This window comes from Tasmannia lanceolata, unplaced genomic scaffold, assembly GCF_043159265.1.
Source record: "Tasmannia lanceolata isolate RefF3 unplaced genomic scaffold, GAP_Taslan_0.1 ptg000012l, whole genome shotgun sequence".
Lineage (NCBI taxonomy): Eukaryota > Viridiplantae > Streptophyta > Magnoliopsida > Canellales > Winteraceae > Tasmannia > Tasmannia lanceolata.
Genome location: NW_027518689.1, coordinates 4,932,674 through 4,994,040, shown reverse-complemented (window position 1 = coordinate 4,994,040; position 61,367 = coordinate 4,932,674). Strand labels below are relative to the sequence as shown.

The 61,367-nt window shown below is 38.1% G+C and overlaps 1 protein-coding gene across 1 annotated transcript; it reads left to right on the top strand.

The window, feature by feature from the left end:
- Positions 1-15,204: 15,204 nt before the first annotated feature.
- XIF (myosin-like protein XIF) lies at positions 15,205-29,370 on the top strand. The gene is made up of 40 exons (XM_077391666.1): positions 15,205-15,246; positions 15,328-15,456; positions 17,713-17,856; positions 17,956-18,101; positions 18,194-18,350; positions 18,426-18,484; positions 18,581-18,740; positions 18,934-19,083; positions 19,174-19,310; positions 19,541-19,687; positions 20,025-20,126; positions 20,469-20,526; positions 20,643-20,744; positions 20,871-20,908; positions 21,012-21,138; positions 21,225-21,395; positions 21,504-21,635; positions 21,753-21,859; positions 21,958-22,018; positions 22,129-22,306; positions 22,399-22,604; positions 22,891-23,010; positions 23,147-23,245; positions 23,334-23,549; positions 23,710-23,849; positions 23,983-24,084; positions 24,304-24,421; positions 24,504-24,548; positions 24,652-24,711; positions 24,839-25,009; positions 25,898-26,053; positions 26,162-26,368; positions 26,463-26,609; positions 26,858-26,928; positions 27,064-27,163; positions 27,251-27,307; positions 27,405-27,461; positions 27,697-27,777; positions 28,862-28,944; positions 29,070-29,370. The coding sequence occupies exons 1-40, from the start codon at positions 15,244-15,246 to the stop codon at positions 29,191-29,193; spliced, it is 4,668 nt and encodes a 1,555-aa protein (XP_077247781.1). The 5' UTR covers positions 15,205-15,243; the 3' UTR covers positions 29,194-29,370.
- The last annotated feature ends 31,997 nt before the right edge of the window (positions 29,371-61,367 follow it).

Below are 61,367 nucleotides of genomic sequence, written 5' to 3'. Positions count from 1 at the left end.
AGAAATGAGATGAGGAAAATTCTATATGCATGTGCAGTCGGCAGTCTAATGTATACGCAGGTCTGCACTAGACCAGACATCGGATTTGCAGTTGGGATGTTAGGCAGATATCAGAGTGATCCAGGGATGGAGCACTGGAAGGCAGCAAAGAAGGTTCTACGATACCTTCAAGGGACAAAGGATTACATGTTTACTTACAGGCGGTCTGATCATTTGGATATGATTGGATATTCGGATTCAGACTTTGCCAGGTGCCTCGATACTAGGAAGTCTACTTCAGGATATGTCTTCCTACTTGCGGGAGGTGCCATTTCATGAAGGAGCGCGAAGCAGAGTCTGACCGCTTCTTCTACTATGGAGGCAGAGTTTGTGGGGTGCTATGAGACCACTTCACAGGTATTATGGTTGCGGAATTTTATCACATGGCTTAGGGTTGTTGACTCTATTACTAGGCCATTGGTGGTTTACTGTGATAATTCCGCCGCTGTTTTCTTCTCAAAGAACAATAAGAGTAGCAGTGGTAACAAGCACATTGGCGTTAAGTATCTTACTGTTCGAGAGAGGATTAAGAATCGTCTAGTGGTGACAGAGCACATTCGCACTGATATGATGATTGCAGATCCCATGACTAAGGGGGCTTCCTCCCAGATTGTATGAGGGTCATGTGGAGCGCATGGGTCTAGTTAGATCATTTAGTGCTTGATTGTGATACAGTGACACCATTATTTTCATTTAAGTTGCAACTATGGTTTGATGATTCTTGCTACTGTTTTTTTTATCTTTCAACTACACTGTATACATAAAGTTCCCATGAAAGATAAGGTTTGTCCATGAGGACAAAATAAAGTTCGACCAAAATGGGCATTGATTAGCCTATTCATAAAGGATTACACTAAATAAAGTGTTCAATAAAACGAATCAGTAGCATTGTAATACATGGAAGGGAGTGCTCGTTTTAGAGTAATACCGCCATGATTCATGCACTTGAGACTCTTTATATGAACTAAGGTAAACTCTTTAAAGAATATGGATTGAGAGTTAGCTTTTGAAATGTATGGCCATATGTTAGGTTTTTAAAATGCCTAAAACCCAAGTGTCTTTAAAAAAAAAAAAACTTAGGCTTATCAATATGGACCAAGTGGGAGACTGTTGGACATTTGTTTCCATTTAGGTAGCCCAGAATTGATACACCTAAGATTTAGGAAATCATAGACTTTTGTAAAGTGGGTTTTTGGCTACTATAGATAACTCTCATTAAGAATCCTAGATTAGAAAGAGTATTTGTGTAATTGAGAAACCAAATAATTCCCTCAAGCATATATACGTGTGTTGCTTAATGGGAGCAACCATTCTATTCCATTAGAAACTTGGGTTTAGGGTTTTCTCTGTCTAGTCCCGGATCTACCAAGGAACGGCCTGTGATTCCATTGATATGAGCATAAGGCTTGGATAGATCTGAAGACTAAGTCAGAACCGAGTCTGTTGCTTTCGTCGTGGAGCATCTTCAACCGTTGGATCTAACGCATCGTCAATCGCTCCTATATGATCATCATGGTCGGAGGTAATGATCCTTTTCCGCGTAAGGTTAATTAAGTATCTAACAAGCCAACAATATTTGTGAACATAATCACCATACATAATGGGTCTATGCCGTACATGGACATTTTTCTAATGGAAACAATGCTCGACTTAAAATGACATTTTCTAATATATAATCACGTCTTGATATTTAGTTTTATGTTCAAAGAAAAAATAGTAGAGGCCAAACCATGAATATGCTATTTTATAAGAGAAACAACAATTTATATACATATTTGTCATCATCCTATAAAAAAATCAATTATATATTATATAAATCATGCTATTGATCACTAAAATAGTAATTTAGTTATGCATAAAAATGCACTAGTTACATACTTTATGCTTATGGAACATTTAATTATTCTATTGAAAAGATTTGAAAACTATGTCATTCGTCTTATTCGATTTGATTTTGTGTTTTTACACGTTGGATAACTAATATGATGTCATGCCCAATTCAAATCTTCGTCCCTCCTATCTATATCTACATTGCAGAATGAAAATTCAGGATTTTATTTTATTTTTTCAATTTTTCCGACGTGGGCACTGTTGGTGGGAATGGTGAGAGAATAGAATTCCATAGAATTGCTTGAAGGTGCGTAATCGCTTTCCTTAAAACAAATTTCGCCCCCTCCAGTTGTGTGCAAAGGGGTTCACAAATTGCCTCCAAGATACAATGAAGCCTTGTAGGATGTTGGACAATTTCAAATATTTTAAATAGAAAAGTCAAAGATGCTTTTGCTTTGTGTTTAAAATTTGGAGGGAAGATTCAAATTAAAGTTCTCCCCCTCTTTTTTTGAAAACTAGAATCAATTGCATGAATGGGGACTTGAACCCAAGACCTTGATGTGTGTGTGAATGTTGTGCTCTCTAAACCAAGGCAAAATAAATAGTCCAACATAGGAGCTTGAGAGAAATTTTCTCATCCATATAAGATGGAGAGTTGGAGAAAGGCTTGAGCCTTCAAGGGGCTTTAGAATTTGTTGGGTCTTGGGCTTTTAGAAGTGCACAAGCTCATGTGTAAAAAACACACACACGCGTGCCTCGCCTCACCGGGCCGTGGCCGTGGCCCGTGGTTCGGGTCTGGGTTTAAATGAAAGGTTAATTTTATTGCAAAAAACCGTTTTGATTTTTACCCTTTGGTTTTGATATAGACACACCACCTTAATTGCAAAGAACCGTTTAAAATCTCAACGGTCACAAAAATGACTGTTGGGAGAAAAAAACCTTACTGGCCTTTAAGGGTGTGTTTTAATGGTGGCTCTCCCCAACAGACACTTTCAGGTCTATAAAAGGGGACGAGACAGATTGTTTTGGACACAAAAATTACACAGACGTTTTTGCACATTCTGAAATTTATAACTCATGGCTTTCTGTTATGTTCTTCTTCCTCTTTCGTTCCGTTCATTCTGAGTACAGTTCCGTTGGTGATTCTGGGTGGACCAGTTAGCGAGTGCACGTGGACTGGGGCCAATTTCGGCTGTTTTATCTTGGAGCGTCGGTTCGCAAATCCCGGTTGCACCGGTAGGGGGCGGATACGATTCTTAAGGAGAGTGACCAGTGGCACGACTCAACCTTATTCTTTTCAATCTGATTTCCAAAGGGTTTTCAACCAAACAGATAAGTTCTATTTTATTTCTGGTTTCCAAACAGAAAGAGTTTTTTCATTTCAAGTTGCATATTTTTTGGGTTTGAATAAACCATAGATCAGATCCATTATCTAATTAATAATCCAACAGTCTTAAGAATCGTATCAAAATAGATCTGATCTTATGGCTTATGATAATCCAAACCCAATTTCTGTTCTTCCCATCTCTGATGAGAATTCCAATCCAAATTCTGTCGTTCGAACACCTGCTGGGAACAGAATTCTCAATACTGTTCGTGATTTTTTCCAAAATCGAACGACTAACTGGTTTGAATTACAAAAGGTGGAAACAACAGATCTTGTTTGCTTTTAAACAAATTGGTGTTGCTTTTGTCCTTACCCAACCAAAACCAAATGAAGAAACTGCTAGGGGTGGTTATTCGGTTATAACCGAAATAATTTCGGTTATCAAATTTCAATAACCGAAACTGAACCAAAAATTTTCAAAACCGAACCGATTAAAAATTCGGTTATTCGGTTATAACCGAATAAACCGAATGACCGAATAGTGGGAAAAAAAGAGGGGAAAAAGCAAAATCTTGGTCTCGATCGGAGGGCTAGGATCATCCAATTGAAATGATTTTTGAAGCACAACTTAATTAAGCTGTGATCAATCAAATGGACGGTTTTGATCATCCTTTAGAGTGCCCATATCACACTTTTTTTTGAAAAAATAATGATTTTTATCATTATTTCGGTTATTTCGGTTAACCGGATTTTTTTTTGAGATAACCGAAACCGAAACCGAATTGCCAAATAAAAAAATCGAAACCGAACCGAACCGACCGAACCAATTCGGTTCGGTTCGGTTATTCGGTTTTAACCGAATAATGAACACCCCTAGAAACTGCTGATTGGGATGATGCAGATTATATCTGCAAAAATCATTTGTTGAATGGTTTGTCAAATGAACTTTATAATGTCTATTATTCCTATGAGCATGCTGCTGATCTTTGGAATGCCATAGTAACTAAATATGAATTAGAGGATGCTGGAAATAGAAAATATGTGATAGGAAATTTTTTAGACTTTACTATGAAAGATGGAAAACCTATTTCTGCCCAAATAGATGAGTATCAGTTTATTATTGGTGAATTGGCTAAGGAAGGTATGAAATTACTTGATACATTCGTGGCTGGTTCTCTCATTGAGAAATTGCCTTTGTCTTGGAAATATTTTAAAATCGGAATGAAACACAAAACAAGGAATGGACCTTAGACCAAGTGGTTGTTCGGGTTAAAATTGAAGAGAAAAATAGACTTAAGGATAAGCAACTAAAGGCCAAAGAGTACACCTCTAAGGCAAACATTGTTGAAACCAAGAATGATGGGTCTAAGAATCTGAAACCGAAGAAGGATAAGAACTTCAAGAAATCTGGACCTAAGAAGAAAGGAGTCTGTTTTGAATGTGGGAAACCCGGACACTACAAGAAGAATTGTCGACACCGAAAGACTGGTTCATCCAGTGCTAAGGTTAACCTAACCGAGGCAGATATGATTGCAACAGTTGTGACTGAGGTGAACTTGGTGGAAAATCCAAAAGAGTGGGTGCTAGATACAGGTGCTACCAAGCACATATGTGGAGACCGAAGTTCCTTCTACAACTTCACTACAGTTGATGGAGGAGATCAGGTCTATATGGGCAACTCACAGACCTCGAAAGTCATGGGCAAAGGCAAGGTCCTTCTGAAGTTAACTTTAGGAAAGATACTTGCATTGCAAGAAGTGTTGTATGTGCCGGATATACGGCGGAATTTGGTGTCTGGCGCCTCCTCAACAAAAATGGACTGAAGTTCACTTTTGAAGCAGACAAGGTGATCCTTAGTAAAAATAATGTATTTGTAGGAAAGGGCTATAATGCCAATGGTTTGTTTGTACTGAATGTACTTGAAATTATGAAGGAAAAACCATCTTCTTCTACTTACATAGTTGAATCTTTTGATATATGGCATGATAGACTAGGTCATAGAAGTGCACCTTATATTAAAAGACTTTGCAACTTAGGTTTAATAAATGAAAAGATTGAACCTAGTAAAGAAAAATGTGAAATTTGTGTTGAAGCAAAATTCACTAAGAAACCTCACTTTAGTGTTGAAAGAAAAACTGAATTATTAGAGCTAATTCATAGTAATCTAGCTGACTTTAGAAATCTTGAATCTAGAGGTGGTAAAAGGTACTGTGTAACCTTTATATATAACTACTCTAGGTACACTAAAGGATACCTTCTTAGATCTAAAGATGAGGCTGAAGAAGCCTTTATCAAATATAAAAATGAAGTGGAAAATCAGTTAGATAAAAGAATTAAAAGACTTAGAACAGATAGAGGAACAGAATACTCTATAACTAAGTTCTGTGATGATAATGGTATTATCCATGAAACCACAGCCCCATACCAACCTGAATCAAATGGTATAGCAGAACGGATGAATAGAACCTTAAAAGATATGTTCAATGCTATGTTAATAAGTTCTGGTTTACCCTTAAACTGGTGGGGGGAAGCACTTCTGTCGGCGTGTTATATATATAACAAGATACCTCCAAAGAAGAAGGGTCAAATACCATATGATTTATGGCATAACAAGATGCCTAGTTTATCTCACTTAAGAGTTTGGGGTTGCTTGGCTAAGGTTGGAATACCTAAACCTAAGAAAAAAAAATTAGGACCTAAAACTTGTGACTGTGTATTCATAGGATATGCTCAAAATAGTACTGCCTATAGATTTCTGGTTTTGAAATCAGTTGAAAATATCCTAGAATATAACACTATAATTGAATCTAGGGATGTTGAGTTCTTTGAACATCACTTCCCTATGAAGAAAGAAATTCCTAAATAACCTAGTAATGTTTCAAGAAATCAAACTGAAACTGAAAAGGAATTGGACCCTGAGTTTCAAGAACTCAGAAGAAGTAAAAGACAAAGGAAAGAAACAAATCTAGGAGATGGGATGTTCACCTATCTAATAGATAAAGATCCTGTAACTTATATTGAAGTTGTAACTTCTCCAGATGCTGTATTCTGGAAAGAAGCTATAAAAAGTGAACTAGACTCCATAATAGAAAATCACACTTGGGAACTAGTGGACCTTCCTCCTGGAACTAAAGCACTAGATAGCAAGTGGATATTTAAAAAGAAGCTAAGACCTGATGGGACAATTGATAAGTTTAAAGCAAGGCTAGTAGCTAAAGGCTTTAGACAGAAAAAGGAGATAGACGACTGTAATACTTATTCTCCTGTTGCTAGGTTATCCACCATTAGGAAATTATTAGCTATAGCTTCTATTCTAAATTGGTAATACATCAAATGGATGTAAAAACAGCTTTCTTAAATGGAGATTTAGATGAAGAAATCTACATTAAACAACCTGAATGATTCATTGTAACTGGACATGAAAACAAAGTTTGTAAATTAATTAAGTCACTGTATGGCTTGAAACAAGCACCTAAATAGTGGAATGACGAATTTGATAGTGTCTTAATTACAAATGGCTATAAGATAAATGAATCTGATAAATGTGTTTATAGTAAGTTTAATGGTGATGAAGGTGTAATTTTGTGTGTATATGTAGATGATATACTAATTATGGGTACTAGTTTGGACATAGTTAAATCTACTAAGAGATTTTTAATGTCAAACTTCAAAACCAAAGATATAGGTGAAGCTGATGTAATTCTAGGAATGAAAATCATTAGAAAAGAAAATTAAATAATATCGTCTCACTCTCACTATGTAGAGAACATTCTTAGGAAGTTTGGACAATATGATAGTTCACCTGCAAAGAAACCTTTAGATTGTCAGGTTCACCTAAAGAAAAGGAAAGGTGAGATGGTATCCCAAAAGGAATACTCAAGTATTATAGGTTCAGTGTCATGTTTAATGAACTGTACTAGACCTGATATTGCACTAGCAGTTGGAAAACTCAGTCAACACGCACATAGACCAGGATATGAGCACTAGCAGGCTTTGACTATGTTGTTGAGGTACTTAAAAGGTACAATGAACTTTGGACTGCATTTTAGGGGGTTTCCTGCTGTCTTAGAAGGCTATAGTGATGCGAATTGGATCTCTGATTCAAGAAATTCAATGTCTACCAGTGGATATGTATTCACCCTTGGTGGTGGTGCGATTTCTTGGAAATCGGTTAAACAAGCATGTAGTACAAGTTCCACTATGGAAGCGGAATTTATAGCCTTAGCCCTAGTAGGAGCTGAAGCCGAATGGCTCAGGAATTTTATGGCAGATGTGCCTTTATGGCCAAGGCCAGTTCCCTCAGTGTTTCTACACTATGACTGCCAAGCTGCTTTAGCCAAGGCCAAAAGTAAGACCTATAATGGCAAAAGAAGGCATATTCGCCCGAGGCATAATTTGGTAAAGAAATACTTGAGTGAGGGAACAATAGCACTCGACTTTTTAAGGTCGGAGAGGAATCTGGCAGATCCTCTGACAAAGCCACAGATAAACAAGGTGGTTTATGAGGCATCGCAAGGAATGGGGTTAAAGCTCGTGGCATGAACCATTAGTGATAGACACCCAACCAATGTGAAAGGAGACCCCTGGAATTTGGTTCAATGGGTACTAACAAGTCACCGGATGGTTTATTAACACTATCAACCCCTACTCCTAGATGCAAAATGTTGGAAGATAGTGTTCACTGCAAATGAGAAAGGATAAGTTATAGGCTCTTAATCAGTTCATAACCTATATTGGGCGGTATGTTACTTGCAGTGCATACTTGATGACTAACCTAAGTAAATGTGGAAGTAAGGTCGTCTCCTATGAGAATTTAACGAGTAATTCTCTAGAACATTCATGAGAACCAAGAGCGGAACAAGGCCAAAATGTTCCAAAACTGTGATTGAATCACCAAGGAATCGATGGTAGGGTGTGGGTGACAAGTTAGTCGGTTACACCTACAAGGAAAGGTTGAAGGAGTCTAACTCTACCCGTACTCGGTAACGTAATCTGTTTATCCTAAATATCGGTTGAAGTCCAAAAGACACCGGTATGAATCCGCTCTATTATTCTAATGTGCTCGGATACTTCCGTTTTCAAAACTGTAACTGTATTTTGAATCTTGTGGGGGATTGTTGGACAATTTCAAATATTTTAAATAGAAAAGTCAAAGATGCTTTTGCTTTGTGTTTAAAATTTGGAGGGAAGATTCAAATTAAAGTTCTCCCCCTCTTTCTTTGAAAACTAGAATCAATTGCATGAATGGGGACTTGAACCCAAGACCTTGATGTGTGTGTGAATGTTGTGCTCTCTAAACCAAGGCAAAATAAATAGTCCCACATAGGAGCTTGAGAGAAATTTTCTCATCCATATAAGATGGAGAGTTGGAGAAAGGCTTGAACCTTCAAGGGGCTTTAGAATTTGTTGGGTCTTGGGCTTTTAGAAGAGCACAAGCCCATGTGTAAAAAACACGCCGGGCCGTGGCCCGTGGTCCGGGTCCGGGTTTAAATGAAAAGGTTAATTTTATTGCAAAAAACCGTTTTGATTTTTACCCTTTGGTTTTGATATGGACACACCACCTTAATTGCAAAGAACCGTTTAAAATCTCAACGGTCACAAAAATGACTGTTGGGAGAAAAAAACGTTACTGGCCTTTAAGGGTGTGTTTTAATGGTGGCTCTCCCCAACAGACACTTTCAGGTCTATAAAAGGGGACGAGACAGATTGTTTTGGACACAGAAATTACACAGACGTTTTTGCACATTCTGAAATTTATAACTCATGGCTTTCTGTTATGTTCTTCTTCCTCTTTCGTTCCGTTCATTCTGAGTACAGTTCCGTTGGTGATTCTGGGTGGACCAGTCAGCGAGTGCACGTGGACTGGGGCTAATTTCGGCTGTTTTATCTTGGAGCATCGGTTCGCAAATCCCAGTTGCACCGGTAGGGGCGGATACGATTCTTAAGGAGAGTGACCAGTGGCCCGACTCAACCTTATTCTTTTCAATCTGATTTCCAAAGGGTTTTCAACCAAACAGATAAGTTCTATTTTATTTCTGGTTTCCAAACAGAAAGAGTTTTTTCATTTCAAGTTGCAGATTTTTTGGGTTTTAATAAACCATAGGTCAGATCCATTATCTAATTAATAATCCAACATAGGAAGATCCTACAAATGTTTGATGACGCTTTGCACAAGCGGAATCAAATCCAAAACGAATTTCAAGAACTTCAAGCCTTAGAGAAAAAACTAAAACTGTTTCTGCAGAAAACAGTCTTTAGTGCACTGTTATATGAACAAAATATCTTTAAAAAACAAGAGAGTAGGAGATTGCTAGAGAGAAAAAGAATAAGTACAGCAATAACTGATTTTTCGTCTGTTCAAAATACATATTTCTACTCTTTTTATAGAGCATTAGATGTCTATTCATAAGGGAAACATCCCTTCAAGACACCTCTTAGATTGGTTTGAATAAATGACCATTCGAACGCAACTCTTTGCGATATAAGTGTTTTGGATCATCCATAAAGTGTCCCTTGTGTTTGAAAATCATCCATGATTGTTGGGAAGGAAAAGATATGAAAAAAAGTTGAAAACGGAAGTGAAAAGCCATGTCTATTTTCTCCCAACAGATAGATTTTCGAACAGCCGCGGTAGACCGGGCTACCGCAGTCGCCCGCCGACATGCTTCTGGATTTTTTATTTTTCCGATTCAAAGAACCACGGTCGACCGGCCATACCTTTCTGCTTCTATAAAATAATTTACGAAAATTCATTTAATTTTCGAATATTATTTTGAAAATCTCTAACGGGCACTCTCCCCTTTGTTCTCTCTCTCTCTAAAAAGAGAGGTCTAAAAAATGGCTTAGTGGAAACGCCCTCTTAGTTAGGTCTCTATTACAAATTAAACATAAATTACACCCACAATCCGATTCCATTGACACACACTCCCCTTGGTTCGTATTCTCAAAGAGGTTGTGTGGTTTGCCCACAATAATAGGCATATAAAGGGGTAAATTGGGAAGCTAATATAGCTTTATAGAATTTACATTTTATAAGATATTTAGGGTATGTTTAGCCACCATGAAAAACTATTCCATGGAATATTAGTGGGCCCAGTTGTGAGAAATGGTCGATTTGAGAGGGTATGAGTGGAGAAAGCATGAGAAATTTCTAAAAAAATGGTGAAAATATATACACTACTTAAAATTGGGTTTTATTTTTTATTTTTAGGGTCTTTTTCTTCTCACCCACTTCTCAGGTCTAGAGAAGGTCTCCCTTTCTCTAGATATATCTCGCAACTGGCCCTAGAAATATTCCATGGAATTTTTTTTGTGGTTGCCAAACATGCCCTTAATAGTAAAAAGAAGGGAAATGAGATCAGCGCAACCATGCTTTAATAATTTCATAAACGGAGCATGTTCTCTCCTTTCTAATTGGTTTGTAAGAGCTTTTTGGGAACTGTAATAACTCTTGAAAGCTCTTTAAAATAACAAAAGACAAGGTGGGTCAGTACAATTATCAAAACATGGTTTGCTGATATGATTTCCCTAAAAGAAATTTCACACTTATAAGGTTTTAAGAAACCTTGGGGCCACCTGTAGATGTATAGATTCCGTTAGGCCCTTTTCGTTCTAGATTTTGAGAATCGATTGTGAGTTGAAAACTGATTGGACTAAATGTAATTTTGAGTCCAATAATTAATTTTGGAGTCCCAATCAATTCTCAAAATCCAAAAGAAACAAGGCCTTAATTTTAGGGAAATGATATCAGTGCAACCGTGTTTTAATAATTGCACAAATGCATGTTGTCTTTTCTTTTTTACTTGGCTTTGAGAGCACTGTGGGCTGTAATAAGTAATAATCTTTGACAACTCTTTAAATAATAATGGATTTGCTAGGGTCACCTTTGTCTCCATTCATGAGGTGGTTGGTTTGACATGCGACAGACCAGCCGCGAAATGCCTTATGTGGTGGATGCTAGCAATTCCTGCAGAAATAAAAACATGGTTTTGCTGATAACATTTCCTTTTTGTATTATAGATAAAAAAACTAAGGGATTTGCCAGCGTCCATCGCAAAAGGCATTTCGCGGATGGTATGTTGCATGTGAGAGCAGCCACCTCATGAATGAAGATAAAATCTGCTGAAAAGAGAGCGTGTGCAGCTGCTCTCACATGCAACAGACCATCCACGAAATGCCTGTTGCAATGGACGGTACCAAATCCCAAAAATTAAAAATAGAGAAAGGAGTGCCTTTATCATAACAAGGACATGGACCATACTATATTACATCGAGAAAGCGTAGTTACAAAGAAAACAAGAATTAGCAGGAGCCCCACTAATCAGAAAAGAAACAACTAGTAAGGGCACTTTCGTCATTTAAAAAAAATGGGTGGACCCCGTCGCTGTCGTTTCAAAAACTATTACTTATGCTCGTCATCATAAACTCATCTCCAACAACGTGGGTTGCTCTCCTCATTCATTTTCATGTGCTCCACATAAATAATTCATCATGATGACGAAAATACCCCCAAAACGTCAACATTTATCAATAGTATCACTCAGCTAATCAAACTTTGGATGACAAAAAATGCCCTTACGATTAGGCCCGTGTCTGGAGAACTGTCAGTGGTATTTTGGTAATAGTCTCATGTAGGTGCAATTTTATCATAGGGTGGGTCATACCTACATAATGCCAATGATTGATTTTGGGCCGATCCATATGAACCGTCCACTTGGTGGATTCAACCATTGATGATCTCAACGGCCCAAATCTCATCCTATATCCAAATTATCTGATCAAAAGCCTTTTTTTGGAGTTTTAACGGTCGAGATTTTTGGGTGAGAGATCTAGAATAGGGCCCATCAAAAGCCTTTTTTTTTTTTTTTAGAGTTTGAACTGTCAAGATTTTTGGGTAAGGTGAGATCAAGGTTAGGGCCCATCAAAAGCTTCTTCTTTTTTATATATTTGGAGTTTGAACGGTCAAGATTTTCTGGTAAGGAGCGATCTACGTTAGGGCCCCACACCTCATTGTGAAATTTCTGTGAAAGGTGTGGGCAATTTATTTACACTCCAATAGGTGGGGTTGGAGAGTACATTATATTATTAACAGTGGTGTATAAGGTGTAATAATTACTGATTAAAGAAGGGTAAGGATTTAAGAAAGCGTGGCCGGAAAGTGATCGGGAAAATCGCTTTCCGTCGACCCACCGACCGGCTGGGCGGTGTTTGGACGGAGCACGGCGCCGACGGCCAAAAAGATATTCAGCGTTTACCAGCTCCACCGCCCTAAGAAGATTCAAAGCATTAAAGTGGGGCCCACAATAGTGATGTCGGGGGGGGGGGAGTTTTTAGTGGGCCCCATTTCCAGCTTGTCGAAACATGCGGCTTGGCTCAACTTGGGCTTTTTTTTAATTAATGGTGGAATTACCAAAATGACCCTGAACTGTTGAATTTTACAGAGAACTCTCTATTATATTTAAGCATACCCCCTCGGCTGAATTTTTATAAAAATACAGTGGGGACCATATGGTTTGATGATCCAAACCATTCATTTGTTGGACACTAATATCATTAAGCCATGCCCCAAAAATCATCAGTGTTGAATGATTCTAAACCTCCGATCTGTAGTATGGGGAGTGCCAAATTATATTTTGGCCATTCATTTGCAGTTCTGGAAGTCGACCCAATCCAACGGTTAGGATCCCGTGACGAGTTCTAGACCATGATGGGCTTTCGTGGTTTCCACTCGCTAGATGAACGGTCTAGATCAAGTGATTTAGAGCCCATTAGAGGCGCCAAACAGAACAAAAAGGAGGGAGGAATGTTACTGAGATTATTATTTTTCCTTTTAAATAGCTCTTTGATGAGATCGATGATCTTATTTTAGGGTCTTCTATTGTTTTTAATCATGTGAGAAGATCCGTGAATGGGGAGGTGGACTCCTTGGCTAGGGATGGTGTTAGTAGGTTGGGTCTGGAGTGGTTTGATTTCTTTCCTCGTTGAGGGTTATCTCGTTATCTTTGTTCCTTGGTTCTATTGTACTAGCATGTATTCTTTCTCGACTCTTTCCCTCTTTCTAATGAATTTACTTTGCCATTTAAAAAAAAAAAATTCCTCGTTTTGTGGCTAAGATAGGAAAAAGCTAGTAGGGATATTTATGTCATTTCGCATAGGAGGAATGTTACTTCTACCTGTAATATTCCAGTGGCACTTTCAGACCAAGATTCTGTATACCTGTCTGCTACACAAGTTAGGTATACACACATAAAATAATACAATACTATAAGGGAAAGGAGGGTAGTCCATAGACCATATTTCATACCGATCAGACAATCTGGACCCCGATCCAATCACTGAGCTTTTGCCCATCATATGTGTACAATTGGTCATCTTGATTAAACTGTTTGTTCGCAAGCTTTCAAACCGATGGCTAGGATCATCCTATAGATGAGTTCTGTTGTAAAATGCCTATCTTTGGTTCAAGAAAAACATAGAATAAACAGAAAAAAATCAAGCAAATGGGAGAACACTAGATTTATGTGGTTACAAAAAAGAATATATTCCATCATACAAACATTTTTCCCTAACCAAAAACCTTACATGCCCAACCCTGGAGTTCTTATAGTTGAGGGTCAGCTTGTTCGAAGATCCTAACCATTCATTTGTTGGACTCTAATATAAATAAACTATAACTCCAAAATAATATCCATAGGATGATCCTAACCCTCCGATCCATAGAAGGACAACACATTATAGAAACCTGTACAGATTGGAGAGTTAGGATCATCCTACGGAGATTATTTTTGTAGGAAATAACCTATTTACGTTGTGGCCCAACAAATGAATGGTTTGGAGTTTATAACATCATCGGCTCCACTACATTTGAATAAAATACAGAGCTATACTCGGACATGGTATAAACCCGTAATCCGAGTACAAAAGTTTCACCCAAACACAAAATATATACAATTTTTCGTGTCATCAATGGTTGACTCCGTATCGCTCTCAGATAGACTAAGCCAATTCTTGTATGTAATCATAAGGCGCCATGGAAGTATACATGAGATAGAACTCGAGACACAAACATAAAAAGGTCAGTACAAATATGGATTTGCTAGGCAATTTCACGGCTCACTGTTGCAAGAGAAAACAACCACCTCATACGAATAAAATCAAAAAGACAAAATCTCCCGCAAAAGTGAGCCGATGTGACTGTTCTCTCCCGCAAAAGTGAGTCACAAAATGGCTTAAAATTGCCTAGCAAACCCCTGAAAATATACATGACATAGAATTAGAAACATAAATAGAACAAAACCCATTACCCACGTGTTCTCAAAAAGCCCAGTAGTTGAAGACCACTACTTTAATAAGGTCAATACAATACAACTTAATTGAGAGTATTAGAAAAAATCCAAATGAGCTAAATTTTAAAATGGGTAGCCAAAAGAGTGGTAGGCTTGACGGACGACCGACCGGAATCTCTGAACTTCGGTTGCCATGTCAGCATCCTACATAGCAATTGCAAAAAAGGAGATTAAAAAAAAAAAGTTGGCGGGGTGGCTACTTTTGCTTTTGAGTTACCACCTTCATTTCTTCACCTTTTCATTCCCATAACACATTCTCCTTTCCCATTCTTTTTTCTATTTTTTTTTTCTTACCTGCAATCCACCACTCAATCCCACATTCAACATTCCTTTCTCTTCTCTTTCATTGCAGAATTCCTGAATCTGATCATCATTGAATAAGTTTTTCAATTATAAAGTTTTTGTTGATCTTTGAGTTTTGTTCTCTGTTTGGATTAAAACCCAATTCTAATTCCATTCCAACAATCCTTTTCTCTTCGTCTTCTTTAAGCACAATAATTCTGAATTCTGAATCTGATGATCATTGGATAAGTTTTCAATTGTAAAGTTTTTCGTTGATCTTTGAATTCTGTTCTCTGTTTGGAATAAAACCCAATTCCAATTCCATTCCAACAATCCTTTTCTCTTCTTCTTCAACAATTTTGGATAAGAATTCTGAATTCTGAATTCTGAATCTGATGGTCATTGGATAAGTTTTCAATTATGGTAAGTTGTTCTAGATCTTTGAATTCTGTTATCAGTTCGGAATTCTAATAGTGTGAACTGATCATTTTTTGGGTAATTTAGGGAACTCCGGTAAACATCATCGTTGGTTCGCACGTATGGGTGGAGGATCCGGAGCTCGCGTGGATCGATGGAGAAGTAACAGAGATCAATGGCAACAACGCCACCATAATTGTTACAAATGGAAAAACAGTAAGCTTTAATAGTCATCCATGGATGTATTTTTTGTCATTGGTGATCAGCTTTTATGTATGGGAAATAGCAATACCCATTAATAGGAGATTCTTCTGATTCTGTTTTCTCATCAAAAAATGATGGCTTTTTTTCTTCTGTGATTGATCTACTCAGATCTTTTAGAGAACCCGTCTATTTTGCAGATGATTGAATAATTCTGTAGTACTAGTATTGAAAAATTTATATATTATAGAAGTACAGAAGGCCGAATTCGTATCTCTGGATGATGACTATTATCTGAAACAGTGATAGAATCATAATATCTCTTGTGGGTTCTGAGAGTGCCATCTGACCAATCAGATCAACTTTTCTCTGGAGATGAACATTATTTGGAACAGCAATAGAATCATAATTGGCAACAGGGCTACTTTACCAATCACATGAAATTCTCATCTGTAAAAAATTTGTAGAAACCTTTCTGCTTGTTCAATTTTTGAATTTGAGAAGATCCCTAACTAAGAACAGAGTTACTGAATCTAAAAGATACAGAGAGATCCAAAGTGCAAATATACTAATAAAAGAAACTAAAATTCCACAAAATTCATTTCAGGTATAGCTATCTGATCACAATTAAATGATGTCCGCGATCTGAGACTAGTAACTGTTACATGGCTAACATAATCTGGAAATTGAGAATGGGTTCTGGCACTCAGCAATTAATATATAGAAGGATTAAAGAAAAAACATATTGTGTTGAGTATTTGAATAACAACAAAATTGTAAACATTTTACATGTTTTGACTTTAAAGTCAAAATAATCTGAATGGCTGACCAAACAAAATCAAATAATAGCTTTTGATTCACCAAAAAGGAAATGGAACACCAAATATATCTGAGTTAGATGTAGGGCTTTAGTTGTGAATTCATCAAGGATTTTTTTAATGGCAAATTCATCAAGGCCCTGTTTGTTTTGGATTTTGAGAATCGATTTAGAGTCCGTAACTGATTACTGGACTCAAATTTAACGTAAATTTGAGTCCAATAATCAGTTTTTGAATCGCAATTGGTTCTCAAAATCCAAAACAAACAGGGCCCAAGTGTTTGTTCAAATTCAGGACTGATACATTGAACAAATTACTGCTAGCTGATGAATTATCATGAGAAAAGTCCATTGCACTACTTCTACTTTGGCCTGTATAATGTTTTAGGAACAAAATTCTTTGATTTATTATTACTTCAGTATGTGATTATTTATTTTCCATTAAATGGGTTTTTGGTTTTAGCTGCATCTTTGTGTGAAGCATCTTAATTGAGCTGGAATCAAGATGCTTTTAAAGCACCATTTGGTTCCTAAATTCCAACTGTTAATCTTGTTCTTGATCTCTAATACCCAAATCGAACTGCATCAGCATTTCCAGCGTATACTTTGTGTGGGATTTCCACAAACTTTTTGGGTAACTGAATTTCAAACCCATTAACCAAAAATGAAATGTTACTATAAATCTGAATCCAAACTAAGTTTCTATTGCTCTGAAACTGGTCCTATCCTGCTTCAGGAAAAGTACTCACCCTTTCCAAACTCAGTAACCATCACTAAGCTATTTTGTGATGGCCGCCTCATCTAAGAACTCTTTTCTTTTTTTTTTCTTTTTCTTTTTTGATGACATAGGGTATCCCCAGCCCATTTTAGGGCGGGACTAATCCCTATGGATGCACGCAATCACCCATAAACCATGCTCATAGGGTAACTCCTAGGGGACTCGAACTCGCATCTATGGGGAGCAAACCCACGACACTAGCCTACGTGCCAACCCCTTCCGGGTTCTAAGAACTCTTTTCTATTACGCCCCTACTCAGTCGATCCTTTGATCTTTCTATGGGCATGACAGTGGTAGTTAAGGATTTCCACATGCTACTGCCAGATATGAAGCCAGAGCAATGCATTAGACATTGCATCCTAGTGAAGTGTTCTAATCCATCACTAGATATTGTAATTGGATTTGACTTTTTGTTTATTGGTATTCATCTGATTTATTGTTTCGTCTCTATTGACTGAGGAAACTCTTGGGTTAACATTCTAAATGGTTGAAATTGTACAACTGAATTATGATTCAAACCTGAAACTTTTCCAGATGCTTTTCTGGTTACTTCTCGTATCGACTAAAATATCACTTTGATAGACAAACCTGAAAACTTTAGTTCTTTTGACATGCTACATGGAAGCGATTTCTTTGTGGTAAGCAGTAACTGAATGTAATTTCATGTGAGTTTCAGCTTGTCGCCAATATTTCCAGTATTTACCCCAAAGACACAGAAGCGCCGCCTGCTGGGGTTGATGACATGACTAAGTTAGCTTACCTGCATGAGCCTGGTGTCCTTCAGAATCTCGCTTCCCGGTTTGCTCTCAATGAGATATATGTGAGTTTATTTCCCATTTAATAGTCAATATTTTCATTTCTGTATGTTGAACCTTGGGAAACTGAATTGAAATCTGATAAGCATCTTTGAAATTAACAGACATACACAGGGAACATTTTAATAGCTGTAAATCCTTTCCAACGACTGCCACATTTGTACGATGTCCACATGATGGAGCAGTACAAAGGAGCTGCATTTGGAGAGCTTAGTCCTCATCTTTTTGCTGTTGCAGATGCATGCTACAGGTAGAAACAGTATGGAAATTCAGATTTTCTAATGATCTCCATCCATTGCTTGAAATGATATCTTTGCTGATTTTGATTCTTCTGTAACACAGGGCAATGATAAATGAAAATGGCAGCCAATCCATATTGGTAAGTGGGGAGAGTGGTGCTGGTAAAACAGAGACCACAAAGATGTTAATGAGATATCTCGCATTCATGGGTGGAAGATCAGGCACAGAGGGAAGAACAGTAGAGCAACAGGTTTTAGAGGTGAGAATATTTTAAGACACCTTTGGGTATAAGTCTTATAATATTGGTTTGGCTAATTATCTATTATGTCACCAGTCCAACCCTGTCTTAGAAGCATTTGGAAATGCCAAGACTGTGAAGAACAACAATTCAAGGTAAATAATGAAAACCAGACCATCTCTGCATTAGTTCACTTTTATATCATGTTTTGAAGTTGGAGATATCTTACATGCCACATAATTAATTCTCAGTCGTTTCGGTAAATTTGTTGAGATCCAATTCGACAAACGTGGTAAGATTTCTGGAGCTGCAGTCCGCACGTATCTTCTTGAACGGTCTCGTGTTTGCCAGGTGTCCGACCCAGAAAGGAATTATCATTGTTTTTATATGCTTTGTGCTGCACCCCCAGAGGTAACCATGTCTTAAATTGTAATATTTGTCATTCATATCAATGATTCTCATCATACTTACTCTAGATTCTGGAGTATATGGAAGAACAATATGGGAAATGTATAATGGAATTATGCAAAAGTTGTGGTGTTATTATGAAATTTCTTATGCATTTACTTTGGATTTTCAATTTAACAAGAGAGATGTTTTTCAGGATGCTAAGAAGTTCAAGCTCGCGGACCCAAGAACATTTCGTTATCTAAACCAGACAAACTGTTATGAAGTAGCAAATGTGAATGATGCTAGGGAGTACCTGGAGACCAGAAATGCCATGGATGTTGTTGGGATTAGCCAGGAAGAACAGGTAAGTGTATATCAGAGAATATGTCTATACTTTTGATCTTATCAACGAGTCAGTGGCATCAAACTAACACAAGAGCTTCTCGATATACAGGATGCAATATTCCGTGTAGTGGCTGCAATCCTTCACCTTGGGAACATTGAGTTTGTTAAAGGGAAGGAAATTGATTCTTCAAAGCTGAAAGATGATAAATCACTTTACCATCTCCAAACGGTTGCCGAGCTGCTCATGTATGACTCTGATATCTTTGCCTGCTGAAATCCCCTTGGCTAAGGCCCTGTTCGTTTAAGATTATGACAAACCGATTGTGAGTGCCAAACTGATTATTGGACTCAAAATAACGTTTAAATTTTAGTCCAATAATCGGTTTGGCACTCACAATCGGCTGTCATAATCTTAAATGAACAGTGCCTACTTAGTGATGTTGGATCTTCTGAATAAGTTGATGCCTCAACCTCAGGTGTGATGAGAAGGGGCTTGAAGATTCTCTATGTAAGCGTGTCATAGTTACACCAGATGGAAACATTACAAAACTGCTTGATCCGGATGCAGCTGCGTCAAATCGTGATGCCTTAGCAAAGACAGTCTACTCCAGACTATTTGATTGGTAAGGTTAACATATAAATTGTAAACTTCAGCTCAGCCGAGTTTGTTTTTTCATCCGAATATGCTTGGGCATACCTCGCCAAATAAATTAAATTAGATGTGGATGTCTACTGACTGGTAGAACAAAAACCCTATCCAAAATTTCATAAATGTGTTAAATTTTTACTCTTCATCAATATCTCTGAATCTAACCTATTCCATTCACCCAAATTGTTGTCCAACTGGATCAAGTCAACAGGTTCACATGGCCTAAAACTGATCTTGCAAAATCCCGATCTACATTATTGGTATGCCGGTACACTTGTATAACAGATGATCAATTTCATGAATTGTGGCAGGATTGTGGACAAAATCAACAGTTCCATCGGACAGGACCCTAATGCAATTAGCATAATTGGAGTCCTTGATATCTACGGTTTTGAGACCTTCAAGATCAACAGGTAAAACATGGGAGATCTTCTTAAGAAAACAAAACATTAGAGTTATGTTAAGGTGACGCACCGTTTTGGTTTTTCCAAGCCTCACCGGCCCATCCATATGCATGCACATTTGTATGGTACTTGGGGCTTTTATCTGGTGTGTCACTGCAAGTACGTAGTGGTGACACCTGTCTGCCAGAAAATTGAATGATCCTAACTTGATCACGACCTGAAAATGGAAATGGTCAACCTTCAAAGGGTAGAAAAGATTCCATAAAGTAATATGAATTTTAATGTCCACCTCCTTTTAAGTTTTATAACATCCACTAGCATGTTCTGATAGTACCACTAACTTTTTGGCAGTTTCGAGCAGTTATGTATCAACCTAACAAATGAGAAGTTGCAACAGCATTTCAATCAAGTAAGAAAAAAAACACCTGCAAACTTTTTATGACTTTCGCATTAAAAAATAATAAAGAAAAGCAAGAAAAGGATTCTCTTTGTTCCATTGTATGGTTATGACTCTATATTCCACAGCACGTATTTAAAATGGAGCAAGAAGAATACACGAGAGAAGAGATAAATTGGAGCTATGTTGAGTTCGTTGATAACCAGGATGTGCTCGATCTTATTGAAAAGGTATTTGGTGTTTATACGCTAATTCTAAGTCTTAAACTTGCTCAATTCGATGATCACGTGTAATAAGAAATCCCTAGAATAAAAAAAACAGATTACGGGTTGCTAATTGATTGTGCTTGCATGCAGAAACCAGGAGGCATAATTGCACTTCTTGATGAAGCATGGTATGAACTTCTCATTCCATTTGTCCACGTAAAAATTTAAATATAATTATATATTTATATTTAATTTATATATTTAAATATAATCTTGATCTACCTCCTGCAGTATGTTTCCAAAGTCAACTCACGAAACATTTGCCCAGAAGATGTATCAAACATATAAAAGCCACAAGCGCTTCATCAAACCAAAACTTGCTCGAACTAATTTCACCATCAACCATTATGCTGGTGATGTAAGCAAAATCTTAAAAACGTATATAATCCTAAGGTGCTTTGCAGTTAGAAAATTACTGATAAGTGAAAAAAATTCTGCTAACAGGTTACATACCAAGCTGATCAATTCCTTGACAAAAACAAAGATTATGTCGTAGCAGAACATCAAGCTTTATTGGATGCGTCCAAGTGCCACTTTGTCGCAAATCTCTTTCCTCCATTACCGGAGGAAACTTCAAAACAGTCCAAGTTTTCATCCATCGGTACTCGTTTCAAGGTATGCCAAGACTCTAGAGGTCTAAACTTCAATGTTTTAAGTTACGAAAAATCCTTATTTATAATTCTCTTGTATTTTTCATACATTTGCTCCCTTAAAACCAAGCAGCAACAACTACAAGCTCTTATGGAGACACTAAGCACAACAGAGCCACATTACATCAGATGTGTGAAACCTAACACTGTTTTAAAGCCTGGCATCTTTGAAAACTTCAACGTCTTAAACCAATTGAGATGTGGGGTGAGTACCATCAACTATATCTTCATATGAAGCAATTCAAACTTTCCATAAAGAATAATCCATTAAGTAACTATTTTCTGAAAGCAAAAGAGTTCTCTCTGATGGACATTGTGACAGGGTGTGCTAGAGGCAATTAGAATAAGTTGCGCCGGTTATCCCACGAAGAGAACATTTGATGAATTCCTAGACCGTTTTGGAATGCTTGCTCCCGATGTTCTAGATGGGTATGTACGACTAAATCAAGATTCCCTTTTGTTTATGAATTATTATAACCATAATAATGGAGATGGGTATCCACTTACACCTTCATCCTATGGCACAGCTCTGATGAGAAATCAGCATGTGCAACCATCTGTGACAGAATGGGCTTGAAGGGATATCAGGTAGGTCAGGGACATGAAATTTCGTAACCTTATTCACATAAAACAAACCTGTACAGACTAAAATGTCTGAAAAATCTTGGGCAAGTTTCAGAAGCTCTTTCCTTTTGCAGATAGGCAAGACCAAGGTTTTCCTTAGAGCTGGGCAGATGGCTGAACTAGATGCTCGAAGAATTGAGATCTTGGCAAATGCTGCAAGACTCATCCAGAGACAAATCCGAACACATCTTATTCGGAAAGATTTCATCGCCCTACGAAGGGCAACGATATGTTTTCAAAAACTATGGAGAGGTCTCTTATTTTCTGTAATTGTATTCCATCATTTCACTTAGTAAATGAGTTCTTTGCATGGGGTCCTGAAATGTTTAATATGTACTCCACAGCCCAGCTTGCTCGTAACCTATATCAAGATTTGAGGAGGGAAAATGCTTCAGTTCGTATACAGACACACGCACGTTTCCATACGGCCAGAAAAGCATTTACAGAATTGCGTGCGGCAGCAATAGTTGTTCAAACTGGCTTGCGTGCAATGGCAGCCCACAATGAATATAGACACAGGAGGAGGACCAAAGCTGCAATAATTATTCAGGTAATTAAATCTTCTGAACTGAACACCTAAAATGATTAGTAGAAGGATGGAAGTATTTCTTTGGTGATAGAAATCATTGAATTTTAGGAGTAGACATTAGATGCAACCAAGGATTGAAATTTCGATTTGGGTGAAAATCTTATAATTTCAGCCAAAATCCAAAATTTCAAATTTCAATATTTCAGCCGAAATTTAAAACCATGGATGCAGCTTATTGAAAGAGTCTGACGAGCCAAGTCATTGCCATCTTTTACTGAAGAAATCTACTAATCCTTGTCTCTTACAGACTCGATGGCGTAGATTCCAAGCACTCTCAGCTTATAAGCAGGAAAAGAAGGCTACTTTAACAGTTCAGTGCCTGTGGAGAGGAAGAGCAGGAAGGAAGGAGCTTAAAAAGCTTCGAATGGTGAATTTTGCACTTTGCTTCAAGGAGTTTTCCAACACATTTAAATTTTCAACTTTGTGATGAGCATTACTAGTATTTGTTATTAATAACGCCTTGATTATGTGAAAGACTAAATTGGCACACTTTCTACTTGTAGGCTGCCAGAGATGCAGGTGCACTTAAAGAAGCCAAGGACAAGTTGGAGAAGCGAGTCGAAGAGCTCACATGGCGATTGGATTTTGAAAAGCATATGAGGGTAATGTTTTCTCAGTGAAACAACATAATGCAAAATGAGTGAAATTCCCAGTTGATTTCAGTGTGTAATTTTCTATGATCTCATGTAGATTGACCTTGAAGAAGCAAAAGCACAAGAAATTGCAAAGCTGCAGTCTACTTTACATGAAATGCAAGGACGGCTAGATGAGGCGGCTGCTGCAATCATCAGGGAAAAGGAGGCAGCAAAGATAGCAATTGAACAAGCACCTCCAGTCATAAAAGAGGTTCCAGTCGTGGACAACACCAAGTTAGAGTCATTGACAAATCGAAATGAGGAACTAGAGGTAAAACAATAGACAATTCAAGTTCTGCAACCTCTTTGATTCTCCATACCAACAAAGCAAATGCAGAAATTTCATATGCAACTGAAGTACTACGATTATATACGCTGAGAGACAATAAAGTCTTCAATATATAGAATGACCAAATTATGAGTTATTTTAGGTTGAGCTAAGTGAATGGAAGAACAAGGCTGAGGAATTTGAAGGTAGATATTCAGAGGTTCAAAAACAGAGTGAGGCAATTCTTAAAGAAAACGAAGAAACACAGTCAAAGTTATGTCAGCTTCAAGAGATGATAGAAAGGTAACATATGCTGCTACTCCATTTTCAACATCAGGTTTTATGGAAAATTGTAAATTCCTATGCTGTTATAATAAATAAATGGTTATCATTCAAGTTTGACAAAAACAACTTCCATTTCTGTTTGGAACATCAGACTAGAAGCGAACTTATCCAACTTCGAATCTGAGAACCAGGTTCTACGTCAGCAAGCTTTGGTTGCATCCACACAAGAGGACCTCTCCGAAGAAATGAAAACGTCAGTATTTGGATGTTATAACCAATCAAGAATTCCATTTTTTAGTTAAGGAAATTAAAATTACTTTTGTTATTTACTTTCTTGAGAATCTGTATTAAACCTTGAATATTAATTCGTATAGAATAATACTGAATTACTGATAAATGCTAAAGATGTTGCTGATTTGGGTGTTTGTGGTTTGAGATACAATCATCTTTTGAAATTTTGTTTAATGTCCAGCCTTGAGAGTAAGATAGAAAAGTTGGAGTCAGAGAATCAATTGCTCCGTAATCAAACTGCACATGTAGTGCAACCAATAGTTACTCTTGAACAGATGCACCCACGACCAGTCAATCAGGTTCAACCTTGTTTTAGTGGTATTTAGATCACATATTTACCATTGTAGTTTTTTCAAGTAACTTACCTTTTTTATGACGCAGAGTGTTGAGAATGGCCAAGTTGAAGAAGAGCCTAAAAAACCAAAGGTATGTGAAACACGGCAATATAAATTAGTGAAGAATTAGACTCTTGAATATCTACCTCATGTTGCAACTTTATTTAGGTATAACAAGTAAATTTTGATTGCAGGAGTTGGTGCCTCTTCCGACCCATCTAACCAAGCAAAAGTCTCTAACCGACAGGCAACAAGTATGTAGCCCAAGTCCCTAACATAATATCTAGAACAACAATAATTTAAGAAGTGTTTACAGATATCACAAGACATTTCCTGCTTCACATATCTTACCAACCATGTTGGTTATTTTTGTGGAACCAGGAAAATCATGACGCACTTATCAAGTGTCTTGCAGAAGATAAGCGTTTTGACAAGAATAGACCTGCTGCTGCATGCATAGTCTATAAATCATTGCTTCAATGGCGATCGTTTGAAGCTGACAAGACCAATATATTTGATCGTATTATTCAGACAATCCGGTCATCGGTTGAGGTGATTGACTTTGATCCCGCTGGAACATTTATCACTATTCTTTATTAGAATAACAGAGAGATTTTTTTTTTTGAATGGTAAAAGTGAGGAGGTCCCTAAACGCACAACTTTAGAAATCTCAAGGAAAAGGAACAAAATACAGAGATCAATACACTAGGGAGGAAGAAAATCGAAGAGCTCAATAGACTCCCTGGAAACACCATCCGTAGCCAATCTGTCCGCCTCAGTATAGCTGACCATCTAATATGGATGAAGGATATTGATGCAGTCCCAACTGTGTCCTGGATCTCGTCAAGTAGGGCCGCGAACATCCACGGAACCGTCCTTGATTCTCTTAGCCATCTTATGTCGTTGAGAAAATCCCCTTCCACCTCCACCTTATTTAAGTCTACACTATGAAGCATCTTAATTCCTTGGTGAACGGAACGAACTTCCGCCTCACTTGCGTCAGCCACACCAATTGGGCATCTAAATGCCCATTCCCATTTTCATCTTTCAAGAGGCCTCCAATACCAGAGGGCCTGGGATTACCCAAACTGGATGCATTGAAGTTCAACTTAAGAATCCCTTGATCTGGATGCTTCAAAGTTTGAACTACTTTGGGATCAGTGCTAGGCCCGCACCATATTTCTTTCCAACCATGCCATAGATCATAGGCAGAAACAAAACGAAAGCATGGTATTGTTTTGACCCAAGCTACAGTTAGTGCAATCACTTTATTAAAGATGAACCGGGCTCCATTTGAGAATCCTTTGAATATTCTTGCATTTCTTTTCATCCATAGCACTCAAATTGTTGCTAGGAAAGAGACTTGCCACAGTATTAAAAGATAGAATTAAGAGATTACGATGGTGACCACTGATGGGAATGATTATGTGTGCCTTACAGAATCACGAGAATGCCCGAGACCTTGCTTATTGGCTATCAACAACATCTACTCTTCTGTTTCTATTACAAAATACGCTCAAGGCAAGCAACACATCAAGCAAAGCTTCACACCGCAGTCGAACATCATCTTTTACATTGTTCGGTAGAATGGCACGAGTAAGTTCTTTAATACATCCACTCCATTTCCAAGAGCCGGAGAGGAGCAGCTTTGATCTTGTTCCCATTCCATTTAGTGATTCATGATGTTCTGGACAATATTTTCAGGGCCACCGTACGTCTTCAACAGGAATGGGAATTTCCAGTGGGTACAGTGGGATGGTAGGCAAGCCAGATGTTCAATCCGGAGTTGAAGCCAAGTACCCGGCCCTACTATTTAAGCAACACTTGACTGCTTATGTTGAGAAAATATATGGGATGATCAGAGATAGTTTGAAGAAAGAGATCAGCCCGTTCTTAAATTTATGCATACAGGCAAGTCTTTTACCGACACATAAATTTCATGATTCAATACACACTGTGTGTCTTGCATTTGGCTATGACTAAATCCTATAGAGCACTTCTACAGGCACCAAGATCTGCGAGAGCAAGGACGCCAAGAGGGTCATCTAAAAGTATTCATTCAAATGTAGTTGCAAAACAAGCATCAAGCATACATTGGCAAAGCATTGTCAAGAGCCTGGACAACACACTGGCTATAATGTGTGAAAATTATGTGAGTCAAACTCTTTCTTTACAATGAGGCATTAATATTTTAGCATAAGGCTTCTACCACACAACATATTGTGTATGTTACAATGTACATATGTTTTTTGTTTGTGTATTGTAGTGTTCCAGATATGACGTGGTGAAAATAAAGTGTATAGTAAAATATCTAAGATCCTAATTGGAAGATACTGACAGATACAGTAAAATATGCAAAACCACACAGGCTATCATAATGTTTTGATATGCTATTTGCAGGTTCCTTCTATGATCATAAGTAAAACCTTCAGTCAGGTATTCTCATTCATAAATGTGCAGCTCTTCAACAGGTACATAGCTTCTAAAAATCCCAGCTATATGCATTCATGGGCTCCTCCCAATTATGCATACATTATCCAAGGTAAGCTGATTCTCATGTAGAAAGGGCTCTATTGCCCCATTTCTTCTTGGGTTTTTTTCTGCAGCTTACTGCTCCGCCGTGAATGTTGCTCATTTAGCAACGGAGAATATGTGAAAGCTGGTTTACAAGAATTGGAACAGTGGTGCTCCAAAGCAACAGATCAGGTAAGTCCTAGGAAACACTCTTAGTAAAATCACAGGGGAAAAAGAAATGCTATTAGAATTGTTCTGATGTCATAACTCGAATTGCAGTTTTCAGGGACATCGTGGGATGAACTCCGGCATATAAGACAAGCTGTTGGGTTTGTGGTATGTAAGCTAGATCCCGAATCATCAAGCTATTACTATTACATACTTTAGAAAATGGATTCACTATTAACACAAACTTGATTTCTTCCACATGCAGGTTTTGCATCAGAAAGCACAAAAACCCCTGGATGAGATCACAAATGAACTTTGCCCGGTAAGTTACCAGAAACCCCAACCAAAATGCCCTGGACAATTAAGACCAGAAAAGCTTAGGTGGAAAAATTCAATTGGATCTGTTTCTTTCGATGTAAAATCGGAGTGAAACAAATTCTACGGCTATTTTTCCACTTAAAAACAGGGATAAAATTCATTTTACATCAAAAGAAACAGAACAATTGGAACTCTATTTATGATCAGATTTCCATAAGACTAACATGCATCATTTCTAGGTCTTGAGCATTCCACAAATCTATCGCATTGGGACAATGTTTTGGGATGACAAATATGGGACACAGGGTTTATCTCCAGAGGTAAGTGTCATTTCAGTTTTATCAATACATGTAGAACTTATTTCAAGGTGTTCTATGCCTTGTTACAGTTTCTTGTAATCAGTGCTTACGAGCAGGAAAATTTAAAAAAAGAAATCCTGCATACGATTCAACACCTTCAAACATTCCCCCCCTCGCATTTGTCATGTTGAACGACGCCCACTAATCAAAACCAAATTCTCAGAAACTCCAATCCTCCGAATAATTGGTCTTTTGATTTCTGAATTTGACTGGCAATCAGCAACTCAGCCTTTGAGAGTCGGAGTTTGAAGTCTGTATGAGGATCCATTCACTATAACATATAGAAGAACCCCAAACCATTGTGGAATCCTTGGAGTTTTCAAATGTTGGTATTGAGTTTTATCCCTCATTCTGCATTGTACACCTCTTACAAGCAAGTTTAAGAAGACAACCATCTCAAAAAGCCTAAGTCTACATTCCACATCCAGTTTTTATCGTGGCCACACATTAAAAACATGCCTACAAACTAGAATCCTTAAAGCTACACCCACCAACTCTAGGCCCCTAATTCTAAATTCTACATCAAGTTTTTATCTTGAACACACATTAAAAACATGCCTACTAAGCTAAAATCCTTACATCTACAATTTGGCAAAACACGCCTACAAACTAGAATCCTTAAAGCTGCACCCACAAACTCTAGGCCCCTAATTCTACATTCTACATCAAGTTTTTATCCTGAACACATATTAAAAACATGTCTAATAAAGTAACAAGCTAAAATCCTTACACCTACAATTTGGCAAAACACGCCTACAAACTAGAATCCTTAAAGCTACACCCACCAACTCTAGGCCCCTAATTCTACATTCTACATCAAGTTTTTTTCTTGTACACACATTAAAAACATGCCTAATAAGCTAAAATCCTTACATCTACAATTTGGCAAAACACGCCTACAAACTAGAATCCTTAAAGCTACACCCACCAACTCTAGGCCCCTAACTCTACATTCTACATCAAATTTTCATCTTGAACACACATTAAAAACATGACTAATAAGCTAAAATCCTTACATCTACAATTTGGCAAATGCTTTCTTCAGGTAATTGGAAAGATGAGAGCATTGATGACAGAAGATTCCATCAACTTGCCAAACAATTCTTTCTTGTTGGATGACGATTCAAGGTAATCATTCCTAACCCACTTAACCCACAAAGAATACAGTCCAAAGTTCCAAACCATTACTCATTTACATGAATTTGAAGATGAAATTGACACCAATACAACCATTATTTGTTTTGAAATTCCAGCATACCTTTCTCATTGGATGACATATCTCGGTCCATTCTCGACATCAGCCTGTCTGATGTCGATCCACCGCCTCTACTCCGTCAGAACTCTGGGTTCCATTTCCTCTTACAACGGGCAGATTGAGATTTTCTTTTCCCTCTTTTTTTTTCAAAGAAAGAAAAAGCATACTGTAATTTTTTTCTTTTCTTTCTTTCTATGAGTGTAATTGTAATTGTTTATGACCTTACCCCATTTTTTTTTCTTTGTTTTTTTCATTTGTAATTGCACCTTAAGGAATTGGGTGCTCGATTGTTCATTGTGAAAAGAGGTTGTTGTTTTTTTGCATACCTTTTCTAATGTTTGAATGTGTGTCAGAATCAGAAAGGGAAAATCAGAATTTTCTAGTTAAAAACAAGAATGACAATTGGAGCACATAATTGAGGGGGGGAAATGAAAAGAAAGGCCGAATTTTTGGAAGGAGAAGGTGACATTTCTAGGGGTTTTTTGTTTGTTTGTTGTAACTGATTCTGAAAGAGGAAGAATGATTCGAATGAAGAGTAACAGAAAGCTACTTATAGGTTTCCCCTGATCTTTTCTAGATGACAAAATTACCCATGGGAGTTGAAGAAAATTACAAGTAGTTGTAAAGATCTTCTTCCTACTGCCATATTTTTGTCATCAGGGGTCCCAGGGAGGCAATCAGCATCAATGATGTGGCTCACAATATATCTCCCTTCGAGAGGTGGCTGGTCTGACATGCGACAGACCAGCCGCGAAATGCCTTTTGCGATGGACACTAGCAATTCTCTTAATTAAAAAGGATTTTTTTTATTTTTAACGATGGATTGGAAATTGAATTAGCTCTTGTTTACAGCCATTTTGGGTATAGTCGGTCATGAAAGACCGAATCACCAAGTGATGTCTCGTTTGGACCGATTTAGGAGATTTATACGCCACGCTGGCATTTGGTGAGAATATGGACGAACATGCAAGTAGTGGAACATAAAAGAATGGATAGTTTTTAGAAGTTTCGCCCTACTTGTATTCTAAGGCCAATCAGTCAAATGGAACCGAGCGACCAAGTCAATAACATGATGAACTGAGTCAAAGATGTGACACCACAGTTGCCAATCGTGGGAAGGGAAGGTTGACGATGGCCACCTGGAAGAAAGAGAGAGTGTAAATATAGCTATATAAGGAGGCATCTGTCTCAAGGAAGAGGTCCCAGCACCAAATCCAAATATGTTTTGGCATTTTGTTTTTACTTTCCAGCATTGTACTTTTTACTTTTCCATAGACGTTGCTTTTATCCGGATTAAGGAAGCAATGAATTCATCTTCCCATGCGAGTCTTTCTCTTTAATCCAACTATCCCTCGCTCTGGCATTTTGTTTGTGTCTTTTTATCATTTAGCTTGAATTGGAGGGTCTGTCAACCCTGAGAGTTATTTACATTTTGCGTGAATCAACAACGTCGTTTGCATTATGTGCGCATCAGCATTTGCTGACCAATCGCAAATCATTCTGCTCATGTCGACTTGTCAATCACATTCTGTGTGTGTTTGACATCCCCACATTTGGCATCGTGTCTGTATTGTGAAGAGTTATTTTCATCTATGTAAAGGCAGAGGAGCCCAAGGAAGGAGTGTCGTTCCCCTCTTCTTCCCAATCGGCTGAAATCCAATCCCTGAGGACAGAAACATTTCGGTCGTTGATCCACTCATTGAGTTACCGATTTCTTAGCTCGATAGAGGATGGCACACCCACACACTAATCACTTCCGCATGCACATACTCCACTCCACTCTACACACACGGTTGCACTGACCGACCATGCCGGAGCATCTTTAGACCAAACTGAAAGAACCTTCCTATTTTGAAGTAAATTTTTCTTAGGTAAGCTGTGGTTTTTCAGACCCCTACTTGTTCATTAATGAATAAGAATTACATCCCGATATAGTAAGTCTCACGACAATCTAATGATAAAATATCAAGTAGTGGGGGAGGAATAATGTGAAGAGGGATGTCATTTCTTTTACATGGGCAGTCCTCCTTTGATAAGTAGTCAACTGCCATGTTAGCTTTCTCACCAAGTATGGGACACCATTCAAAATTTGAAGGATTGGAGGCTACTCCACATTTTAGACATTAGTGGTCTCAACTGCCATGGGCAGATGCTAATTTTAACATCAATTTCCGAATCCAACTCGATCCATATATTTTCTATGCCTTTGCTTTGTGCTAGCATAATCCCTCGGTGAATGGCTTGAATTTCTAATTGCATATATCCCATTGGCAGCTACATTTAAAGAGAACATGCTATGAATGCCCTGTCAATCCTTTAAAACATAAGCTTTCAGAAGTTAATTGAAACATAAAAGACAAGTTGTGTTTGTGCAATTATTAAAACGTTGTAATGCCAATATCAGTAGCCATTGAACAATCCTATTATTAGTAGCTATCCTAGCAAGTTTTGTGATTGCCGGTAAGCAAGGCATGTTTGGCTGCAATGAATTTTGTTCCCCTGGACCCAATGGTGAGGGAGGGTGGGAGAAGGATAGAAAAGAGAGGGACTGGGTGGGGAGAGGGTATGGAAATCCTGAAAAACAAGGAACAAAAAATCTCCACCAAAAATGTGATTGGTTTTTTACTTGTTTTTTAGGCCCTCCTCACCCTCTAATCATTCAGTGCCAAAACTCCACCCAAAATATGATTGATTTTTTACTTGTTTTTTAGGCACTTCTCGCTACTCACTCAGTGCCCTCTCAATTCTCTCTTTCTCACACCCGCCCTACTAGAAACAAATTTATCATGAAAAAAAATTCGCGGTTGCCAAACATGGCCTAAGAAACAAGTTTAGGGTGTGCTTGCATTGTCGGAATCAGGAGCTGGAATCTGCATCCTATTTCGATTAGTCTGATTCTAATGAACGGAATAAGGGAGGTATCATTGAAACATGGGCAAAATAAATAAGAAAATAAAATACTAGAATCTGTTTTCCCTACAAAAGGTGTTATTCTGATTCCACCTTGGTTGAATTTAAATTTTTATTGAATTTTTTTTAGGGAAATGATAAATGTGCCCCTCTTCATCACTCGGGACAACCAGCTGCATTGTACGTGGCAATCAGGTCACTTCATCCCTTCAAATGTGAAAGTACAACAGCCCCTTTGCAGTCATAGATACACTGCAGCTGGGTGTCCCAAGTGATGAAAAGGGGCGTATTTATCATTTCCCTTTTTTTTATCCATACCATTGCATGGGAATCAAAATAGGAATTGAAATAAGATGCTGATTCCGATTCCAATTCCTGACTTCGGCAATCCAAATACATCTGTAGCGCGTGTCTTTGGATTCTCGAAACCAAGCACTAGAGTCTGGATTTGATTCCAATTTCATTCAATTTTTGCATTTGGTGAAAAAAGGAATGAATCAAGAGGGCAGAATTGATACTGGGATGTAATTAGAGGATGGAATACCTGAATTTGTTTTCCCTCCCAACAAATGGTATTCTGATTCTGCCCCGATTAGAATCGAATTTTTATTCTGCCCCCGTCGGAATCAATATTCCAATTCCTAATTCCAGCAATCCAAATTCAACCTTAAGATGGATTTGGATTGTCAGAATAAGTCCCTGGAATCGGCATCCTTTTTCGATTCTATTTTATTCTAGCATTTTGGTTCAAAAATGAATGGAATAACTGAATAAGGGGGCAGCATTGAGAGCTAGGCAGAATTAAAGGAGAAAAATGCTGAAATCCATTTCCTGTCCTAAGAGATGGTATTCTGATTCTTTTCCCTTTGAAATGAAATTTTTATTAGAATTTTTTAATTAAAATTTTCATTAAACTTTTTTCCCATTCCGTTTTCAGAAGAATCGAAATAGGAATTAGAATAGGATGCCAATTCCGTCTGGGGTTAAATTTGCTCAATTCGCATGAACTTTGGGGCATTTGAGAAATACGATCCATTAGATAGATGGTTGGATCTATAAAGTTGGCCTCATTTTAATTCAATGACATCTTCCTGGAGCATTCCCCTCTACCGGTACGGGTCCAAAAGCTTGCAAGAAAGAAATGGGAAACACAATTAGGCCATGTTTGGGTGCAGTGTTAATTCCGAAATAGGTAGGTTTCAGGGATTAGACAGAAAGGATTGAGAAGAATTACAAAACAAGAAAAAAAGGGAACTGATATCAGCAAAACCATGTTTTGTTATTTGCAGTAACCCATTTCGTCTTTTATTATTTAAAGAGCCTCAAAAGTTGGAGGAATTATAGACTGAAGGGAGTTCTTGCAAAAAAGAGGTGAAAGGGCTCTCCCATTGGCTGCACATCACCATCATGCATTAATAACTGCCGAAAAGTCAAACATGATGGTGATTTGCAGCCAATGGAGGAGCCCTTTCACCTCTTTTTTTGTTAGATTTTGATTTTCAAAATCTGTTTTTTTGGTCAAAAGAAAGTGTTTGAAAAATATTTTCTAAGTGTGTTTTGGAAAAGGAAAAACTTTTCTTTGGAAAGATTTGCTTTTTGCAAGAGAAAGATAAGAGTGCAAAAGTAGTGTGAAAAAGATAGTCCCGTACTGACTCATAAGAAAAGAAAAATTGGGCTTATAAAGCTTTACCTTTTTCTGTTCTTTATTATGGTGCACAATGGTCTTAGCCTTGGGTTGAACCACGGCACGGTGCAACGCACCATTCGCACACACGCGCGCGCGGTGTGAGCAATGGGCTATAGGGCGCATAGTGGCGCTTTTTTAGGGGCACTTTGCACTTGTAATAGCTAGTGGATGATGACCATTGGATTGTGTCTCTTCTACACAACGGTCAAGTTCCTAAATGGTGCAATCTGCACCGTGGATGGGAGATCTAGCGGTTACGGAGTTGGAAGGGTTTTTACATATGCCAACGGTCACTCCAGGATTGATCTGATCTGTAGAGTCATGATTAGACACGATCTAACGGTCAGAATTCAAACCAGCTGAAAGGATGCGCAGAAATGGTGTTTTCCAACGGGAAAAGCCACCACAAGCTCTATAAAAAACAGTAGAAAATCTCATTCTAGATAGAATTCGGATTTCTACTTTGGCATACCCAGAAATACTATTCCCAGCACAATTCTCTCTCTCTCTCTCTCTAAACCCCTACAAAGTTACTGTTTTACTGTTTTTAGAAATCCTTTCAAGTATTCTATTTTCTGCAGAAGCAGAACTCTTGTGTTTCAAATACTTGCAAAATTCAAAGGTGATTCAGGCTTGATTCCGTTCAGTGCAGAACGTCGTCAAGGAATCGGTTTGGAACCGGGCTTCATTGTATCTTGGAGAGTTCGTGGTTGTGGACCCCGATCCGAGAAATGCTGAGGAACAAGTCCCCAACAGTCTGTGGACCTCCACATGTGAAGGAGAGCTCTGCCAAGGAACTCTCGAAACAGATGCCATCTTCAAAGCAAAGCACGAGTGGCGATAAATGAGATACCTCCTGATCCAAGGATAAATTCCCAAACCAAGATGTACCTGAAATAAACTCAGAGTCACCATCCATGGATAGGCCATGGAACCCCAAAATCAAATCCTCTGTGCAATGGATAACCAAAAATATATATGGACTCGTGCCTGATTACGAATGGAGAATGTCCGAAGAGCACCCCCAATTCGTCCGAGTGCAAGCACTTGGTCTCTTATGCCATTTTCATTAACTCCAAAGAATTTTGGGCAAAATCATGTGAAATGGGAACAAAATATCCCCGGGAAGACGTCTACCTAATCATACATGACTCGGGGATGAAATAATAATCACATTCAAAATAAAATAAAAGATGTGTCGCCCAATCACAACTATGTTATGAGTGAGTCTAAGTTCTGGTGGACAAACACATGCATGCTACAACTACAGGTATAGGGTCTGTACAAGAAAGTAAGAGAACATGACAAAATACAAATCATGACAAAACAACAAATCCTAAGACTCTAACGATTGAGCCCGAGTCCTTGGATGGTCTGATGTTCATCCAAAGAAGCCTACGTATCCCCGCCTCCACGAGAATCAGAGCAACGTAGTTCTTCGCAGGTTAGCCTTAAGACACCTAGACCTCTATCCTAGACTCGATCTAAAAGACCGGACTAGTTATTAAAACTTCTTAAGCGATTATTTAAATTCCAGTGAATTGCGGATTTTAGGACACCCTATATGCCCTAACTAAATGCAGGTTAGCCTTAAGCTAATGCAGGTGGTTCCTACAACCTATGTGCAACTAAGCTGTGTTTCCTAAGGAAAACAAAGGGTTGACCAACGCATCCTATTCTAGTCATCAATCGGCGATGTGGATCTCCAACTGACCGGACGGATGCGCTCCTATAACTCTAGGACAAACCCCTAACTCTAAAACAAGCACAAACAAGCACACAACAAATCAAAAATTAAACCCTAACTCTAAAACTCTCTATCTAGGGCAAAGTCCTAACTCTAGAGGAAGATCTTTTTGAAAACAAGGTTTTAAAGTCGTTTGAATGATTTTTGAAAGATTTACAAAGTTTATTTACAAAGTTTGGCTGGACTTAGGATAAAGATCTCAAGCTGCACTACGTACCTCGTGAAAGAGGATCAAGCCAACGTAGTTCGAAACGAACTCTCCTAATTACTACTTCTAAAACACTCAACATGATTTAAGGCTTTTAATGTTTTCAAGTGTTTTTTACTTTGGAATTTTTGATGTTTTTGGTTTTTAAAGTTTTTCCAATGTTTTCGGATTTCGAATTTATAATTGTTTTCACCCTTTTGGTCAAAGACCTAAGGGAATACACAAAGCAACACCCTAGGGCCAAACCCTAGGGTCAATAGAGGAAACCCCTAAACCAGGTAAACTAATGTCAAAGACAAGAAAACGATTTAAGATCTCAAAAGGCAAAGCTCTATGAGACTGTGCTAGTCTATAAAGAAGAAGATCAACGACAACACTAAGGAGAAACTCCTAACTATTAACAACACTAAGGAAATGAACAAACAAGTCAAAGACTATCTAATAATACCACTAAAAAGACAAATGAGTCAAAGACTCTCTAATAACACCAAATGAGTCCAAGACTCGCTAATAATATCACTAAACGGACAAAATGAGTCAAAGACTCTCTAATAACTCTACCAAAAGGGGAAGTGAGTCAAAAACTCTCTAATAATACAGCTACAGAAGACAAATGAGTCAAAGACTCTATACTGATACAACCTAAAAGATAAATGAGTCCAAGACTCTCTAATAATACCAAATGAAGGACGAGTGAGTCAAACACTCGCTAATAATACCACTAAGAAAGACAAAATGAGTCAAAGACTCTTTAAAAGCGACAGATGAGTCAAAGACTCTCTAATAATGCTTCCAAAAGGATGAGTGGGTTAAGGATTCTCTAATAAGACTACCTAAAAAATGAATGAGTCAAAGACTCTCTAATAATACTACCAAAATAGGGGCTAATGAGACTAAGCAAATCTCCTGGACACAAAAGTGGACTCCAGGTATCCTTATCCTTGCCCTTGCAATGATAAACAGGGATGAGGCAACTAACAGACCAAGTTGGTCTCCAACTAGTAGGGGTACAAGTTGGGATACAACTTGAAGAAGATTTTACAAACAAGGCAAGGTCCTGCCTCCTATGAGTTTACCTTCTACAAAACTAAGATAGGCTCCCTAAGGAATATGTTCTAAACAACAAGGCTTATCTTCAAAGGAGAAGTGCCTTAATGAGACATAGTGGGGCTCTTAGTGGGGCTCTAGAACATTAGTCTAATAGGGTTTCAAACCAAAACAAAAGGTAAAGGGGTTCGGTCAAAATGGGGTGTCTACAGTGGTCCCCTTTGCACACTACTGGTGGGGGCGAATATCGTCTTAAGGAGAGCGTTTACGCGCCTTGAAGCATCTTCTCATTTCATTCTCAACCACTACACAGATTTTCTCCAACATTTTTTGCAAGGGCTGCCTTCAGTTTAGACTTCCTCCAAAAGTTGTTACAGTTCCCAAAAAGCTTTCACAACCCAACTAAAAAAGAAAAGACAATCTATGTTTGTTCAATTATTAAAATGTGGTTGTGCGTATATCATTTTACACAAAAATTAAATCAAATGTGTAAGAGTGCTGCTAAGGAGACTCACAATGGAACCGAAAGTACAACCGAGCAAATCCCTATATGCCACATGGCATGGGAGGGTAGCTTTTGCCATTAAAGGGAAGAAAAGCAAAAAAAATCAGGACCCAACATCACTAACGTGTGACGAGGGGTCCTTCTCTAGGTCTCCATATCATTATTCAATGTTCAAACATGATCCACTTTGGCGATTGCTTATTTTCCACACGGGATCTCATTTTAAGAAGGGATATTAAAAAGTGGCAGTTACCCCTTTATTTAGAAGTCTTGTACACTTATTTGAAACGTAAAGCTCTCTCCCATTCTTACTTGGTACACACATGGCTTGGAAAACCCCTCTTGTTTCTTTACTTTTCCTCTCGCTGGCCTTCCTCATCCAAGCCCATGGAAGAGGGAGGAGGAATTTGGATGGGTTGGATTCCAACAGCCTACCTGCGATTCCACAAGAATCTACCTCTCCTCCATCACCAACACCACTTGACAAACACTATGGCAAGAACCACATACGGAACTTGGTTCTCAAGTTCTTAGCCTCCTTTGTAGTCACCTCTATTGCCGCAATCATCTCCGGCATTACATTCGCCTTGCTCATACAAATTCGAATTGCCTGGAAGCAACGGGAAACTGACAGCCATCAACGAGATCGAAAGCGCCGACCTTAAGATTAAACATCTACTTAGAAGATGCCAGCGCTTAATCTCCAACCTTGAGGACAAGGTTGATTTCAAGTCGCGGGTGGAATGTGTGGACCCCGATCCGAAGACGGTGAGGGAACGAGTCCCTACATCCTCTAGATCTCCACAACGTGAAGGAGAGCTCTACCAAGGAACTCTCGAAACGGTTGTCACCCTCACAGCATAGCATGAGTGGCGATATAAAAAGAAAGAGATACATCTTGATCCGGAGCCAGGGCTCGAAACCAAGATATATCTAAAAATAACTCAGAGTCGCCATCAATGGATGCGCCATGAAACCAAAACAAAAGCTCTGTTTGCAATGGATAACCAGAGATACAAAAGGTCCGTGCCTGATGACGAATGGAGAAGTTCGAAGAGCACTCCCAATTCGCCCGAGTGCGAACACTTGGTCTCTTATGCCATTTATTTATTAACTTCGAAGAATTTTTGGGCAAAATCATGTGAAATGGGAACAAATATCCCCGAGTGAACGTCTACCTAATCATGGATGACTCGAGGATGAAATAATAAGCACACATAAAGTAAGATAAAAGATGTGTCGCCTAATGACAACTAGATTGTGAGCAACATGCCTAACTGGTGTCTAAGTTCTGGTGAACATACACATGCAAGCTATAGCTAAAGGTATAGGATCAGTACAAGAAAGTAAGAAAACACATCAAAACACAACAAATCCTAAGATTCTAAATCATTTAGCCCGAGTCCTCGGATGGTCTGATGTTCATCCAAAGAAGCCTACGTATCCCCGCCTCCACGAGAATCAAGGCAACGTAGTTCTTCGCGCATATTCTAAGCTATGATGCCTAAGACACCTAGACCTCTATCCTAGACTCGATCTAAAAGACCAGACTAGTTATTAAAGTTTCTTGTGCGATTATTTAAATTCCAGTGAATTGTGAATTTTAGAACACCCTATATGCTCTAACTAAATGCAGGTTAGCCCTAAGCTAATGCAGGTGGTTCCTACAACCTATGTGTAACTAGGCTGTGTTTCATAAGGAAAATAAATGGCAGACTAACGTATCCAAGACCTAGTCATCAGTCGGCGATGTGAATCGCCAACTGACCGGACGGAGGCGCTCCTAGCTAGGATAAACTCCTAACTCTAACACAAACACACAACAAGCACATAATAAACAAACAAACAACATATCAAAAGAAACTCCTAACTCTGAAACTCTCTATCTAGGAGAAACTCCTAACTCTAGAGGAGGATCTTTTGAAAACAAGGTTTTAAAGGTTGCTTATTCAAAAAGGTTTAAAATGTTATTTACAAAAGTTTGGTTGGACTTGGGATATGTATCCTAAGCTGCACTACGTACCTCGTGGAAGAGGATCAAGCCAACGTAGTTCGAACACAAACTTTCCTACTTACGCACAAAATGCTTTAAATTTTCAAATGCTGTTAATTGTTTTTAGAGTTTTTTTTAAAAAAAGTTAACACCCTTTCAGCTAAAGGGGATCCGATAGAAGAGCCTCTATACCCACCATATCGCGGTAGAGTATTACAGAGGAAAACGGAATCCCTAAAGTCTAAGAGGGAAGAAAACAAACGAGGGAACTAAAATTCCGATACGAGTAAACAATCTCAAAGAGATGACCAAAAACTGACGAGGCTTAGCCAGTATCCAAAAGAGACGAATTCTAACCTGCGAGGGAAAACCCTAAATAAACGAGAGATGAAAAGCTTCTAACCCTAAGGGTAAACTTCTAAACAAAAGGAGCAGACAAAACCCTATAAAAAGAACTACTAAATCGATAGAATCCCGAAACTCGAAAAGGATCTCGAGGAACGTGCAAAGAATAGTCCCGGAAAAAAAGGAAACCCCTCAAACCATATGAAGACCCTACGATAGGAAAAATGATAAGAAGGGCAAGGGGTTGGCTCAAGAAACATTCCGTCGTCGCCAAACCCGACAATATGTGTTCCCAAAATCGATGGAATCTTGAAATACAAAGAGAATCCCGGCGAGCGTGCAAAGAGTAGTCCCGAAGAAAGGAAGTAAATCATGGATTACAGGGGTGATCCCGAATAAAAGGAACAGAACGCGAACGGAGAAGATGATACTTTGAATGAACATATCTTCAAGCATACATGTACCAGATTCTGAGAACGTTAAGACACTCAACGACTACATCAAGATAACATATCCAAGCTCAAAACCCTGAGGGCTAAAATGTTTGGAAACTAATCATAAAGTTGCATAGACCAAGCACAATTGATTCATTCCCTACAAATGAATATCTTATTTGAAGACAAAGAAAAGGCTATGGTCGAAATGCTCTCACCATTCATACAAGACCAATGCCCAAACTAAAGGACAAAGCTAGAAAATGATCTCCAAATCTCTAATAGAAGAAGGACTGAAAAGGCCTCAGTTATCTTTGGGAAACACCCCAAATAATCCAATTTTATACGTTATGAAGAAGAAGATTTTGCTACACATCCTAATACCTCAGAGATATGGCTTCACAGACAATCCAAATGACTCAAGCTCATACATGCCATGAAGAGGAGATCTCAACTGTGCAAATATGTGTGTGTATATATATATATATATATATATATATATATATATATATATATATATATATATGTGTGTGTGTGTGTGTGTGTGTGTGAATTGGATCTCAAAGATACACATTCGAATGAAGAGTAAGAACTACCACCATCCAGACAAGGGAAATCAAGCTAAAATTGTACAAGTGACAGAAGGTGAGTAGACCACTACCAAAACACAATGAAACGAGCAGATGTAGTACCATCATCATAACTGAGTGGTGCCGATATCAAAACTGAATATAACTAGCAGATTCAATGCCTTCATTGAATTTGGGTAGTGTAATTATCCATACAAATGATCACCAACAGATTTGTTACCATTCATCGAAAACAAATTATACTGATATCATCACAAAAACCATACAAATATATATACGATGCTATTATAAAAAATGTATGGAATTGATGTTAAATCATAGCAAAACTAGATGGTATAGGATTACCTGAATTGGGTGACGTTGCCAGAGAGTAGAATTGATCGCGAATTGCAGGGGTCACCGAATCAATGGCCTGACTCTTGGATTACCTTTTTGCTCCTCAAATAAGGTCAGATAAAATTCGATCCCCTATTCTAGTTCTCCCGCTTGCCGCCGCTTGGATTTCTTAAGAAATTTTAACAAATTACAGATTCGGTGGGATGAAAAAAATTTAGGCGGATGAATCTGCTCGGTGGAAATGCGGTCGGATTCCAGCAAAATGGTGATCGGACCCAGTTGTATGACCGAATGGGGTAAAGACAAAAAAAGATGAGGTACGATTGAGGTGGGTTTGGAACAGGGTATAAGATTAGGAAAGTGGGTTTGTGAAGTGGAGATGGAGGTGGTCTTGAAAATGGGTTTGGGTTCTATTGATGGTGGAAAACAATGGAGATGGGGGTAATAGAGATGGCTGGTGAGGGAAGAGGGTGGATTCCGGCACAATTTTGCCGGAGAAGATGGAGTTGGGCCGGAGAGAATGGAATGGGGTGGTGATAGTAAGGGAAGAAGGTAAAGATGGTAAGGGTTTTGCAGTTGGAAGAGGTAATGATGGTGGAAGAAGATGGATTTGCAGATATCAGAAATGGAGGTGGGTTTTGGGGGTGGAGAGATGAGGGAAATGGCCAGAGGTGGGCCGGAGTTAGGGTGGTGGCCGGAATAAATGGAGGAGATTGAAGTGGGAGGAGGGTGGCCGGCCGGAGAAACGAGGGAAATGGCTGGAGGTGGGCCGGATCTCTTTCACCCTATGTCCTTCTCTCTCTTGGTGGCTGCTGTGGTGGTCGGATTGGGGATGGAAGATGGGGTAAAATGAAATGGGTTTGGTGATGGCTGCGAGGAGATGGAGATTGAGGTTGTGGTGGTGGTGGTCGGTGGTGGTGAAAACGAAAGTGGCGGTGGTCGGATCGGTGGAGGTAGAGATGAAAATGAGGCGATGGTGTTGGTAGAGATGAAGATGGGGTACCGGTTCCTCCTCTACCTCTCTCTCTTTTTCTCAATCCCTCTTCGATTTTTTCTCTCCTCTCTGCTCCATCTCTGGCGGCTGCAAAATGAGAAAATGAAGCGCCTCCTCCCTCTAGCCCTAATTCGTTGTCTTTTTTATAAGGGGAATGATAAATTCGACCCTCCCCCCTTTTTGCATTTTGGACAACCCTATGCTCATTTGCATTTTGACTACTCTTTTACTCTTAACAGCCCCTTCTAGTGTATAATGAATGCTCTTTTCAACTCTGCAGGGGGGGCAAGTAGAAAACAGGGCACACTTTCTCTTCTTTAATTCACTTGCAGGGCACTCCTATGCATCTGATCCACCCCACTCTGCATTTCTTTATATTAAGCTCGGATTAAACCCAAGACCATGGGTTGGGGTGCAACTTGGGCCAATTTTCCGAGCTCAGGGGTCACTCGCGCTTAAGAAAGGCTTTTAGCAATAATTTGTAAATGGGCATTTTTCAACGTCGGGAATTTATTCATCTATGGGAAAAAAAGGGGTCGGTCAAAATGCGGTGTCTACAGAATGTTATGTAGGTGGAATAAATTAGTTGAGATCTTTGTAGCTTGTGAAGTTTGCTATCTAGTTGTTTGGTTTGAGTTAAGGAGTCTTAGTCTCTTAGATATATGGGTTACAGTGTCTACATAGGCCTGGGTAGGAGTTTGTTTTCATTAAGTGGCTGTCATGTGGGTTGTCTATTTAGTATGAATAATATGTAAGAAGCCTTTTTTAAAAATGAATGAAGAAAGGCTGATCTTCCTTCTAAAATAGTATTTTTACACAAAAAGGAGGACTGACCCTTCCCTCTTAGTGAGTTGAGATCAAGGTTTTAAATTTCGGTTTCGGGGGTGATTTCGGTCCTCATCGAAACCGAAATTTTAGGCCGAAATTTCAAAATTTTGGGCGAAATCCACGAAATCAAATAAAATAATATTTTATTCCATAGAAAATTTCAACCGAAATTACCAAAATTTTGGTAATTTTGGCTGAGATTTCAGGAAAGTATTATTTAACGGAAAAAAATTCTTTTTTTTGTGACATTCCTTAAATTTCGGCCAAAATTGCGGGGAAAACATAAATTTTGATTGAAATTTTATACCGTTTTGGGTATACCCGATTTTGGTTTCATCCTCTACCGAAACTCGAAATTTCGGATCTCGGTCGAAATTTAAAACCTTGGTTGAGTTGCTGATCTTCCCTCTAAGAAGATCAATCACATCTTGAACTGATTGATTTCCATTACCTCATCTACGAATTCATTAAGAACGGTACCTTACAAGACGTGCTGAACCAAGTGTCTATAGATGATGCCGGTTGAAGTATAGGATGGTGTCTGATGAATATAGCATACAAGGAACAGGGGAATGAAACTATGAGAGATGGTCAGTTTTCGAAATGGAAACCAAGGAATCAATAGCACCAGCATAAATATGTCAAAACATTGGTTGAGAAAGTGCAGAATACAGTGTAATTGTGCTTCACTGTTCATTGTGAAGCTTCCACAAATGAAATGCCAATTTTAACAATTCCCGAATGAGATGGTCTTAAATTCGACTCAATTAGTTCATAAAAGTGTGGCAGAATCACAAATATACTCAGCTCTAGTATAATTATGAGTAAATAACTGGTGCTAGAGTTTCAAAGACAGTGAAAGCAAAAACAAGAAAGTGATTGGGGTTTGAGATGTTAATTTTTAAAGTGTATTTTTTGGGTTGCTTTATTTTATTTTTATTTTGAGAAATGTAGTGAGGGCAAATATGTACTTTTGTGTCCATGGGCATGTTGGTCTTTTTGCCTAGATTGCACATGTGTGAGCCACACATGTTTGCTCCGTCTTTTCCCACTACCTACCTATTTCAAATTCAAACCTTTACTTGGAACTCCAAACCCACTACTTCCTAAGCATTTAAGACACCACTTTCCCATACCCACTACCACTTACCTAAGCTATTTTCTCTTTACTTTTCTTTGACTAAGCCTAATTCTCATTACTTCACTTTTGTAGAGATTCTCCACTACCTAGACCTCCATTGAAGCTCCATTGAAGCTCTCTTGTGTGCAAGCTTGGTTTTGAAGCTTTCTTCTCTCTTTTTTTTCTTGTCTTGTATTGTGTTCTTCCATTATATATGTTGGATTACATCTTGTGGTAATTGTTCTTCTTCTCTTTTGGTTATTGTTCTTGGGCTAGTGTAAACTTTGGTTTCACTATTTGAGAAGAGGATTTTCCGGTGTTGTGAAATCCGTCTTTCTCTATATGGTATCAAAGCCACAAGGGTGGTAGTTGGTGCTTGTCTAGATATCCTTGGTGAAGAAGTTCAATCGGTGCTTTGAAGATGGATATGAGTGGAAGGGTTAGTGGACTCGGCATTGAGTTACTAAATCAATCGAACTACAAGATATGGAGAACATGTATGGAGTCTTATCTTGTGGGAGAAGATTTATGGATCTTGTGGGAGAAGATTTATGGGAGGTTGTTTGTGGAAATGCCGTTGTAGCTCCGGAAGATACACAAGAAAATGATGATGTATTAAAGGCGTGGAGGATGAAGAATGCCAAGGCCGAATTTTTTTGAAGAGGTCTATTTCGCATGACTTGTTCGAGCACATCATTGGGTGTACATCGGAGTGAGATTTGGATCACCCTTAATGGATTGCTAAACAAGAAAAATATGGCTCGTTTACAAATGTTGGAGAATGAGTTGGCAAATACTACACAAGGTAGTCTCTCTATTTCTCAATTCTTTTTGAAGATTAAGAATCTTTGTTCAGAGATTTCTCTATTGGATCCGAAAGATCCTATTTCGGAGGCACGAATGAAGCGGCATATTATTCGTGGGTTAAAAAGAGAGTACATTCCATATGTTACGTCGATTCAAGGGTGGGATTGGCAACCTTCTTTGGTGGAGTTTGAGAATCTTTAGCTATACAAATGGCGGGTTATTCAATATCCGGGAGTGAAGGAGAAGCATTATTTTCAAGCAATAAGAAGCCTTTCAACAAATATAAAGAGAAGAAAATTTTTCCAAGTAAAGGTGGAGATGAAGGAGGATCATCCGTTATGGGTAATGGAAACCGAAAGGGTATCAAGTGTTACCGATGTGGTAAACTTGGGCATATACAAAAGAATTGTCGTGTGAAATTGAAGGATAGTAATGTAGCCGAAAAAGTTGATGATCCAAAACATGAAGAAGATTGGGGTAGATGTTTCGTGGCGGAAACTACTACGGTGGGTGCTTTGGCATCTATCAATTTTGAGGATGATTGGATTGTCGATTCCGGTTGTGGGCATCATCTTACCGGCGACGAATCTAAGTTCTCAAAGTTCCAAAAATATGAAGGCAATAATGATGCTATCATCACGGCAGAAAACACCATACATCCGGTAGAGAAAGAAGGGGTCATTACCATTGGTGGAGCGAATGAGGTTCCTATTACACTTAAGAGTGTGTTTCATGTTCCCTGCATGAAGAAGAATCTTTTCTCGGTGGCAAATGCGGTGGATGCGGGAAATTATGTTTTGTTCGGGCCTAAGGAGGTGAAATTTCTTCGGAATATTTCAAGCTTGAAGGCGGATATTGTCTACACCGGTAAGAGAGTTAAAGATTTGTTTGTTTTATTCGCTTCAACCTTATATGTTGATAAAATGAGTACAAATTATGGCGCTTCAATTTGACATGCTAGATTCGGTCATATTAGCATGGATAAATTGAAGGTCATGGTGATAAAGAATCTAATGAATGGACTGTCAAATTTGAATTCCTTTGGTAGTGGAAAGGTGTGTGAGGGTTGTCAATATGGTAAGGCACATCGTCTTCCATTTGACAAGTCTCTTTCAAGGTGCAAGGCCCCATTGGAGCTTATGCATAGTGCTGTAATGGGACCTTGTAGGACACCTTCATTTTCCGGCTTCCGTTATATGTTATTATTTGTTGGTGATTTTACTAGATTCACTTTGGTATATTTTATAAGGGAGAAATTCGATGCATTGCCTAAGTTTGTTGAGTTCAAGAAGACCGTTGAAGGTGTACTTCACAAGAAGATCAAGTGGTTGAGAACCGATAATGGTGGGGAGTTTACTTCCGATGAATTTTTCGCATTTTGTCGTGAGAATGGTATCCAAAGGGATCTCACTTGTGCTTATACGCCTCAACAAAATGGAGTTGCGGAGAGGAAGATTAGGCATCTTGTGGAAACTTGTAAAAGTTGGTTGCATGCAAAGAACTTACCCAAGGCCTTATGGGCGGAAGGTATGGCAAGTGCAACTTATGTGATTAACCGGGTGCCTCTTAGTCCGATTAATATGAAGTCTCCTTATGAGTTGATGTTTTGAGTGAATCCTAGTGTCAAGCATTTCAAGGTTTTTGGTTCAATTTGCTATGTGCATGTGCCGAATGAAAGGAGAACCAAGTTGGATGCTAAGGCAAAGAAGTGTATTTTCATTGGGTTGATGAAAGGAAGAAAAGTTGGAAGTGCATGGATCCTACAACTCACAAGTCCATTGTTTCAAGAGATGTTGTGTTTGATAAAGTCTCTTCTTATTATGCTTTGGATGGTGGTTCCACTAATGGTGTGGGTGTAGGTGAGCACATCCTTGTTGAGGTTGAGCCTCAAGCAACAATGAACTTACCGGTGACACCAAATGTTCCAATGGAATTTGAGTCTTCCTCTTCTTTGCGGATGGGGGAGCAAGGTGATAGGGGGGGTGATATTGCATATCACGTTCAAGAAGATGAGCAAAATGAAGAAACTAATTAAGAGGGGTATAGTGCATCACATCCTAGAAGATCGAAAAGAAAGATTGTCAAGCCGGTGTGGACCCCGATCCGAGAGAGAGGTGGGGGACGAGCCCCCAGCGGCCTCTTAGGATCATCCACGTGTGAAGGAGAACTCTACCAAGGAACTCTCGAAACAGATGCCACCCTCATAGCATAGCACGGGTGACGATATAAAAGAGATACCTTTCGATTCGGGAACAAGTCCGGATTCGAAACGTACCTAAACAAACTCAGAGTCGCCATCCATGGTATACGGCCATGGATCCTCAAACAAAATAGGCTCTGTATACCATGGATAACCAGAGATATGTATGGGTCCGTGCCTGATTACGAATGGAGAAGGTCTGAAGAGCACCCCTGATTCGTCCGAGTGCAAGTACTTTGTCTCTTATGCCATTTATTATTAACCTCAAAGAGTTTCGGGCGAAAATCATATGAAATAGGAACAATTCTCAGGAATCGTCTACCTAAGCATGCATTTCCTGAGGATAAAGAAATAAGCATACAAAATGAAATGAAAAATGTGTCACCTAAGCAAAGCTAGGTTATGAGTGATATACCTAATGGGTGTCTAAGTTCTGGTGGACATACACATACAAGCTACAGCTAAAGGTATAGTATCAGTACAAGAAAGTAAGAAAACACATCAAAACATAAAACACAAATCAATATATGACAGGACAAGACAAATCCTAACTCTAATGCGACTTGACTCGGACCAAGATGGCCGTCCATCCCAGCTGCTCTACGTATCGGGAAGAATCGGAGTCAACGTAGTTCGATGCCCAATTCTAAACTACGATGCCTAACCATCTAGAACCGCTATCCTAGACTCGATCCACTAGACTCGACTGATTTTTAAAGCTTTTTATACAATTGTTTAAGTTCATGTGAATTGTAAGTTTTAGAACTCTCTATATGCCCTAACTAATGCAAGTTGGTTAGCATTAAGCTAATGCAGGTGGGCCCTACATCCTATGTGTATCTAGGCTGTGCAACCTAATGAAAACCATGGGCTGACTATATGCTTCCTAGTCTAGCCATCGGTTCGACTAAATGTCTAACCGATCGACTCGAGGCCTTCTAACTCTAGGGACACTCACACGACAGGACGCACCATATCAATACAAATCAAGACAGACTCTTAACTCTAAAACACCCCAAATAGCTAGGACAGACTCCTAACTCTAGGAGAAGATCTCTTTGAAAAAAAAAAAGGTTTTGGAGAAGCTTTGTATTTTTTTGAAGGTTTGACAAATTTATTTTTAAAGGTTTGGCTGGACCTAGGATGTGAATCCCAAGCTGCACTACGTACCTCGTGGAAGAGGATCAAGCCAACGTAGTTCGAAACGAACTCTTCTACTACGCTCCTAAAGCTCAAAAGTATTTCAAAATGACTTAAGATTTTTGATATTTTTCAACTGTTTTTTGAATTTTAAGATATTTCAATATTTTTGAATTTTTAAAATATTCAATTGTTTTTTGGGTTTCAAATTTCTAATGTTTTTGTGATTTTAAATGATTTCAATGCTCTTGAGATTTTAAGATTTCAATGGTTTATGGATTTTTAAATTTTTAAATGTTTTCACCCTTTTGGTCAAAGGCCAAAGGGAACACACAATGCAACACCCTAGGGTAAAACCCTTAGGGTAAAGGGGAAACCCCAAACCAACAAACTAGTATCTCAAAACAAGATGTAACAATCCACAAACAAGTAAACAAACGTCTCAAGAACAAAGAAAATGATCTAAGATCCCAAATAAGCAAAGCTCTAATAAGACTGAGTTAGTCTCTAACCAAAATGAATGATAACAACTCTAAAGGATAAACTTCAAACTAAAACACTAAAGGAATGGGTGCAAATGAGTCAGGGACTCTCTAATAGCATTACCAAAAGAGAAGGCAAATAAGTCAAAGACTCGCTATTAACACTACCGAAATAGGGGCAAAAACGACTCAAAGACTCGCTAGAAGATGGGGCCACTCTAACATGTGACTAGGTAAGCCTCCTAAAGGGGAAACTCTCTAAATGAGACAAGGCTTGTCTCCAAATAGGAGCTCTGTAAATGAGGCAAGGCATGCCTCCTAAGGGTAAACTCTCTACCAAACTAAAATAGACTCCCAAAGGGGTAGGCTCTAAACAACAAGGCTTGTCTCCAAGGGAGAAACACCTTAATGAGACTAAACATGTCTTGTAGAAGGGGACTCATGGAACTTGGAAGGTCTAGACATGATTTGGAAGTGATCCTAGAAGTTTAGATGTCTAGGTTGTCATATAGCACGGGTTCCACTCATTTAGGATTAAAAAAAAATATATATATATATATATATATATATATATATATATATTGAAAGCACTCTGCACAACATGCAATTTTCGCAAATAAGGCTATAAAATATAAAGTAAATCATGAAAGTTGATCAATATATGATTTGTGACTTGCTAGCATGCTTATCATGTCTCAATACAAGCATTAGAATCAATATAGGCTCAAAACAATCTAAAAAAAAAAAAGATGAAATTTCCACTCAACAAGTAATTTTTACCAAAAAGGGTAGAAAACTGCCAAATAATTCATGGATATTATTCAATATATGATTTAAAACTTGCTACCAAGCTCAAAACATCCAAAACAATCATTAAAATTGAATAGAGCTCAAGTTGTCCATGATTTTCAAGAAATAGCACAATTATGACATTTAGTGTAAAAAATGCAACTTTGCACTGACTTTTAGACCCCTCAAACATCAAAACCATAAAAAATTATACTAATCAACATTGTAGATCTCAGCATGAATGACATTCTCTCAGTTGACCAGTTCGTTTGGATCTGGCCAGAAGTGGCCGAAAAATAGCCTATTCCGATCCATCGCCATTAAAAGACATATTAGTGTTTTAACTGAAAGTTCGGGCTCAGTTTTGACACTTAAAACATCGCTTCTGGAAAAATTCACTCAAGGACAAAGTATTAGAAAATCTTGTGAAGAACATTTTTTCTTTGTATGGCTTCAGACGAAACAGAACTGGAATAGCCTAAAAATGGCCAACAAGCTGTTGTTGCAGAAATGACAGTTTTTTCAGAAAAACTGAAGCTTGCAAGTCGTTTTTGACATATTAAAAAGCATTTATGGAAACATTTGCTCAATAAGACAGTTTTAGGAGATATTATAACAAACACTTTTCCAGTTGACAGTTTCAAACAATTCCGATCAGAAGCAGCCCAAAAGTTATTCGACACGATAATTTCTAAAAAAACTCGAACAAAAACAGCATTGTGGACTGAAAATTTTAAACGGGCATAACTCTCTCGTCTTCTGGCCAAATTTGGGCCGCCATATGTCGAACTGACTAGCTCGACGAGATCTACAAGCTTGATATTTTTATTTTTGATAATTTTAAGCTTAAGAAATCTAAAAATAAAAAAACAACGGGCAGGACAGCAAGCATTTAAGGGTATTTTCAAAGCGTACAAAGTGTAAAATAAAAGAACCATTCACTTTCATTGTATGAACAAAATGACACTCAAGGAAACATGGAAACAGGGATGATGCTAATATCATAGCCACATATTGAGGCATGCATTCATACTAGCAATTTTTTTATTTTATTTTTAAAAAAAATACACAAGCACAATACACATACGATTTATATGGTAAACTCGGCAAGAATAATTAACGTTTACAAACTATAATTAACATAGTGAGCGCAAACAAAATCAATTTATGCCTTTGAGAAAGACAGAACAGAATCAGGAAACTAAAAACGCATTCGATAGCATGCCAAGCTCATATACTTGAAATTTTTATCTTATAGCAAATTATAGTTCAATTTATAGCCTTTCTATGCACCAGATGCTCATCCTTCTAAAAAAAAGTTGGATAATATACTAACCTTGACTTCTTCAAATTTGAAGAAAATTAGAACATGATGCGAATGTGATGATGACAAAAATTCACAAGAAGCAGATGATGGATCTGCCACTGCTAGATCTATCTCTGAACGACTCACTTTCAATCTTAACCCTCGAATTGAACCTTTGCTATTCGCTTCTTTTATCCACAGATCTAAGGTTTTGGATCTTCGATCTCTTCTTCCATGAACCGCTTCGAAGTGTAGATTTACCAGCTTCGTTAGTGTAAGGAGTAATTTCACCTTCCCTTGCCAATTCAAATTGTTTCAGTTGTAGATCCCGTCCTACAGTAATGTCCACTACTACAAGGAATTTTTTTGGTGGTAGTTGGACAATATGACCCTGCTGAACAGAATACTTCATTACTACTCCCCGCAACCGCCCAAATATTTGCTCTGCCACATGTATGGTTTAGATTCCCAGGAGGTAGCTAGTAACGGTATGGTTCACATATGCCAGTAGTTTTATTGAGTTTTGCAAGTGGGCAGCATGCACCCAGGGGACAGGGTATCATGCAAGTAATACCATGAGGGCAGAAGAAACCCTCACAACAAGGCTGACAGTCAAGAGTTCTAAGAGGCATAATCTGGGAATTTTTGAGATCAACCTTTTGATTTGAGGGAACACTACAACCTCATCCTGGCTCACATCCAGGAACCCATGAAGTCAAGTTACAATTGATGTTAGGTTTCAAGTAGTTGGTACTCTTTCTCCCATTTTCAAAGAAAATTCTGAAATAGAACTTTATTTATGCTGCTGTACAAAGGCGTTGTGTAAGGTCTCCTCTTGTTTTCCGAATACAAGAAGCTAAGAACCCCAAATTCGACGAATAATTAAATGCGCCATTCCCATCAGCATCCACATCCTTTATGCAGAAGTTCAATTTGCGAAGGATCTCGGGGGACAAGATAGCTGTGAGATTGGAAAGCCGATTGTAAACAAGCTCAGCGAAGAGCGGTACAACCTCTGGATTATCCGACTGATTATAGTCATCTACTTGATACTTTACTCCCCATGAAAAGCTCAAAACAACAATAACAATGACAGGAAAAATTGGAATTTGTCTCAATTTAGCCCTAGCATTACTCATCTCCATCTTGGAAAGGTTTCGCGATGGAAAATTATTCAATAGAAAGAACTTAGAAAAATAGAGCGGGCTAAAATGGTACAAAAAACCTGAGATGGACAAAATCCAGAACATATTAACCCTAGCATTGCCTGTAAGAATCATGGATGTTTGAAAGCATCCAATGCCTGAGAAAAATCGGTAATAGAAAAGGAGAAGAAAAACTTGAAATGGACAAAATTAAGCACATATAAACCCTGAATTTGCTTGTGGATATGAAATGAGAGGGTTTTGAGCTTATTTTTAGATCTGGAAGGAGAGAGAAGAGCTTGAAACAGGTTCAGAAATCGCCAGGACAATTGTTAGATTGGATTTGGTAATGGAGATGATTTGGAGAAGATGATCGAAGGAGATGAAAGAGTGCCGTAGCTGGTCGGTGGTGAAGTGAAGATCGGCCGGAGTAACGGCCGGAGAAAATGGATTTGGGGAACGAGATCTCCTCCCTCTCTCTCTCTCTCTCAAACCCTCTTTTTTTTCTAATTTTTCTCTGTCTTTTTTTTTTTTCTTATAGATTTTTTTTTATATAGAAAATGATGGGCTGATATTGGCACTACCCCCTTTGATTGGTGCGCGGTTCGTGCAAAAATTTGATGGACGCACGAAGAAATCGTGTCTTTTCTGCCCCAGGCCGCGTCCTTTCCAGGATAAATTCGCCCCCCTTCAGGATAAATTCACCCCCTTTTCTGGTTTACACTACGACACCGTCTCGGCTCGATCGCTAAGCAAACGCGCTCGGATTCTGACGAAATTTTGCAGGGACCTAGATGAGACCCTAACCTAGCTTAGGGTGATGTTTGGGACCCTAATTCATTCATTTGATGGGGTTTTGCATAAAATTGGAAGGTGAAGGGCACGGTCAAAATGGGGTGTCTACAGCCGGCACAGTATCTGGATGAAAACATGGTGAGCACTTATTCTTGTTTTCTTTCCGGTCCATTTGATGATAATAAGCCTTCTTGCTTTGATGAAGCAAAAGGGGTGAGAGAATGGAAGGATGCTATGGATGAAGAGATGAAGGCGCTTGTGAAAAATGAGACTTGGGATCTTGTTCCTAAGCCTAATGATGTGAACCCGGTTACATGTAAATGGGTGTACAAATTGAAGCGGAAAGCGGATGAGAGTGTGGATAGATTCAAAGCAAGGTTGGTGGCTAGAGGGTTCTCTCAAAAGTATGTAGAGGATTATGAGGAGACCTTTAGTCCCGTTTCCAAGATGACTTCCGTTCGAGTTGTAATTTCATTGGCCGCTTGTCATAGTTGGAAATTGTTTCAACTTGATGTTAAGAATGCATTTTTGTATGGTGAGATTGACAAAGACATCTACATGGAGCAACCGTTGGGTTACAATTCAAGTGATTATCCGAATTATGTTTGCAAGCTCAAGAAAGCTCTTTATGGGTTAAAGCAAGCTCCAAGGGCGTGGTATGGTAAGATTGTCGAATACTTGCAATTTTGTGATTATTTTGCACTTAACTCTGATTCTAGTTTATTTGTGAAGAAAGACAAAGGCTTGCTTGTTATTGTGCTTCTTTACGTCGACGACATAATAGTTACCGGCAACAATGATGTTGAGGTTGCAAAGCTAAGGGAGGAGCTATCTATTCGTTTTGAAATGAAGGACTTGGGAGAGCTAAGTCACTTTCTTGGCTTGAAGGTGAAAACTTTGAAAGATGGAGTGCTAGTTTCTCAAAAAGGCTATGCGGAGAAATTAGTTGGAAGATTTGGGATGAATCAAAGTAAAAGATCTGTTACTCCTCTTGATCCTAACATAAAGATAAGGCGAGAAGAAGGCAAGCTTCTTCCGGACCCGCGGCCATATCGTGCTCTTGTGGGTAGTCTCATCTACTTGACTATCACAAGACCGGACATTTATTTTTCCGTTGGACTTGTTAGTCGCTATATGCAAGTGCCACGGAAACCACACTTGGGAGCGGCAAAGAGAATTTTAAAGTATGTGAATTCTACCCTTGACTTTGGGTTGCTTTATAAGAGAGGAGTTGATTTTGTGTTGAATGGATTTACCGATGCCGATTATGGAGGGGACTTGGATGATCATAGATCTACTTCCGGTTATGTGTCTTTGTGTGGATCGGCAGGTGTTTCTTGGTGTAGCAAGAAACAAGATTCAGTGTCTCTTTCAACAATGGAAGCGGAATATAAGGCCGCCGCTCTTGCCTCTCGGGAATGTGTTTGGTTGCGGAGGTTGATTGAAGATGTTCATTTACCTATTCACAAGGCAACAACTATTCTTGGTGACAACCAGAGTGCACTCAAACTTGCCACAAATCCGATTTGTCATCCAAGAACAAAGCATATTGAGATCGAGCATCATTTCATTCGTGAAAAGGTGTTAGATGGTACAATTGGTGTAGCGGAAGTGAGGAGCAAAGAGAACATTGCCGACATCTTTACCAAGTTACTTTCCAAAGGACCATTTGAGCTACTTTGGGGTAAACTTGGAGTAGTTTCCAAAAAATCACTTTAAGGGGGAGTGTATTTTTTGGGTTGCTTTATTTTATTTTTATTTTGAGAAATGTAGTGAGGGCAAATATGTACTTTTGTGTCCATGGGCATGTTGGTCTTTTTGCCTAGCTTGCACATGTGTGAGCCACACATGTTTGCTCCATCTTTTCCCACTACCTACCTATTTCAAATTCAAACATTTACTTGGAACTTCAAACCCACTACTTCCCTAAGCATTTAAGACACCACTTTCCCATACCCACTACCACTTACCTAAGCTATTTTCTCTTTACTTTTCTTTGACTAAGAATAATTCTCATTACTTCACTTTTGTAGAGATTCTCCACTACCTAGACCTCCATTGAAGCTCTCTTGTGTGCAAGCTTGGTTTTGAAGCTTTCTTCTCTCTTTTTGTTCCTGTCTTATATTGTGTTCTTCCATTATATATGTTGGATTACATCTTGGTGTGATTGTTCTTCTTCTCTTTTGGTTATTGTTCTTGGGCTAGTGTAAACTTTGGTTTCACTCTTTGAGAAGAGAATTTTCCGGTGTTGTGATATCCATCTTTCTCTACACAAGCGGTTGAAAACAATGGATTTTAACTAAGAAAATAGTGCAAAACTATAAAATTATACTGACTTGAATGGAGGATGGATTACAAAAGATCTTGATTGTGATACTGCCGTACGTCTTTGAATGCCCACAAATTGTTGGATTTTGTTCCAATAACTGAGTTTCAAATCTTCTATTAAACCTTGAACATGTATTTAATAATGATGAGCATTGTATATAGAGTTTCATGCACGATTCTTTGGATTATGATTCATGTATGGTTCTATATTTATTGAAACATTAAATGCTAGAAGTTTCAATGAATGTGGAGATTCATGCATGGCTCTTAAGGACATGGAAATGCATGGCTCTTAAGGACTTGGAGTTTATGGAGAGTCATCTAGAGATTCATGCATGACCTTTATGATTAAGGATTCATGTATGACTCTTAGAAGACTCACCTATAAATACATGAATCTATTAATGGTCACCTTTAATGGGTGTCCTTTGGGTTACTACTTGAACTCTATAAATAGAGCCCTCATTCTAACATCCAGAGACACTAAGAAAGGAAACTACTCTAAAGCCTCTAAAGATAATAGAAAGTGTGATTCATTAGAGAGCTTGCCTGATCGAATTGTTGAGCGGCGCATTACAACAATCCATTCTCCTGCTGTTCCTGGAGATGGTTCGGTCATGTGATCCTTGCACTGGAGTTGGGCCGAATAACACTTTAAGGTGGGCCTTCAAAGACGTACGACAGTATCACAATCAAGATCTTTTGTAATCCATCATCCATTCAAGTCAGTATAATTTTATAGTTTTGCACTATTTTCTTAGTTAAAATCCATTGTTTTCAACCGCTTGCTCCAACAATAGTCATTGTCATGCTCCCATTGGGCATCTTCGACAGCATCATCCTCATCAAATATCGGTTTGGCATCGGTCACAACATAATAAATTTTAAGTAGTTGCATGCCAAAAATAACCTTTTGACGTCAAGCATTGAAATTAGAACCATCGAATGTTTCCAATTCCAAGTTGCTAAAACCCATAGTACCAGTATTCATTGCTTTCCAAGGAATAACACTTTAAGATTGTTGGAACAAGCGGTTGAAAACAATGGATTTTAACTAAGAAAATAGTGCAAAAATATAAATTATACTGACTTGAATGGAGGATGGATTACAAAAGATCTTGATTGTGATACTGTCGTACGTCTTTGAACGCCCACCTTAAAGTGTTATTCTGCCCAACTCCAGTGCAAGGATCACATGACCGAACCATCTCCAGGAACAACAGGAGAATGGATTGTTGTAATGCGCCGCTCAACAATTCGATCAAGCAAGCTCTCTAATGAATCACACTTTCTATTATCTTTAGAGGCTTTAGAGTAGTTTCCTTTCTTAGTGTCTCTGGATGTTAGAATGAAGGCTCTATTTATAGAGTTCAAGTAGCAACCCAAAGGACACCCATTAAAGGTGACCATTAATGGATTCATGTATTTACAGGTGAGTCTTCTAAGAGTCATACATGAATCCTTAATCATAAAGGTGTAGACACCCCCATTTTACTACGCTTTAAAAAGCGAAAGATTCGGTAGTATCATCGAGTCTTGAGTCCGTATTCAGCATTAGATTGGGCATCTATGCATTTTCGGGTAGATTTCACCTCATTATGGGAGTTTTGAAGTTGATTCGCGATCCTGAACGTCTCTAGGGGGTTCCTTTGGCCTCTGAAAGATGAAAGTTTAAGTTTCCAAGCAAATGAAAAAACCTGCTATTTTTAGAATTTTCAGGGTTTCCCTCATTTTTGCCTATTTTGCACTGCAGGGGTATTTTGGTCATTCTCGATGTGTCTCGTTTGACCCCCGAGTTATATTTGAGAAATCTTGAGTCCGTTCATAAATTTTTGAAAATCTGCTATTTTTAGAATTTCTCAAGGTTTTCCCTAGTCTCGCCAAATTCTAGCACCTTGGGGTAATTTGGTATTTTCCTGTGTAATTCTTTTGATCCCCGAAATATGTCTGAAAGATTATGAATGGTTTCCTGAATTTTGGAAAACCTGCTAAATTTAGAATTTCTCAAGAGTTTCGCTTAATTTGGAAATTCTAAGTGTTGAGGGCATTTTGGGTATTTTCAAGGGATACCAAATGATCTGTTTAATATTGCTCACCGAAAGGACCCAATTTTAAAAGTTTCTATTTTTGAAGTTTGACCGCAAAGACTTTCCATTTTTAATTTTTCCCTTTAGGGGTGAACCAATCTGAGGGTATTTTGGTCGCATTTGGATGTCTAACAGTCAAATAGGGGCATTTTGGTCTGAAAAGTTATTTTTCAAAAAAGATGGTTCGATCATGTGTGAGGGATGCACCATAAATGTCAAATGGGTTGGGTCCATATATAGAATGTTGAATTTAAAAAGATTTTATTGATTTTTTACGGAAAAACCCGAAACCCGTGTGAAATGGCCCATTGGGCTAAACCCCGCAAAGATGAACTTATGTGGGTTCACCCATATGGGTCAACCACCATGGTGGGCGGCCCATATGGTTGACCCACATGAGTTGAGCACCCAACCTTGATGATGTCACAATGGTGACATCATATTTGTTAAAAGAAAAATAAAAAGAATAAAAAATGAAAAGAAGGAAAGAAGGAAAAGATGAATGATTGCTTAAAAGGTTTTATTCCAAAGAAGCAATGTGGAATGAGAATAGCATGTCTTGATTGACAAAAAATTAAGATTGGAATCAAATCCAAATTGGAAACAAGAAAGAAAGAAAGCAAGAGGGGAAAATTGGAAACAAGCCAAAAAGGGAGCTCTCACATTGAAAATTACTATTTCTCTCTTAACCCTAGCTCTTTTTTGTATAAAAATAAAGCAAACAATCCTAGATTGGATTGAAAAAAATCAAAATTCGTCCTTTTTCTCTCTCCTCCCAAGAAAAAAAAAAAAAACCTCTTCTCTCTTGAAGTGTAATCTCTCTCTCAAGTATTCTTCATAAAAGGAATTCTTGAATTCCTTCTTCTTCTCCAAGGCATCACACAATCAAGGATTATCGGGGGGTTCTTTGGATCCTTTTTTAGCGTATAAAAGGGTTGGACAAAGCGTATATCTTGGATCACCAACCCTATAGACAAGGATCGCGATCAACGGTAAGGATTCCTCATCTTTGTGAAGTAGAAAAAGCATGCTAGGGTTTTAATTTTGATGGATCAAATCAACGAATTTTTCTTTGAAATTCCAGTATATTATAATATAGATTATGAGTTTTCAAAATCTAAAATTTGATCAAAAAATTAATTTTCCTCCATTTAAAAATGGTTTTCTTTCGTTTTTATTCAATATGGATTTAAATTAGATTATCAAAGCAAGTGTTTGAAAACATGGTTCTTTTTAAAAACTGATATTTTCTGGGTGTTATATAAAATACAAAACTACTGGAAACTTAATTTCCAACCGCGGTTCGGTCATTTTATTTTTCATTATATTTTTTAAAGAATAACCCCGAAAAGGGTTATTTCTTGATGAATGGAGCCAAACGTATATCAAATCATGTCCAAATTTAGTGAAAGTTTGTTTCCAGTAGTTTTACAAGGTTTTTAAATCACCCAAAAATTTTCATATTTTTTGGACTTTATTTAATCGGATTATTAATTATTTTAAATTTTGGCTATTTTTAATAAATACCAACTCGTTTCAAAAATTGATGAAACTTTCCAGAATTAAAGCCTAATAATAAATGGAATTTTCCATTGAAAAATATTTTAAAACAAATATGGTTTTTACTGTTTTCTAATCGCTTTCCCGTTTTACGTGCCATAATTCTTTTTCTTATTAAATTAATATATTTTCAAAATTTTTCTTTACAAACTAGTAACTTTGGTTACTGGAATGTTAGAGAAATATTTTCAATTAATTTTGTAAAGATTTGATAAGGTTTTACAATTTATTTTAATAAACGGGTTTTAACGCCTAGGAAACAAATTGATCTCTTACATTTAAAAACCAATTTTATGGAGGAGATTTAAGATTTAAGTTTTGAAATTTTGAAAATAAATTTTATAATCTATTATATATCTACTGGAATTTTTTATTTGATTTTAGGATACCATTAGGTTTGCTTTTTAAGTAATTCTTTGGTTTCATCTGATTTTTGTGTGAATTTAAATGGGCATCAAATCGTCATAAAAATTCATAAAAGTCATATAGTAGTCTAATCTCATAATTATATTTATACTGTAAGAGTTTAAGTTGATTTGAAATTGATATGCTATATGTTACTGTGTTAATCTATAATCTGATTTGAATTTTGAAAAATCGGACATTGATATCTAATCTTAATAATAATTCATCCAAATTTTTCAGTAAGCTTTGATCATCTATATCTTTATTCTGTAAAAGTTTGGAGTAATTTAAAAGTGATATGATATAGGTTGCTGTGTTAATCTATAATCTAATTTGAACTTTGAAAAATCAGAAATTGATATCTAATCTTAATGCTAATTCATGAAAATTTTTCAGTAAGATTTAATCATCAATATCTTTATTCTGTAAAAGTTTGGAATAATTTAAAATTGATATGATATAGGTTGCTGTGTTAATCTATAATCTGATTTGGATTTGAAAAATCGTGAATTGATATTAAATCTTAATGATAATTCATGAAATATTTTCAGTAAGCCACAATCATCCATATCTTGTTACCAAAAAAGTTTCAACTGATTTGGAGTTTGATTGCTTAGGGTTACTGTGTATTCCTAGCAATCTGGTATTAATGATATTAAATCACAATTGAATAGCAAATCAATACAAAAGTCAGTAAAAATCTCCAAAAAACCTTAACTTTTCATCATAAATTCAATCCCTAACTTTTTTGAAACATAAACTGTAGGGTTCATAGATTGCCTTTGTAAATTGGCTATGATGTGCCAATTTAACTGCCGAGATCGCAACCGTAATCGTGTACTAATTGCGATTAATCATGCATAATTGGAGTGCGTAAATTATAGTATGATATTGGATCCAAGGTCCACTATCCACTGAAATCCTGATAAATATGACAGGCAATAAGATACTATAATTTACGTGCTAAATTATACAAGTGTTGAGAGCACGATTCCCTTCCATGGTTGCGATTCAAGGCCGAAACTTGCAAACCATAGAGCCTTTGGTATTCCTTAGATGTTTAGGAATAAAAATCCTTGAAATCAAAAATCATCAAATTCAACAAATTGAACTAACTCACTCCATGTCTTTGGAACCATTGGATTACGGCTTCCCATCGTAGGAACCATTAGAGCCCCATTTAGGAACACTTGTGTCATGTTGTATTCTAGGTTTTAGGGTGTCCTAGAGTTAGGGAGTTCAGCCTCATCACGACCGATTGCTATTATTAGCAATTGAGTCATAGATCTAGTTACACTACTTATCCCTTTTTCCCATAGGACAAGCCTAGTTACCTAGGATGTAGGTTAACCTGCATTAGTCTAAGGGACAACTTGCACTTAGATATGATCATATAGCATCTTAGATGAAGTCATAGGATAATAAAAGCTTCAACTTGAATTAAATAACTTCTCTGAAAACTGTTGAAACAGTCAATCCAGTCTAGATCGGTGTCCTAGATGAGTTAGGCATAAGTAGCTTAGTTCAGGTGCATCGAACTACGTCGACTCTGATCCAGTGAGGCTTGGGTACGTAGGCAGCTTGGATGCTTGATGGCATACCAATTACGAGTCGGCTCCACACATAAATGGTGAGATTTTGTACATTAATCCTTAAATTAAAAGTAATTAAATCACTTAGGACTTTTCATGAAATTAGAATTTTAGGAGAACTTTCACTTAGATTGAATTCAAACAAATTAAGAAAATCAAGATACACATTTAGGAATTACATTGAAATTAGATCTTAGGATGCATGTCACATAGTTCGCACATTAATATAGAGTTAAATGAGCCATTTAAAAGAAATTCAAAAGAGTTAATTTTTAGAATTTAAGACCGATTATCGGGCAGGAATTGTGCATGTGGTGGTAACTCCCCATACCTTCAATTCTCGTAACCAGGTAACGAGTCTAGATTTCTGGTCAATTATGGGTCCTAGATCCCTCATCTAGGTGGCGACTCTGTCACTCTCTTTTGTGTGGAATTCGGATTGCCTTAGTGATCCCAAGTTCACGGAAAAAATGAATTAAATCACACCTTGCTAGGCTCGGCAGCTTACCCCTGCCCTTATGGGTACTGGGTTGCACGTTTGTTTGCACCCTATGGCTTGGTTGCTGCCTGCTTGGTTGGGTAATTAAAATCAATAATAAAAAGCACACGCCATTCGCGTGGGTACGAGAGACCAAGAGAGTGCGTGGCGGCTCGTGCCGCAACCCTCTCGCGGGATCGGGTCCCACAAAAGGTCATGCATGAATCTCTACATGACTCTCCATAAATTCCAAGTCCTTAAGAGTGTAGACACCCCATTTTGACCGGACCCCTTTTTCTCCCAAAATTAGATAAATTTCTGAAATCCAATAAGGTCCCGAAGTCAAATAAGTTTCCATGGAATTAGACCACCGAATGGAGGGTTGTATAAAAAGCAAAGGAAGATAAAAAAGGTGTGCCATTATCAAAACCTTTGTGC

What these genes read in the sequence shown, in the direction of transcription:
- XIF (XM_077391666.1), top strand. An exon ending in TAGAGCAACAGGTTTTAGAG is followed by an intron (nt 18,351 to 18,425) that starts GTGAGAATATTT and finishes TTATGTCACCAG; the next exon opens with TCCAACCCTGTCTTAGAAGC. An exon ending in TCAACCATTATGCTGGTGAT is followed by an intron (nt 21,139 to 21,224) that starts GTAAGCAAAATC and finishes TTCTGCTAACAG; the next exon opens with GTTACATACCAAGCTGATCA.